At 33.4% G+C, this 57919-nt stretch overlaps 4 protein-coding genes and 3 long non-coding RNA genes across 14 annotated transcripts; 5 read left to right on the top strand and 2 right to left on the bottom strand.

Moving 5' to 3' along the window:
• The first annotated feature begins 6001 nt into the window (after positions 1 to 6001).
• Positions 6002 to 6623, top strand: LOC133696676 (uncharacterized). Its single transcript, XR_009842718.1, has 3 exons — positions 6002 to 6148; positions 6246 to 6384; positions 6469 to 6623. It is a non-coding gene; the product is annotated as an uncharacterized LOC133696676 (long non-coding RNA).
• Positions 6624 to 13065: 6442 nt separating this feature from the next.
• LOC133706229 (uncharacterized) lies at positions 13066 to 21305 on the top strand. The gene is made up of 4 exons (XR_009844469.1): positions 13066 to 13409; positions 13537 to 13622; positions 15343 to 15440; positions 19125 to 21305. It is a non-coding gene; the product is annotated as an uncharacterized LOC133706229 (long non-coding RNA).
• Positions 21306 to 21311: 6 nt separating this feature from the next.
• Positions 21312 to 28011, top strand: LOC133706152 (disease resistance protein At4g27190-like). The gene is made up of 5 exons (XM_062131629.1): positions 21312 to 24235; positions 24964 to 25740; positions 26252 to 26335; positions 26811 to 27491; positions 27607 to 28011. The coding sequence occupies exons 1-5, from the start codon at positions 21323 to 21325 to the stop codon at positions 27727 to 27729; spliced, it is 4578 nt and encodes a 1525-aa protein (XP_061987613.1). The 5' UTR covers positions 21312 to 21322; the 3' UTR covers positions 27730 to 28011.
• Positions 28012 to 30321: 2310 nt separating this feature from the next.
• LOC133690981 (uncharacterized) lies at positions 30322 to 32080 on the bottom strand. The gene is made up of 3 exons (XR_009841558.1): positions 31861 to 32080; positions 31085 to 31141; positions 30322 to 30518 (listed from the first exon to the last, which is right to left on the bottom strand). It is a non-coding gene; the product is annotated as an uncharacterized LOC133690981 (long non-coding RNA).
• Positions 32081 to 37261: 5181 nt separating this feature from the next.
• On the top strand, positions 37262 to 42518 carry LOC133668190 (protein METABOLIC NETWORK MODULATOR 1-like). Of its 5 annotated transcripts, none has more exons than XM_062087944.1 (4): positions 37262 to 37586; positions 37816 to 37877; positions 40850 to 42008; positions 42079 to 42518. In XM_062087944.1, exons 3-4 carry the CDS (start codon positions 40902 to 40904, stop codon positions 42106 to 42108), a joined length of 1137 nt encoding a protein of 378 aa, XP_061943928.1. In that variant the 5' UTR covers positions 37262 to 37586; positions 37816 to 37877; positions 40850 to 40901; the 3' UTR covers positions 42109 to 42518. The 5 variants fall into 5 exon arrangements, with proteins under 5 accessions (XP_061943928.1, XP_061943946.1, XP_061943953.1 ...); XM_062087962.1 differs by having other exon boundaries at positions 42082 to 42518; XM_062087969.1 differs by having other exon boundaries at positions 42091 to 42518.
• A 369-nt stretch (positions 42519 to 42887) lies between these two features.
• Positions 42888 to 49318, bottom strand: LOC133668168 (uncharacterized). 4 transcript variants are annotated; one of them, XM_062087932.1, is made up of 13 exons: positions 48950 to 49318; positions 48445 to 48566; positions 48200 to 48354; positions 47653 to 47803; positions 47176 to 47210; positions 46980 to 47055; positions 46830 to 46860; positions 46072 to 46361; positions 45489 to 45743; positions 45186 to 45293; positions 45014 to 45064; positions 44203 to 44301; positions 42888 to 43670 (listed from the first exon to the last, which is right to left on the bottom strand). In XM_062087932.1, the coding sequence occupies exons 1-13, from the start codon at positions 49110 to 49112 to the stop codon at positions 43620 to 43622; spliced, it is 1587 nt and encodes a 528-aa protein (XP_061943916.1). In that variant the 5' UTR covers positions 49113 to 49318; the 3' UTR covers positions 42888 to 43619. The 4 variants fall into 4 exon arrangements, with proteins under 4 accessions (XP_061943916.1, XP_061943901.1, XP_061943910.1 ...); XM_062087917.1 differs by having other exon boundaries at positions 44214 to 44301; positions 46072 to 46358; positions 48950 to 49316; XM_062087926.1 differs by having other exon boundaries at positions 44214 to 44301; positions 46165 to 46361; positions 48950 to 49316.
• A 2464-nt stretch (positions 49319 to 51782) lies between these two features.
• Positions 51783 to 57120, top strand: LOC133680989 (DEAD-box ATP-dependent RNA helicase 32). Its single transcript, XM_062104067.1, has 8 exons — positions 51783 to 52246; positions 52859 to 53134; positions 53534 to 53857; positions 54416 to 54607; positions 54687 to 54842; positions 55029 to 55501; positions 55983 to 56140; positions 56434 to 57120. The coding sequence occupies exons 1-8, from the start codon at positions 51872 to 51874 to the stop codon at positions 56778 to 56780; spliced, it is 2301 nt and encodes a 766-aa protein (XP_061960051.1). The 5' UTR covers positions 51783 to 51871; the 3' UTR covers positions 56781 to 57120.
• Positions 57121 to 57919: the final 799 nt, after the last annotated feature.

A 57919-nucleotide genomic window follows, 5' to 3' on the forward strand; every position in this document is an offset into this window, starting at 1 on the left:
TGATAGTTGATAATTGATAATGAATATTTAACATAAGTGTTGTTTTAGTTTGTTGGATAATGTCGGGGAAAACCAATATTTTTGTTATGTTTTATAGAGGTTCAATAGAAGTCATGGATGATCGTTCATGGATGTATCGGGACTCACCCCAAGGATTGCGGAGGATGGATTATTGTAACGGTGTCCAGGGTTTTATTAATTTCGCAACATCTATTCCGAGGAATTTTACTGATGGCGGTATTAGGTGTCCATGCAGGAAGTGTAAAAATTTAAAGTTTCTGCATCAAGATGTTGTAACGATGCATCTTCTAACCAAAGGGTTCATGGAAGATTACCTGTGTTGGTATGCTCACGGAGAACTATTTGTTCCTGATGAGAGCATGGAAGAACAGGTGGTTGGGTCAACTTCTAGTGCTAGCAACATGCATGAAGTTGGAAATGAGAACAGTAATCCTTACAGGAATATGGTTATGGATGCAATGAGAATGAGTGAAGGTAATGTCAGGGAATGTCCAATCGTAGAAGAAGAACCTAATGTAGATGCAGCAAGGTTTTTTGATCTGTTGAGAGATTCTGACGAACCATTATGGGATGGCTGCACGAACCACAGTAAATTATCAGCCGTAGCACAGGTGTTCACCATCAAGTCAGATCACGGGTTAAGTGAGGCCGGTTATGACAAGATTATTGAATGGGCGAGAAGCATTTTACCTGAAGGGAACAGGCTGAAAGAGAACTTCTATGCTGCCAAGTCCATGATGAAACCCCTCGGTTTAGGATACCAGAAAATTGATATATGCCCTAACTTCTGCATGTTATACTACCTTGAAAATGCTGAGATGACCGAGTGCATGACATGCGGGCATTCCCGTTACAAACCCAGAACTGGTAGAGGGAAGACTCTCGTGGCATATAAAAAACTTAGATACTTCCCAATCACACCTAGACTGCAGAGGTTATTCATGTCACCAAGGACTGCTGAGCACATGACATGGCACCAATCACACCATGCGGTTGATGGAGTGATGGTTCATCCTTCTGACGGTGAAGCCTGGAAACACTTTAACAGTATGCATCCTCCCTTTTCAGCTGAATCAAGGAACGTGCGTCTTGGGTTGTGTACAGACGGATTCAACCCATTCGGGTCATTTGCTGCTCCTTATTCTTGTTGGCCGGTCATACTAACGGTTTATAACTTGCCACCGGGGATGTGTATGAGGCCGGAGTTCATGTTTTTATCTATGGTCATACTAGGTCCGAGCAGTCCGGGGCGGAATATAGATGTTTGTCTTCGTCCGTTGATTGATGAGTTGACATAGTTGTGGTCCTCTAGAGCTTTGACTTATGACATCTCGAGGAAACAAAATTTTGTTATGAGAGCGGCTTTGATGTGGACTATCAATGATTTCCCAGCTTATGGAATGGTTTCTGGTTGGAGCACTCATGGAAAGCTAGCATGTCCATACTGTATGGAGAACAACAAGGCATTCACGCTAACAAACGGGGGTAAAGCTTCTTTTTTTGACTGTCACCGTCGTTTCTTGCCACATAACCACAGGTACAGAAAGAACAGAAAGGATTTCTTTGTTGGCAGAGTTGAAAATGATGTTGCACCCCCGCGTCTTGCCGGTGAAGAATTGTTTGATGTTGTGTCAGAGTACGGTGAAATTGTGTTTGGTCTCCAATTAGGTAAGCAGAAGTTTCCTGGTTTTGGTTTGACCCATAATTGGGTGAAGCGAAGTATATTTTGGGAGCTTCCTTATTGGAAGACCAATCTTCTCCGCCATAACCTCGACGTCATGCACATTGAAAAGAACGTGTTTGAGAACATTTTCAACACCGTCATGGATGTGAAGGGGAAGACAAAGGACAACATCAAGGCTAGATTGGATGTAGCGTTGTTCTGTAACCGTAAAAATATGAAGTTGGTTTGTGATGGGTCACGGGTCGCAAAACCAAGAGCAAGCTTCGTGCTAGAGAAAAACGCACAACTACTAGTCTACAAATGGCTTAAGAGCCTGCGTTTCCCCGATGGACATGCCTCGAACATATCAAGGCTGGTTAATACGGAGGAATGCAGATTATATGGAATGAAGAGTCATGACTGCCATGTGTTTATGCAAACACTCATCCCATTAGCTTTTCGTGATTTGTTGCCAAAGGGGATATGGGATGCACTAACGGAGATTAGTCATTTCTTCAGAGACATATGCTCCAGCAAGTTGAATGTTGATCACATTGAAAGGCTTGAAAAGAATATCGTCGAGACAATATGCAAACTTGAGATGATATTCCCTCCATCATTTTTTGACTCAATGGAGCATCTACCCGTACATTTACCGTTTGAGGTAAAAGTTGGAGGACCGGTCCAGTACAGATGGATGTATCCATTCGAGAGGTTAGATATTACAGTTGCTATGACATTTATAATTAAATGTTTTTATTTTTATTTTAATGTTTTTAATTGATAATTTTTTATTAATATATATATATATACATATATATGCAGGTACTTGTTCAATCTTAAAAAAAAGGTTAAGAACAAGGCGCATGTTGAGGCGTCAATATGTGAGGCGTATATTGTTGAGGAGATCTCAACATTTATCTCATACTATTTCGAACCTCATTTGAGAACGAGGATAAATCGTGTTCCACGGCATGATGATGGTGGTGAAGTGCATTCAAGTGGGAACTTGTCAATATTCTCCAATCCTGGACGACCCACACCTAAAAATGCCGTGAGGGGAAGATATTTGTCTGAAATAGAGTTCAGACAAGCACACAATTATGTCCTATTTAACTGTGATGAGCTTAGACCTTTTATTAAGTAAGTGGATGTTCGACTTAAACTTTGTCAAGAGTGTACTATTTATGTTTTGTGATACCATACACTCATATACTTTGGAACAACCTTGCAGGCAACATCGACGATACTTACTGTCCAATAACTCACAGCTGACCGAATCCCAGATCTTTCAATTACAAGATGAACAATTTGCCACATGGTTTAGAACACATGTAAGTCCTATCACAAACTCATTATCTCTTGCAATGTAATTAATTGTAGTCAATGTTACATAATATCCGTTTATTGATTATTGTTGTATTTAATTTACAAGCTAGGTTTATTAAATGGGAGGTAGTGCTGCTGTTTCACTGTCTTTACTATGTCTGGGCCCTGAAAGAAAAGTCAAGTGCTATAATGGATATTTTGTCAATGGATATGTCTTTCATACTGAAGAATACGGGCATGGAAGAAAGACATACAACAACGGTGTTTGTATTAAGGGATCGACTTCTAGTGAGTTTGAAGTTGACTACTACGGTAGATTGGAAGAGGTCATCGAACTGCAATATCATAGCGAGCAAAATAGAGTGTTTTTATTCAAATGCTATTGGTATGACACAACTAACAGAGGAATCAGAGTAGATCCTCACTATGGTCTCGTTGAAATCAATTCAAAAGCTAGACACCGCAACGTAAACGACGTCTTTGTTTTCGCAAAGCAATGCCAACAAGTTTATTACACATACACCCCTTCCTTTAGAAAGGACCGATCAAGAGTTGATTGGTTATCCGTTTTAAAAACAAAACCCAAGGGTCGTGTCGAGGTTGTTCAGGATGAGAACGAAGACACAAGTGTGATAGATGAAGTCTTTCAAGCTAGTGAGTTGGTTGAACCATACCGAGTTGCTCCGTCGATTGACTTAGAAGAAAATTCGAATTTTCGTGTTTTCAACGATAGTCTTGTTGATGTTGACGCAGAGGAGTTGAATGTTGTTTTGAGCTCTACTAGTGGAAAAAAGAATGTTGTTGAAGAAGATGATAACGAAATTGAAGAGTGCGATGAAGCTGATGATAACAATTCAATAGAGGACGAAGATGAAAATTCCGACTAACTAAACATGTTATAAAGCCTTATTTTTATAATGTAATAATTTGAAACATGAAATATTTATTCTTCTTTAAGGGTCAGCCTTTGTTATTGTGTTGTGTGTGTTGTAAGATTGCAATTCAAGATTTTTTAAGAGGGTTACATTAAAAAAATAAGAAAAATTTACCTTTTCACCGACGGATTTACCGACGGCATATAAACCGTCGGTATTTCACAGAGAGTTGCAAAACAAATTACAGGATTTTGCCACATTCACCGACGGATTTACCAACGACATATAAACCGTCGGTATTTCACAGAGAGTTGCAAAAAAATTACGGGATTTTGCCACATTCACCGACGGATTTACCGACGGAAGATAAACCGTCGGTATTTCACAGAGAGTTGCAAAAAAATTACGGGATTTTGCCACATTCACCGACGAATTGCCGACGGCTTTCCGACGGCATTTCCGACGTCCACTACTGACGGAATCACCGACGGCTTGTCCCATGTCTGACATGTGTCCGCCTGCACTATTACCGACGGACTTTCCGACGTCTATTACCGACGGCATTACCGACGGATCACGCATGTGCGACACGTGTCCGTCTGCACCCGTACCGACGGCATTTCCGACGGATTTGCCGACGGATCGAAAAGTTTGGCGGGATTTCCAAACTTTTTGGTGCGAATGTAATTAATTTCCGACGGAATTACCGACGGAAATTAATTGCACCGACAGCAATTAATTTCCGTCGGAAATTCCGTCGGAAATATTGCTTTATATACCGCCCATCCCCCCACTTTGTTCATTTTCTCCTCTTCTCCTCTTCTCCCTTTCTCTTCTCCCTTGCTCTTCTTCTCTCATTTATATTTAGCTTTTAGAAGGATTTTATTGTTTTGGTGGTAGTTTTAAAAGGTATGTATTTTTTTTCTTTATCTTTTTATTTTTTTTATTTTAATTATGATTATTTTTTTTGGTGTTCTTTGTTTTGTATATTGTTTGTAGATAAAATCTTAAATTCAACACATTATTAAGGTAAGCATTTTTTATTCCCAAATTTATTTTGAATTGATATAATATTTTTTAGTTTTGTGTATTGTTTGTTTTGTGTTTATGTTGTGTGTTGTGTAGTGTTTTTTAGTTTTTTAATTTGATTTATTAATTTTAGTTTTTTAGTTTTGATATTATTGTTTGTATTGCTATAATTGTTATTGTTGAATTTTATGTTAAAAATGTTAATTTATAAATATAATTGTTATTGTTGATTTATTTTAAAAATGTTAATTTATATATATAGAATTGCATTTAATTAGTTTATCTTAATTTAGGATATTATTGTTTGTATTGCTATAATTGTTATTGTTGAATTTATGTTAAAAATGTTAATTTATAAATATAATTGTTATTGTTGATTTATTTTAAAAATGTTAATTTATATATATAGAATTGCATTTAATTAGTTTATCTTAATTTAGGATATTATTGTTTGTATTGCTATAATTGTTATTGTTGAATTTATGTTAAAAATGTTAATTTATAAATATAATTGTTATTGTTGATTTATTTTAAAAATGTTAATTTATATATATAGAATTGCATTTAATTAGTTTATCTTAATTTAGGATATTATTGTTTGTATTGCTATAATTGTTATTGTTGAATTTATGTTAAAAATGTTAATTTATAAATATAATTGTTATTGTTGATTTATTTTAAAAATGTTAATTTATATATATAGAATTGCATTTAATTAGTTTATCTTAATTTAGGATATTTGTATGACTTAAATATAATGTTAGTATCAATTTAACAATGAATGTTCATAGTTGTAATTCTATATGATGTTATTGAATAAAATGTTGTGTTGATGATGATGAGTTGAGTTAAGATCCAGGATGATTGGATCGGGATGTGAAATAAAATTGGAAGTGTAATATGATTTTATCGACAACTTGGGACCCCCCAGTACAGGGGAGACTCTGTCGAATTTTTTTTTAAATAATCGAAGTTAATTATGTAATTATTCGTATACATTTGTGTAGATGCGTAGAATGAAATCTACAGCACGTCGTCAGAAGACGGTTGCAGCTAGTTCTTCTAGCACTGAGGAGGACGTATCCTTAGGTGCTGATCACAGCGAGGAATCTACGCCAACTTGTGATGCTGCCTCTTCTAGCGCGGTTTCACAGCGCAGAAGCGGTGTGCCTTCACAGCGGGGTCAATTCACCCGCAAGTACCAGGCACAATGGAAGGATGACCTCTCAATGTAAGTTTGTTTAGGTTTTAGTTTTTTTTTATATATACTTATAACATAATTTATGAACAACTAATTAATATTAATTACTACTTTTATTTAATTTTAGGTTCACAAACATTGAGGCTGCAAGGACTATAACATTGGCGTTTAAATCGTCGATGGAGATTCCATTGTTTCAATGGAGCCAGGTTTCCAAACATCCTGAGTGGAAACCTAATATCGATGCATGGTTTAAGCGATTTCAGGTCGGTGTTAATTTTTAATAAATAATTTTTATAATTTTATATCTTGTACTATTTTTATTTTATATGAATTATTTATATACACAGAACAAATTTGAGTGGGATAGGGCGGACAACAATGTTGTGAGGAGGGTATGGGAGAATCACGCGGCAACTAGGTAACATCGAAAATAATATTTATTTTTGTTTTATAATTTTATGTTTTAAATTCTAATTTGTTACTATGGAAGTAGGTTGCGTGATTTTTGGTATGACACCCAAAAAAAATCAAAAAGACATGCGAGGGATAACGGTCTTGAAGGATGGAATGAGGTGGCAGTTTGGCAGGAATTCAAACCGCCATTCATCTCGGGGGAAATATGGACGGCATATATTGAGCACGTGACTTCAGAGCGGTTCTCACAGCGCTCACAGTCTGGCGCCGACAACCGGAACCGGCAAATTTATGGTTCGGTGACCACGCACACTGGCGGATCCGTCCCATTCAGCGCACATGCAAAGCGGATGGTAAGATTAATTTTAATGAAATATATCGTTAATTAATTTGTCGTTCCTTATAATATATTTAACTTTCAACCTATTTTTTCCTTACAGGCTGCGTCTCTTGGACGTGAACCGAGTCCAATGGAGATGTTTCTAGAGACGCATGTGCGGAGTCAAGACCGCCAAAAGGGGGTGCAGCAGTTCGTGGACAACCGTGCTCAGCACTTCGTGGTATGTTCGTTCATTCATTTTATTTTGTAAGTTATTATTTTCTTGAATTGCATCTTGAATTGCATTTGATGATTTTTTTACCGATGGAATTTTCAGGACACCTATAATAGCCAGTTGAGGGAGAGATATGGGGACAATCCGTCGACCCATCCAGATTTCGATCCAGATTTGTGGATGGAGGCGGGATTGTCTGGTGGACCCGATAAAAATAGGGTCTACGGGCTCTCCAACACTACGGCTGACAACTTGCGGTCGACTCGTAGTGTCTCAACTGTTGGAAGCTCTCCATCAATATCGAACACCCAGTCTGAGGAGTTCATTGCGTTGAAACAACAATATCAACAACTCTCGACGAATTATGATGAGCTCCTTCAAATAGTCATGGAGATGAGATCAAAGATGGGTGACGATACTTGTGCAGCTTCTTTTTGGCCGTATGGTCCCGGGAACAACCAGCCTCCTCCTCCTCCAACTCCGCCGCTATTCTAGTTTAATTTTGCTTTTTAAACACATTAAATTTGTAATGAATATTATTTAACATTACTTTTACATTATTAATGTTTAATGCATAAATCTATTTGTTTATTAAGGTTTTTTACAATTAATAAATTTTTTTATATATATTTTAAATACCTACCGACGGATATACCGACGGATAGTATCCGTCGGTATTTAACAGAGAGTTGGCGAACAATTACCATCCATGCCATCATTACCGACGGCATCACCGACGGGATTAAATCCGTCGGTGATTAAATTCTGATAGCATTACCGACGGATAATATCCGTCGGTATTACACAGAGAGTTGCACAAAAATTACCAGCCATGCCATATTTACCGACGGACTTTCCGTCGGTAATGCCGTCGGTAATTACCCTTGACATTACCGACGGATTGATTCCGTCGGTAATGTTCCCGCGGGAAACTTTTTTTTGGGCGCGCGCGTATCCGTCTGTAACCCGTCGGCGTTTCCGTCGGTGGGTGGTTTTTTTTATTTACAACAGAATTAGCGACGGAAATGGGATTTACCGACGACTGTTTTACCGACGGACGTGTTCCGTCGGTGAGGCCGTCGGTATTATTTTCACCGACGGACTTCATTGTTGTCATCGACGGAATGAGTCCGTCGGTAACACTGGATAATGTTGTAGTGAGCTGACCCAGATATCTATATTAATCTAAAAAAATCATGTTCATGGAATTAAATGCCAAATGAAAACATGCAGTATGATTTATTTTATCGCATGTGTTTATAAATTATGAATTATAAAAATTTTTGTTTTCAGAGTTGTTTTAAAGGCTTGTTTTATTATTATCATATATACGGTGTATCTTAGACCACCTACTGTTGTCTTGTTCTTCGTCTCCCACTTGTCCCCGTTTTGTCTTTTAAAAACTCTAATGCTCCACTACTTTCGGTGGAGTTTAGAGATTTGTTTTTACGCAACAGTCAACTCTGCTACAGTTGCCGTTGGGAACCAAGGATTCCTTACCAAGGAGATAACATTTTTAAAAGAAAAAGGCAAAAAACAAATAATAAAAAACATTGAGAATGACTAAATTATAAGAATAAGAATTTCTCAACGTATTTTTTTACATTAAAAAAATCTTAAATGTAAATCGAAAAACTTATGCATGTATCGAATTAAACAAAGCACGAACCATTGTGTAAGTAAATGGAAAAACAAAGTCATTACCGATAATTAAAAACGCAAGTGGAAAAATTAAGAGACAAATATAAATCAAGATATTTAATATTGCAATATGGTTCATTTACCTCTACAACTTTTATATAAAACATTACAACAATTTCTATCATCTTCTCTAATGATGATTTTAATTTTGATAACCAAAATATCCTATTACGAATAGTTTGACCTCTTAATGGTATGTTGCTCATATATAAAGTTCTATATAACTCCAAATTGAGGCAAGACTAGTGCTAAATGTTAGCTAATTCATTCCTCTACTACTTTTATATAAAACATTACAACAATTTCTATCATCTTTAAGTCAAATGCGTGTTGGGATTTCCATTACCGAACTGCCCAGACTTGAATTCATGGATTGATCCACTAATCAAACATTTCCTATGCTTCTTTTTAACATCATAGGATTCTATTGCGTATAAACTCTATTAGGAACCAACAATTAAAGTTCATTTCTTATCAAGACATCAAATCTTTCTTCTTCTTCTTCTTCTTCTTTTTTTTTTTTATTTTCATGATAACATGATTCACACAACTTAAATCACCAGCATAAAGCATATAAGTGCAAATCAAGAGATATGGAAAGAAGTTAAAAATGATTTAACTTAGTGCACACTTCATCAATCCTTATCATTGAACATAGAACATCATTATATTAGTATAATACCATTGAAGACTCCTCCTCCCCTCATATTTGTTTTCTTTTGGCCAAATGGTGGGGGTTTCCTAACAACTCCCACCTTCATCAATCCTAGTTAAAAAATGTTCTGTTCCTAGACTATTTATGCTCTAGAGTAAGTATTTACATTGATTTTTTATTTGCCCTAATTTAATTCAAGAATCCTAAATCACTTCATTTTGGGCTTTCTTCTCGTACAACCTAACACCTCATATAACAAGTTTGAAGGGTAAAGGGTTACTCTTACCTCCCAAACTTGGAAGAATTTTGAGGGAGTACTTGGTGATTTTCTCATCCTCCCTTGCGGTTTTCCTTCTTCTTTTTTTGTTTCCTCCGGTTCTTTCTTTTTTAATATTAATAAGCAAATCATTTTAAATTTTTTATCTACTATGCTAATACATAATTATTTATAAATTAATCAATAATATCATAATAAAAGGCTTATGTTTCTTGAAAACAATGAAATAATTAAAAATCACTTAAATATTATTTTAATTAATTGATTGAAAGAAACGTTTTTATTAAAAAAAAAAGGGTGGGGGGATATCTAATATAGAGGTCATACAAGCCTCAAAGATAATATACGACGTACATGTATAATACAAATTAATAAATTCTAAGTAGTAAAATTTAATGCACGTTTAAGGATAGGATTTTGCTTTGTGTTTTGTTGTGATATTAACCATATCAAATTTTTTAATAAGAAATAATTGTGTTGTGTTATGAGTAAAATCAATAAATTATTTGGTGTTCTGCTGTCGTGTTGTTCGAATTAAAATTATTATTAAGAATATAAATTAAATTAAATATTAATTTCTTTAGAAAACATAGAAATACATGACCTTGGCTTTTTAGAGAATACTGTGTCATGGGACTTATAGCTTGGTCATAAGAAAAGTATAAGGATATATTGTTAATAATTTAATTCGCTGATCAATGTGTCTGTTTTGCTTTACAACTGAACAAAACATTAGCACGGTTCAGTCTACGGTGGGTGACAAGGAGGTCAAAATTGAGAGATATGACTGTTTTCATTAATTTATTAAAGCTTATAATAAAAGGTTATGTTTTTAATTTTATTTGTTTTATGGCGTGGCTTTTAAAAAAATATAAAAAAAATGCAATCTCCCTCTCTTCATCATACATATGTTTTTTTTTAAAAAAAAGTAATACAAGCTTTAGGCGCATAATCCTTGTCTATCCAGTAACTGTTACATTTATATTGTAGATGATTAAATGACCCAATTTTTGCTAGCTATTCCAGATCTCAAACTGCATTGCTAGGCTTATTTCAAAACCATTATGCCTCTGTTTTTTGAAGGGCATATGTAATAGAAACAGAACCTCAAATTGACACAAAAAAAACACACCAAATTAAAAAAAAAATTATTTTATTACATTTTTATTTATAAAAAATCACTATGACATCACACAGTGTAATGTTGTGAGGATATTCAAATAGATCCAAAGTAAAATCATAGTCTTTAAATATATTCCCCCTTTGTTCTTTAATATTTTGTGATGAACCCTCCGATGTCGTAATACACTCTTCCTCGTGGAAATTTCAATAGATGGCATTAGATTCTTCATCTATGATTCAATGTTGACCGGCATAATTCTAATTTATATTCATCGCATTTATAACCATATTTCTATAACATCACCTCTTATAAGGCCATCAGTTATAACACTACCTCGTATCATAGCTGCGGTCTGGTCTGATAGATTATCTGCTGTTTTTTTTCCCTCTAATTTCTCTGATGCCGAGAAAAATATTCAGTACATCTTGAGCATGATGATTCAAAAGGTCTCGTATATGTGTTCTATTTGGTTTGAGATTTAACTTGTGATGACCGAATTGTTTACTGAGAAGATTAAATGGCAAGCAGAACAGATTCCGAGAGTTTCCTTCCACTTGACCAAATAGAAAGCACTAAATTCATCTCTTGACATAGCAAAGTCAAGTGTCCGAAAGGTAAAAGCGTTACGCAGTTGAGCATTATCATCAACAACTATTTTAAAATCATAGTTGCAAGTGGGATCCTCCCCATGCATGTGGACGGGACCTCACAGCTTTACAAAATGTAAATATATGAATTTTGTTTTTTGAAATGTACAAAATACAAATATATTAGTCTTACGATCTACGTTGGGAATCTTACATGTACTTTTTTTTATAAAAAGAATAGTTAACAAATTTACAAGCTTCTGTATTTTGTGTTAACCTGCATGTGCGCATGTGAGCCCAAAGAAAAACAACAGCTGTGTTAACCTGCATGTGAGCCCTTTGCTGCAATACATTTATAGTATGTGGTAGAATCACTGTCAATCCGGCTGCCTTCCCTGAAATTCAGGCTGAAAAAATAAAAAACAGTGGGGATGATTTTTAAAGCAATGAGTTAAATTTTGCTTCACCCCACCGAAGGAAAGTTCTCATATTCATTCTCTTTCTTGGACATGTATGGAAGTCAAGTGCTGACCATGGTATCACTTGCTACCAGCTTCTGTGCTTCGAAATTTATTACAGAATGGCAATAGATCCAACGAAAATCTTTCACACCTGCCTTGATGAACTTTACACTGTAATTTATGAAAACTAAATTATTTAATATGTTGTAACCCATTTTGGATTGTTCTCTAAATTCACTCCTTTTTCTTCTAAAACAAAAATAAAAAATAAAATTAAGGCTACTAACATGGAAAAAACAAGCCAAGAAGGATCTCAAATTTATAGGAAAATCAAGCTGAAATTTTGTTTTCCCCAAAATACTTATGAAATACTCTAAAAACATTATTAAACCAATACATGACCTTTAAAAACATAAAAAATCACCTCAAAACTCAAATTCAACCTAAAAACAAAAAAAAATTCCATAGTTCAGATCTTTTTTTAGGTGTTTTGAAGGTAAAAAAAACACGTAATCTTAACTCCTTTCATTATATTGAATTAGTTCACACAAAAATCAATGATTTTGGTAGCCAAAATCTTTTTTAAGAACAAATTTCTCTCTCTAAAATAAAATTCAGCGACCCTTTCTCTCTTCTTCACCCAAAAAAAATCTTAAAAAAGAGAAAAATAAAGTTTGGTATCCAAATGCAATGTTGGAAATTAAATTATAGGGACTGGTTATTTAATAACTTAAAAAGAATGTATTAGTAGTTGTTTTTTAAAATATTGTTTTTTCAAAATTATATCAAAATAATATAAAAATTAAAACATTAACAAAATTTTTTTTTTTCAAAAATACTAAAAAAAAGGTAAAAAAAACGCTATATAATTTTTTTATAAAAAAAATCAAACGAGCATGGCCTGCAATCCCATAGAGCAATTTTAAGAATATAATACATGTACATGATGGGAGTAGGTTTTAGAAGACAAACAGAGATCGACATTAATGAATTGAAAAAGGCTGTATGTCTGACATCCCTTCCCAGGAGGAGGTAAGGGGTAGCTTCGTTTGTGTCACTTGGCACTTGGCATTCCGTCACATTCCCAACCTGTTACTGCCATGTTCATTGATACTTTTACCCTTTGGCACTCGGCCCTTGCCACGTAATAATCTCTTCTTTCTACAAGGCTGGCCCCTTCGTGACCTTACTTTCTTCCTTCTTTGTCCCTTTCCTTTCTGTCTCCTTCTTTTCTCTCCTCACTTGAGTGTGTGACACAGATGGTACTCATAGACAATTACTTTTAATTGCTTGAGTTTGATCCTTTGTTGTGTTCGTTCCATTAATTCTACTTCTTTGCAAGTCTTTTCCCTTGATGATCTGTTTTTTTTTTTAAAAAAAAAGAAGAAAACTAAAAAAAACATTGACCGATCATAGCTTAGGTTAATTATATTTGTCGTTGGAAGCGAGCTGGTATCATCCATGGAGGCGTCTAAGTGATTATCCTGAACCTTTCATTCGTTTCTTTCTTTGCTAGGTGAGTTCTTTTACACATTATTTTTCTTTATTTCTTTGTCACTGTCTCTATATTACTATATATTACTACGCATAGTATCTTGAGTATGTCATCAAAATGCTTATACCTTGCCTTGTTGCTTTTGAAGCTGGATTCCATAGAGAGCTAAAGGCCTTCTCCATTTCATTGAGCAATCAGTACCAGTGCTTTTCCCACTTATTTTCTCAAGTTAAGGTAATGAAATTCCTATTCCCATTCTCTCTGCGCCTCTTTTACTTGCAATGACTCACTCTCACGTTCTGTATCCTTGTTTCTCTGATTTTGGCACATAATTAGCTGCTTATTACTTTTTTATTGTTGTGTTTTAATTATATGATTTTACGATGGTAGGAGTTCTTAGTCCGCGTGAACAGCAGAACACCACATGAACAGCAGAAAAAAGGCTGCCCACTTCTTTGTTTTTTTTTTTTACACTAAAAGAGGAGCCAAGTTTGACTTTCTTTGTTTCCTTCTTTTCTTTTTCTTTCTTTTCTTGGAGGAGAAAGAGGGTTGTGCTGCTCGTTTCGTTTCATTTTCTTGGAAACCATACAGAAAATTCTTGGATCTGTTGATTGTTTTCTAGCTATTAGTCTTTAATTTTCTCTCATTCACTCGGTTTCTTTGGGTGCTGACTAGTTGTTTTTGGTCAAGTAATGATCTCTTCTTTTGTTCTACTGAAATTCTTGACGTTTTGGTCGGGAATAAGTTTAGCTCCTTTTACTTGTCTAGAAAATTAAGGGAAGGTAACAGAGATAATTTAGAACCCTTTAAAATTTTTATCCAAAATATTTATAAAATACTATATAAACCTTATTAAACCAATACAGTTAAAAAAACAAATAGCCTCTCTCCCTGTTTTTGTCCTATGTTAATGTGTTTTGATTTGGACAACTACTCTATTATCCTCTTTTTTTCATATTAATTTTCAAACTAGCTTTTTCAAAAATTAATTTCAAGTAAAAATAAAATTTAATTTTTTTAAAAGATACTTTTTTAAAAAAAACAAACACGTTATTTCTCTCCTTATTCACTACCGTGATTTCAAGTCCTCATCTCCTGCATTATTTATAAGAGCATGAAAAAATAAAAATAATTTTAATATTTTTTTGTTATTATATTATTAAAGTGTCCAAAGAATTCCAAATAAAAGACACAAAAAAAATCCCAATCAAATAGATAAACGAGCATCACATATTCATATTGTTTTCTTTACTCTCCTCCGATCTTTCAATGTCTTCTTCTATTTCTGCCTCCTTCAATGTTGTTAGAGAATAATATAAATCATATCCTGAAACCTCACCTAACAGCTTAAACTATTGGGTTGAGATGGTTCTTTAACATGGTATCAGAACTTTGATGATCAAGCGGTCACGAGTTCGAATCTCACCATCTCCATTTATTTGATAAAAATTAAGCACAGGATAATGTAGATCTGTACAAGTTTCAAGCCAAAAAACTTTCACTTAATGGGATATGTTAGAAAATAATATAAATTATATTCTAAAATATCTTAAAATATTAAATTAAAATGGTTATTTGACAAATCTCTTCTTCTATTTCCTCGTCCCTCTCTTGTCTCAACCTTTCTTTTATTTCTGTCTTTCCTTTTCTTTTTTTTTTAAAGCCTTTTAACCTCTCTCTCTCCCACTTTCTATCCTTTCCTAAGGGTAGATAAAGTTGAACACGTGGCGACCATCTATTAGCTTTTTGTTTTCTAATATTGTTATAGGTCAATCATATTACCTGAATGTGTGATACCGAGATGGTCATCATAGACTATTATTTTTAATTGCTTCAGTTTGATTCTTTGTTGAGTTTCCTTCAGTAATTCTACTTTTTTGCAAGTCTTTTCCCTTATTGATCTGTTTTTTTTTTTTTTTTAAAGAAAACTAAAAAGAACTTTGACCTATCACAGCTTAGGTTAATTATATTTGTTGTTGGAAGCGAGCTGGTATCATCCATGGAGACGTCCAAGTGATTACCCTGAACCTTTCGTTCGTTTCTTTTTGCCTGGTGAGTAATTTTACACGTCTAAGTGATTATCCTGCACCTTTCACTCGTTTCTCTCTGCTAGGTGAGTAATTTTACACATTATTTTTTTTTAATTTGTTTGACACTGTCTCTAAATGATCTTAATTATGTCATCAAAATGCATTTTTAATGGGAATTACTGCTTTAACTCACAAGTGTCAGTTAGTAAACTATTTTTGTTGGTATACTTTATACCTTGTCTTGTTGCTTTTGAAGCATAATTTAATTGTTTGCAGGGCTTTATTTATGATATAGGTCAATCATATTTACCTGAATCTGTGATACAGAGATGGTCATCATAGAAAATTATTTTTAATTGCTTGAGTTTGATTTTTTTTTTGAGTTTCTTTCGGTAATTCTATTTTTTTACAAGTCTTTTCTCTTGTTGAATTGTTTTTTTAAAAAAAAAAAACTAAAAAAAACTTTGACTAATTTGATAAAAAACCTAGTTGGAAACCACAACCTGTTTTCAGTCCATTTTAACCAAAATCACCTAGAAAATTGGTGGTTAAAATCCCCAACAACAACTTTCTCTCTCTAAAACAAAATATGGTGATCCTCTCTCTCTCCTAAAAAAAACTAAAAACAAAGAAAAACAAAGTTTAGTATCAAAATACAATGATGAAAAATTATAGGGACTAAAATGAACTTTGCAAACAAATTGCAAAGCCACAACTTATTTTAGTTGAGTTTTTCACTCCAATCCTATATCTTTCAATTCAACCCTTATCCTTGAAAAAATGCAATTAAGCTTTAATTTGGATTGAAAAGAGCTCAATTGTGAAAAAAATAATTGAGTATCAAATTGGAAATTTTCAAAAAATTCACTATTAATATCCATATTCCATAGTGAAATGAATATAAGTGAATAGTGATGAAGAGAAAACTCCTTTCTCTTTTAATTTATACTATAATTTGGTATTGTGGCACACACTTTTTAAAAATATTCTTTATTTAAAAACAAATTAAAATATTATATATGAATATGCATTTTAGAATTTAATAACCAGTTTATTAAATTCATGTGAATTTGATCAATATTTTAATAAACTACTATTTTTTAATTTAGGAGAATTAATCACTATTTAAAAATCTTGATTAAGTTTGGATCCAACCAATATAAAATATAAAAACATTTAGAACATTGTAATGAATTGTTTTAAATCACTATAATTTTTCTACGAAATATAATATTATATTAATAAGGTGTCAACTGTTTATGGTTGCAAATGGTCAAATTTATTGCGGTGAGATGTTAATTAAAAAATTCTATTATCCTTTCTCTACGCAACCCAGGGCTTTCACCCACCCGAACGGAGTCGAACCTTCACTGCCTTTCCTCGGCTCACTTCACTTGCTTGACAGGTTAGAATCCAGCTAAAGATAGGAGTGGATATTGCACTTGCACAGCAGATGTTGAAAACAGCGGTTGTAGATGCAGCGGATTTAGTTCAATGCCATGCTTATTGAATGCCTCCCACGCGTACTTCATGCCAAAGCTTCTCGTTCGATCCCTTTCCCAAGCGTAGAAGGGGTATCGGAAGATCTCTGCTTACCTTAGATAGAGGAGCTACTCTAATAGCTTATGGGAGCTACTTGGCACGCTTGGCCCTAGATTATTTAAGGATACTCACTAGCATAGCAGACTGGCGCTATACAGACAGCTATTCTAGACTGCATAGACTAATGCTTGCCTTCTTGCTTATTCCTTCCCTCTAACCATAGTCTTGCTTGCCACTTGCAAAGAAAGAGCTTTCTAGAGTCAAGTAAGGAGAGATTCACTATCTTCCGAATCATGCCTTACCTGAATGCCAGTCTTTCTTGTCCTTATTAGAAGATTCAACTCTGACTAAGCAAAGAATCCAGATAGGAGATTGAGAGAGTGAGATCCTAAGTAATGAGATGAGCTTGATTACGCACCTGATTGACTCTTAGTTACTGAAAGCGCTGATGAACGATCTTCCTTATATTAAGTGTACGCTAATATGTTAAAGCGATATCATTTATCTTAAATAAATAATAAATATGTTAATTTTGTGTTGGATTAAGTTTGGATCCAACCAATATAAAATAAAATAAGAGGTCCAAGTGTATATGAAGCAGATCAACCACAGCTGCAAGTGCGAATCATATTTGTTAAACCTGTATGCTAAATTGAACAAACAAAACTATAGTAAATAGAAATAATTAAATAGTAATAAGTAGTAAATAGAAATGGATTAATAAATAGTGGGCTCCATAGTTTCTATGGTTATTTCCTTAACAGCAAGGTCCTCTCTAGTAGTTTACAGTAACAGCAAGATCCCCAAACTTGATCTAATCAATGCTATTGTTAACTTTTTGGCTCTACCCATGAATTTCCTAGTAGTTTACAGTAACAGTACTATTTAATTATGTGGATTAGCTGACCTTTTGAGTCCATTCTTGCAAAGGGTAGATGAGTTCATTTTTGGCTACCAATGGGGAATTCTTTAGCATTTTCAATTGAAAAGTGAGAATTGATAATTGAGATAGCTGAGTTTGCATATATAGCATATTTTTAAAATCTGGTCTGGCCTTACAGGTTAGATTCAGGATTGGAATTAAATCGGGTTTAAAAAAAAAATAAAAAAAGTTAAAAAGTCAAATGACTTGGTAATCCGGTTGACCCGGAAAGAATCGGTAAAAAACCTAATTGTAACATGTTGACTATTTTTTTAATAAAAAACAATATTGTTTTGATTTATAAAAAAAAAAAGTTGACTCGGGTGACCCAATCAAAACTCGTGACTCGAATTTCTTGGATCGGGTCGTCCACCAAACCGGATTTAAAATCCCTGACCATTAAAAATCATAAATTTGATACACAATAGAAGAATAATCTAGATTTATTTCAATTGTGTTTTTTTTCGAATGCTGTGTTTTTCATTACGATATTTTTAAACATACAAAATTTACCAAAAATAAATAAAAAAGAAACCCAAGTGTTTTAAACTTTTGTGGGTGTATGCTTTTAAGGAAAATTCTCGACCTTTTTTTTGTAAAAAAGAAAGTTATTCTCTAGCATTCTGTTCCTGTGTAATACGGACACATCAGTAGTAGAATCTTTGTGAAAACTGTTTATATTGCCTAACCAACTAGAATTATTACTGAAGATCTCATTAAATAAATTTATAGTTACTTAAAGATTTATTAATTAAAAATCTATTTTTTTTATTTTAAATGACTTTTTAAAGATTAAATTATCGTAAATTACTCCACAAACCACCGATAAAACAATATTCTAAAATAATCTTAACTTTCAGCCTTGCATCCAACATTAGCTAGAACGGAGACTGGAATCTTTCGATATCTTCATCAACAAACTGATCTTGCAGGACCACCATACCATGGTGTATCTTGTACCACCATATCAAAAGATGAGACATTGCTTCTTTTTGTTGTCTTTTAAAAAGTCTAATGCTCCACTACTTTCCTCACCCAGAGGCATAAGATTTTAAAAAGAAAGGAAAAGAAAAACTGCCATTTTTTGATGTATAAATAGGAGAAAAAATAGAAAAAACAGGATTCTTATGATTATGTTTATGTCTCTTTTACTTTTTGAAACAATGAAAGCAAAAGCATTAGTAGGACACACTAAGTTTGTCATCTAATTTCTCACCATAACCTTCACATTTCATCTTTCAGCCGTTTCTTTTCACTCAAACTATATATCTCTGCACCGGTTGTTGATTTTGGATCATTTCCCAATTTAGGGCGGAAGACTACGGGAAAGAGGAGATTGGTTGTGGTGGGGATTGAAGCTGTGATTTGGGATCGGTTCATGATCTTCTGCTGATAGGTTTATCCAGCAGACTTCAAGAGGTAAGAACCTGCTCTTATATATCATGCAAAGAAATGGATCAGATCAGAGTTGCTAAACATGAAAAGAGAACAAGAGCTAAAGCTGCATAAATTAACAGCTTAATAAAAAGAATACAATTTTATTGTGATGATTTGAAAATAAAAGTGAATAGAAAAAGATAACAAAACTCTTGAAGGATTAGAAGTAGGTATAAATGAATGAACGGTATTATAGTAATTGAATAAAGAGTTCATAAACATAAATAGAAAAAAAAGAAACATCTGAATTCCTAGAGAGAAAACTGTAAGAGTGAAAGAAGAAAAAGAGAAAAGATAAAAAAATAAAGAAAGTATAAGAGAGTTAGAGAAAATAAATTAAAATGTAAGAATATTTATGCTTTGATGTGTATAAAAGTGTTTTTCTTAGCTTTAATTTTCTGTTTTGTTGAATATTAGGGTTTTGAAGATTGTGTTTTGGGTTTGATTGATGAATTGATTTGAATATTATGTGTTTATTATTATAGATAATGAATTATTTAGTTGATTTTGAAAGATTTTGAGTTGTGGTTTTGTTTAAATAGTGAATTTGAGTTATAAATCTTGTTATATCAGTAGATGATATGTGAAAATTCTAGATTTGAGATTAAAGATGATGAAATTTCAGTTTGGTCTCTCAATTTATAAAAATTTCAGTTTAGTCCCTAGAGCATAATCCGAGATTCTGGATAAAATGGAATGTTGAGAAATTATAGAGACATGTTACTTGGTAGCTCAAAAAGAAAAGGGACTAAAATAAATTTTGCAAACAATTACAGTGTCGCCGCATATTTTTATCGAGTTTTTCATTTCAGTTATCTATCTTTGAATTCAACTCTTATCCTTAAAAAAACAAAATGCAATTGAGTTTTAATTTGGGCAAAAGATATTTAATTATGAAAAAAAAATTCAAATACCAAATTTAAAATTTTTAAAAAATTCACTATTAATATCCACGTCCACAATAAAATAAGTCTCGGTGAATAGTAATAAACAAAAAACTCTTTTATCTTTTAATTTATACTATAATTTAGTATTGTGATACATATTTTTTTAAAATAATTTTTTATTTAAAAACATATTAGAATATTATATATATATATATAATAACAAGAAATAATTAAAAATATATTAATTTAATATTTTTATAAAGTAAATATAATTATAAAAACCCACTCTGACACAGTAAAAAAACAAATAACCTCTTTTTCATACTAATTTTCATCTTCTATTTTATACAAGACTTGCCCCCTACGTGACCTTATTTTCTTCCTTCTTTGTCCCATTCCTTTCTTCCTCCTTTTATCATGCCGTGATTTTAAGGTTTTTATTTTAAGTGCTTGAATAAGTAGATGTTTTTGAAAATATTTTTTATTTTAAAAATATATTAAAATAATATTATTTTTTTTTAAATTATTTTTAATATCAATATAAAAATAAAAAAAATTAATTTAGAATACAAAAAATAATTTTATAAAAAAATAATTTAAAAAATAAAAAACAAACACGCTATTTCCCTCCTTATTCGCTATCGTGGTTTCAGGTCCTCCTTTCCTGCCTTATCTGCAAGAGCATGAAAAATATAAAATAAAATAAAATAAAATCAAACGAGCATGGCTGTTAACAACTAATGCCTTGTTTGTTTCCAGGAATTCATTTTCCTGGACACCATTTTCCCCACTTTTCCATGTTTGATAACTATAAGGAAAACTAGTCAAAGAAATTCAAATTCCAGTCAAAGGAAAATAATACACTTTAAGTCAGGAAAGTGTTTTCCTTTCCTTATTTTAAGGAAAACACTTTCCTTTCCTTTGTTCACAAAACATGTGAACGTTTTACGACTTTTGATGATTTCTTCCTCCCGCTATTTCATTGTGCAATCAGTACCAGTGCTTTTCGCACATATTTTCCCAAATTAAGGTAATGGAATTCCTATTCCCATTCTCTCTGCGCCTGTTTTACTTGTATCTGTATCCTTATTTCTTTGATTTTCAGACCTGTGGAAAATGGCTATCGAAAGTGCTGGTGGATCCATTATAGCTATGCTAGCAGAACTCATGGTGGAACCAGTAGGAAGGCAGTTCCGTTACATGTTCTGTTTCAACAATTTTGCTCAAGAATTCAAAGAACAAAAGGAGAACCTTGCTTTAGCACTAGATGGTCTGCAAAAAGATGTCGAAGATGCTGAAAGGAATGCTGAAGAAATTAAGAAAGGTGTCAGAAAGTGGCTGGAAGATGCAAACAACGAAATTGAAGGTGCGAAGCCCTTGGAAAATGAAATAGGAAAAAATGGCAAATGCTTTACTTGGTGCCCAAACTGCATGCGACAATTCAAGTTAAGCAAGGCACTGGCCAAGAAGTCGGAGACTTTCAGAAAACTTTTAGAAAATAGCACAAAGTTTACAAAAGTGTCCGACATAGCTCATCCTCAGCCCATAGAATTTCTCCCATCAAAGGAATTCACGCCCTCAAAATCGTCAGAAGAAGCTTTCGAACAGATTATGGATGCTCTCAAAGATGACAAAGTCAATATGATCGGACTGTGCGGCATGGGAGGGGTGGGTAAAACCACCCTGGTGAAAGAAGTAGGCAGGAGAGCCAAAGAGTTGCAGCTTTTTCCTGAAGTTTTGATGGCTACGGTGTCCCAGAATCCAAATGTCACAGACATCCAGGATCGACTGGCAGATAAGTTAGGTCTGGTTTTTAAAGAAAAGAGTAGAGAAGGGAGAGCAGATCGATTAAGGCATAGACTGAAGGAAGTAGAGAAGATGCTTATAATCCTAGATGATGTTTGGAAATATATTGACTTGAAAGAGGTAGGGATCCCATTTGGTGATGATCACAGGGGTTGTAAAATTCTTCTAACAACACGTCTTCAAGCCATATGTTCTTCTATGGAGTGCCAGCAAACAGTGCTTTTAAGAATCTTAAGTGAAGATGAAGCAATGGTTTTATTCAGAATCAATGCAGGTTTACGTGATGGGGACTCTACCTTGAACACAGTGGCAAGGGAGGTTGCGAGAGAATGCCAAGGCTTGCCTATAGCACTTGTGACAGTGGGAAGGGCTCTAAGAGGTAAATCTGAAGTTGAGTGGGAAGTAGCATTTAGACAGCTAAAAAACTCTCAATTTCCGGACATGGAACACATTGATGAACAAAGAACTGCATATGCATGTCTTAAGTTGAGCTATGATTATTTGAAGAGCAAGGAAACCAAGTTATGTTTCTTGATATGTTGTTTATTTCCAGAAGATTACAAAATTCCAATCGAGGACTTGACGAGATACGCAGTTGGGTATGAGTTACATCAAGATGTGGAGTCCATTGGAGATGCAAAGAAAGGAGTTTATGTGGAAATAAAAAAACTCAAAGATTGTTGCATGCTGTTGGACACTGAAAATGATGAACACGTGAAAATGCATGACTTGGTTCGTGATGTTGCTATTCGGATAGCGTCATCAAAAGAATATGGATTCATGGTAAAGGCTGGCATTGGGTTGAAGGAATGGCCGATGAGTATCAAAAGCTTTGAAGCTTGCACAACAATTTCGTTAATGGGCAATAAACTAACCGAACTTCCTGAAGGATTGGAATGTCCAAAGCTCAAACTTCTATTATTAGAACTGGATGATGGTTTGAATGTTCCACAGAGGTTTTTTGAAGGGATGAAAGAAATTGAAGTTTTGTCTCTGAAGGGAGGGCGTTTGTCATTGCAATCACTTGAACTCTCAACGAAACTTCAATCGTTGGTGTTGATCAGGTGTGGATGCAAGGACCTCATTTGGTTGAGAAAGCTGCAGAGACTTAAGATTCTTGTTTTTCAGTGGTGCTCAACCATTGAAGAACTACCTGATGAAATAGGAGAGCTCAAGGAGTTAAGGTTGTTGGATGTGACAGGTTGTGAAAGGCTAAGAAGGATCCATGTGAATTTGATTGGAAGGTTGAAGAAGTTAGAAGAATTGTTGATTGGGGAATACAGCTTTGAGGAATGGGATGTTGATGGGACAAGCACAGGAGGAATGAATGCAAGCCTAACAGAACTAAATTCGTTGTCTCAGTTAGCCGTGTTATCATTGAGGATACCGAAGGTTGAATGCATTCCTAGAGATTTTGTTTTTCCAGTTAGCTTGCGCAAATATGATATAATATTAGGGGATGCTAATGAATATTATAGAATGTTTAGGGATCGATACCCAACCTCCTTAAGTTTGGGTGGTACATCCTTAAATGCGAAGATATTTGAGCAATTGTTTTTACATAAATTAGAATCTGTAGAAGTGAGGCATTGTGGAGATGTTTTCACTCTGTTTCCAGCAAGATTGCGACAAGGTTTAAAAAATCTGAAGGAGGTGGTTATTGACAGCTGTAAATCATTGGAAGAGGTATTTGAATTGGGTGAGGAGAAGGAGCTGCCGCTGCTGTCATCTTTAACAGAGTTACAGCTGTCACGGTTACCTGAGCTCAAATGCATATGGAAGGGGCCCACCAGACATGTCAGCCTCCAAAGTCTTACTCTTTTGAATTTGTATTCTCTTGACAAACTGACATTTATCTTCACACCGTTCCTCGTTTATAGTCTGCCAAAGCTAGAAAGCCTTCGCATAAGTGAATGCAGTGAATTGAAGCATATTATCAGAGAAGAGAATGGTAAAAGGGAAATAATTCCAGAGTCTCCTCGCTTCCCACAATTAAAAAATATCAACATATCTTTCTGTGATAAACTGGAATATGTCTTCCCAGTCTCTTTGTCACATAACAGAGATGGCATCATCAAGTTCCCTCAACTAAGAGAATTGTCTCTTGGGCTCAGATCAAATTACAGCTTTTTAGGTCCAAGGAATTTTGATGCTCAATTGCCTTTGCAAGAATTAGCCATTCAAGGCCACGAAGAAGTGGGTAATTGGTTGGCACAGCTACAAGTACGTAATTTATATTTCTCCACTTAATTTAAATTGTCAATTGCGATAATTTATTCTTTCTTCCTCCCAATTTCTAAAAGTAAAGTAATTGATAAATGCTCATTTTTATTTTTTTATGATTTGTTTTTTTATCTAAACATATATAAATATAAGAAACTTAACTGCCTCATTGTTGTTTGCGTTATTAAAAATTAATCATATGGAAGAACATATTATCTGTTAGATTTAACTGCCTCATTTGAAATATATTATCTGTTAGATTTAACTGCCTCATGGTTTACGTAATTTATATTATCTGTTAGATTTATTCTTTCTTCGTCACTGCTTATTTTTTTTGTTTTATCTAAACATATATAAATATAAGAAACTTAATACCAACAATTAATCATAGAAATCATATTAGCTTATTTTGTGTTCAAATATTTAATTCAATTAAAATATCTTTAAAAATTTATTAACTTTATAACTAAAATAAAAATATTAGTTACTATTTTTATTTTTATTTTTTACATGAAACTAATTATTAGGAGTTGTAGTAACCTTTTTTCGCAAAAATCTAATTATTATTTAACTGATCTCTAATTAAGAAAAAAACTGAAACAATAATATGTAATCTCTAAAAAGTATGTAATCCTGTTTTTTCTTTTTTTTTTTCTCATCATGTAAATTGTTTTTATGAGTGAAAAAATATAATATTGTTCTCTGATAAGATGGTCGTCCATGGGCAGCAAAACGGCTTCTTACAAAGATTAGAATTTGTACGAGTGGACGATTGTGGGGATGTTCGCACTCCGTTTCCAGCAAAATTGCTGCGAGCTTTGAACAATCTAAAGGAGGTGATTGTTTGGGGCTGTAAATCATTGGAAGAGGTATTTGAATTGGGTGAGCCTTATGAAGGAAGCAGTGAGGAGAAGGAGCTGCCGCTTCCATCATCTTTAACCAGGTTACAGCTGTACCAGTTACCTGAGCTCAAATGCATATGGAAGGGGCCTACCAGCCATGTCAGCCTCCAAAGTCTTGCTGATCTGTATTTGGATTCTCTGGACAAACTGACATTTATCTTCACACCGTTCCTCGTTCAGAGTCTACCACAGCTAGAAAGACTTGACATAAGTAAATGCAGTGAATTGAAGCATATTATCAGAGAAGAGGATGGTGAAAGGGAAATAATTCCAGAGTCTTCCGGCTTCCCAAAATTAAAAACTATCAGCATAGAAGACTGTGGTAAACTGGAATATGTCCTCCCTGTCTCTGTGTCTCCAAGCCTTCTGAACCTGGAAGAGATGCGGATTTTTAATGCTCATAATTTAAAGCAATTATTTTACAGTGTAGAAGGAGATACACTCACCAGAGATGCCATCATCAAGTTCCCTAAGCTAAGAAAATTGTCTATTTCAAATTGCAGCTTCTTTGCTCCAAAGAATTTTGCTGCCCAATTGCCTTCCTTGCAAATTCTAGAAATTGATGGCCACAAAGAATTGGGAAATTTGTTTGCACAGCTCCAAGTACGTCCTTTATATTTCTCCAATAATTTTTTTCCTTTTTAATCTAAATTGTCAACTTCAATACATGTTGATTTCTTCCTTCAAATTTCTGAAACTAAAGTAATTGATAAGTGGAGATAAATCCTTTAGCCATCCACTAAATTGAAAAGGAGTTGTCTAATTGTATCATTCCTTGTCTCTTGATAGAGGGCTTAAGAAGTGAGAAATTAATTATTGTAATGAAATCCTACCTAGATTTTTCAATCTTTATGCTTTCCCAGTTTGAGTGAAAATGAGGCTCTTCCCCCAATTAATGGAAGTATTTGAAGAGGAAGATAAACCTCCATCTGCTAATATTGAGTTGATTGTTTCAGTCCTGCAGCTTCTGATTTCATATTCCCATGCCTTGTTTCCATGTCTACTTCTATCCTTTTGTTGATAAGTTCTTTTGCTGAAGTTTATATGGACAATTCGTTCACCTATTTACCAAAATTATATAGTTCAAAAGTGCACAAAATTTCTTTTGATGCAGGGGTTCACAAATTTGAAATCATTACGCTTGCAACATCTGCCTGACATGAGGGGTCTTCTGCTGAGCAAATTGACTACTTTTGAGGTAATCTATCTGGATAAAAATTAGACAAATTTGTCCACTAAAACAACTTTGCACGTAATAAAAAATGTTTTTTATACAAAAGTACATCAAATTACTTCACAAAAAAATTATTAATATTTAAGAGCATAAATTTTGTGTTGAAAATTTTGAAGTCAATTACAATATCTTTAAAAAATTATTAACTTTATAACTAAAATAAAAATATTAGTTACTATTTTTATTTTTATTTTTATTTTTATTTTTTACATGAAACTAATTATTAGGAGTTGTATTAACCTTTTTTCACAAAAATCTAATTATTATTCAACTTATCTCTAATTAAGAACAAAACTAAAACAATAATATGTAATCTCTAAAAAGTATTTAATCCTGTTTTTTTCTATTTTTTTCTCCTATTTATACATCATATAAATTGTTTTTATGAGAGTGAAAAAATATAATATTGTTCTCTGATAAGATGGCCGTCCATGGGCAGCAAAACGGCTTCTTACAAAGATTAGCATGTGTACGAGTGTACGATTGTGGGGATGTTCGCGCTCCGTTTCCAGCAAAATTGCTGCGAGATCTGAAAAATCTAAGGACGGTGAGCATTTACACCTGCAAATCATTGGAAGAGGTATTTGAATTAGGTGAGCCTGATGAAGGAAGTAGTGAGGAGAAGGAGCTGCCGCTTCTGTCATCTTTAACAGAGTTAGGGCTGTCACGTTTACCTGAGCTCAAATGTATATGGAAGGGGCCACCTAGATATGTCAACCTCCAAAGTCTTAATCTTCTGCAGTTGACTTCTCTCGACAAGCTGACATTTATCTTCACACCGTCCCTCGCTCGAAGTCTGCCAAAACTAGAAATACTTTACATAAGTAAATGCGGTCAATTGAAGCATATTATCAGAGAAGAGGATGGTGAAAAGGAAATAATTCCAGAGTCTCCTGGGCAGGATGATCAAGCTTCACCTATCAACGTTGAGAAGGAGATAGTGCTTCCTAATCTAAAGGAGTTGTCGCTACAACAATTATCAAGTATTGTCTGTTTTAGTTTCGGATGGTGTGATTATTTCTTATTCCCTCGTTTGGAGAAGTTGAAGGTCCATCAATGTCCAAAGCTGACCACAAAATTTGCTACTACACCAGATGGTTCAATGAGTGCTCACTCAGAGGTGCTGCTGATTTAACTTTATTTCTTGCCTCTCTTTTAGTGTGTTTGTTTCTTGTTTCTCTCAATAATAAGATTTACAAGTTAAATGAGCATGCCATGCTTGGATTGGTTTACAGGTATCTGAAGTAGCTGAAGATTCAAGCATTAATAGAGAGTGGACCCGGGATAATGGGTGGAAAGAAGAAGAAGAAGAAGTAGAGGAAGAGGAAGATGGTGATGGTGATGGTGATGGTGAATAGTAAAAAAAACAATGTTGCTTGCCCATTATCGTACAAGCCTCCAGAAGTAAGGGCGTATGTTTGCTTGGCCATTTGTGTGTCTTTTGGTTTAATGTGTGGACTTTCATGCGTAAGATGCTGAACTCTTTGTTTGATGTTCTGTTTCTAATGCATAATGCATTATTAAAAATGTTATTTTATGAGCATCTGAATATGTTTGGGCATTCAAATCTCAAGATGGCTGAGACTTGATGCTGAACTCTTTGTTCAAAAGTTTGATACTGATATCATGTTTTCCTAGCAGAGCAATCTTATGTTGAATGGTTTTTTCGAGCAGATACCTTGCTGGCTTTCGCTAATTTTCTCTTTTCTTTCTCAACCTCAAGAATTAAAATACAAGTAAAATAAAGTTTTGAATAAAAAAGTTTAATTTCTAAACTAACAGGGCCAAAAAAAGAATTTATCAAAATTACAAGGCATGGAGGCAATGCCACAATTGCCTCTTTTTTTTTTTCATGCTTCAATTTTGATCTTTTTATTTATTTTTTCTCGAACAATATAATTAATTTCTTTTTTATAAAGTCGAGGACCAAATCAATGATGTGGCTTTTTATTTAGTTCTAGATGCTCATATAAAATTACAAACTTCAAATTCCAATTAACATAATATTGAAAGATCAATTTTTTATATATATAAAAAATATAGATGATCAAAAGCAAATAACTAAAGGCAAAGTTGACACCATATTTTTTTAAAAAAATTTTGGTTTTTTATTTATTTTAATTTTGATCTTCTCCTTTTTCAATTTCTTACAAACAACAAATTTGTTTTTTTTTTTTTGTGAAATTGAACATCGTATCAAGATGTTTTATTGAGAGCAAGATAACCATAAAAAAAACAAATAAAAATATATTACCCATCTCAAATCTTAATCAATTCATCATAAAAAATCACTGAATAAAAAAAGGACAAAAAAAGAGAAAGTAAACATTGTGTGAATTCACAATATTTCCTCTCGGGACTATATTGTTTCAGCCGATTTCTTTTAGATTTCTATTAATATATTTATTTATTTATTTATTTATTTTTATAATGAATAGGTAAGTTATATCTAACTAATAATATAACACATTGCTACCTACATCCACATATACTAAAAAGACACTCATTATAGCCATATTAGTAGTTATTTGACTCGCACTTTACTATGGATCAGAAATGTTTTTTAGCAATATAAATAAATATGAATGCTTTTTAAATGTATTTTTAACAAAAAAAATAAACCCTAATCATAAATACAAAAAAAGGTATTGACATGTTTATTTAACTCGCTTCGCTATGGGTCAGATAATATTTTCCAACACAAAAGAATGGATGTATAAGTGTTGTTAATGCATTTTTTGATATCGAGAGAAAAAAATATAATTGTGAATAAAAAAAAGTTGACGTTTACATATAATAAAATAAATTGGGGATCATATATGTTAATAAATACAAAAATAATTGTTAACGCAACGCGCACCATGTAGGAAGTTAATTTTTAATGTAGTAGAAAAATAGGACGGTGTTTCAAATGCATTTTATTGTATCATGATTCTCTTAATTGAAAAATGTGAAACAAAATAAAAAAAGGACAAAAATATTATATTTCAGCCGACCTCTTTTAGCTTTCTATTAATATATTTATTTATTTTATGTTTTTTTAAATAATGAATAGGTAAGTTATATCTAACTAATAATATAACACATTGCTTCCTACATCCACATATACTAAAAGACTTACTATAGCTATATAGGTAGTTATTTAACTCGCACTTCGCTATGGATCACAAAATTGTTTTTAGCAAAAAAAATAAATTTGTATGCTTTTTAATTGCATTTTTAACAAAAACAAATCCTAATCATAAATACAAAAAAACAATGTTGATGCGTTTATTTAATTCACTTTGCTACGAGTTAGATAATGTTTTGAACGCAAAAGAAAAAATATATAAATGTTGTTAACATATTTTTAAAAATCAAGAGAAAATTATAATTGTGAATAAAAAAGTTGATGTTTACATATAATAAAAATAAAGTAAGGACCATAAGTGTTCATAAATATAAAAAATAGTTGTTAATGCATCGTGCAACATATAGGATCTTAAGTTAATTTTTAATGTAGTAGAAAAATGGGACATTGTTTCAAGTGCATTTCATTGTATTACGATTCTTTTAATTGAGAAATGTAAAAAACAAATCTTACAAAAATATGAACTAATAAACTAATAAAGAGTTGTTAATGCCAATCAAATTGTAACAGTCTCAAATTATAAACTCAAAATATATGATATATATTCGTAGCTACAAATTTTTTTTTATTTTATTTTATATATATACAATTTTCCTGAAATTTCGGCAGAGTTTCCTTTGTATTCTTTAGATACCAAGTTATCGACTCAATCATTTCTCAACCTGTAACATCAATCACAATATTCGTCCCATTATTTGGACTTCAAAAAACTCAAGCATATTTCAATATCTCAAATCTATTTTCTATAGAATACTATAATAAAACTAATAAATTCTTAACATGCATCGTCTCTTTTTTTTTATATTTGTGCTCAAATATATACACAACCAACCATAATTCAACTTAATAATAATAATAACATTATAAATTACATCATACATAAGATAATAAGTTAAACATTACATTTTTAGATATTGAAGTATATTACAACAAAATATTAGTTCTTCCAATTACATTAATCATATAACAAAATTATTTATCCAAGCATCTACTTTCCAGATCGAGGGTGCGATGTACCTAAAACCATTATCGCATAAAACATGATTAAAACAATTGCACATTTCAATAAGTAATTGATTAAGGACTAATTATTCATATACATTAAAGTGACTTTCCCATTAATTTGTAAATTAATTTTCTTAACATGGCCATGCAATCAGGCATAAATTCCAGAAATCAGGAAATGATCTTCAAGACTTGTCCATTCAACAAAATATTATTTCCAGTAATTGCCCATTCACCAAGGCATTATTTCCAATAACCAGGAAATAATTTTTCAAGGCTTGTCCATTCACCAAGGCATTATTTCCAGTAACTGCCCATTCACCAGGGCATTATTTCCAGTAACCAGGAAATAATTTTTTCAAGGCTTGCCTATTTACCAGGGCATTATTTCCAGTAACTGCCCATTCACCAGGGCATTATTTCCAGTAACCAGGAAATAATTTTTCAAGGCTTGCCCATTCACCAGGGTATTATTTCCATTAACTAGCACTAGAATTTACAATCTATAAAAATTCATTCTACAATAATAATATTAAAATTTTAAACTAATTAATTACTCCAAGGTGTCGAACACCTACCTGGTGTCTGTGCGTGTGAAGATGTCCCTTGTTGCTGATTAGGTCCTGCGGCCTTCTCTGTACCAACAAAAATTACTTTGTCATTGTTTATTCATTCGAACCGGTAAAAATTCTAATACCCATTACATATTCTTTGATTAAATCCAACACCCTTAATTAAGTTTAATTGACTTTTAATTCAAGGAGAACAAAACCCTCCTTTATGAAACATTTACTCTCTTTTTTCCACAAAAGTCCCTATACAATTTAATCTATCAACATCAATTGTCTTCAATTTGGTAAGATTCCTCAATAATATTTTTTTTTAACTCCATTCTCTAATTTTTCTTCTTCATTTAGCCAAAAACTCCTCAATAATATCATTTAAACTTCATTATCTAATTTTTCTTCTCTATTTAGCCAAAAACAACCTAGGGAAGGAAGTGAAGATTTTTCTTTTCTCTTTGAAAAATTCTTACTTCATTCATATAACAACACTTATAAACCTTCATCTTCCCATATTTTCCAAACAATTATATTTAACCTCAATTCCCCCAAATTATTCCTCTTTTGGCCAAATATTCAATTAAAATGAGGAAAAATAATTTTTGTTTCTTTTACTTAAAATTAAACACTTACCCAATCATAATTCATGCTTTCTAACATGGTTCAAACATAATTCGCATCATTCCTATAAATTATAACATAAAACCACAATTTCACATAATCATAATTTTGCATAATCCTTCATCAAACATAAAATTAAAGGAATTAATCATTTGGAGCATGTTATTTACCTCACTTTGATAAGGATTTAAGAAAAGAATGCAAGAAAAATCAAGTTTTCTTCTTCTCCCTCTTCAAACCCTAGCTTGAAATCCTTCCTTCAATGCATTAACCACCTTAAAATCAACCCCCTCTTTATGTTTAATTAAGTTACTCACTCTAATTACTCACTTTAATTAGTGAAATCAATGAGCATTTAAGTAGAAAAATCACACAATTCTTCCCCCTTTCTTTCTTTGAAGCTCACGGCTAAAAGAGAAAAAAATGGAGCATTTATAGTCTAACTTTTACTTATTTACACATTGACCCTCATTTCTTCTCATTTCTATTTTTGCCACTCAACTCTTCTTTTTACTCAATTCTCACCTTAACATCTTATATTTTATTCAATTGTATCCAATTACAATACTTGGAATCCTTTCATTTAATCTATTCGGTACTTTATTTATTTTACTCAGATTATAATTTAGCGGGTTTTCACACAAATTATAAAATAAAATAATAATCATTTTAATAAAAGTGAAAGATACATAAATATGATACTTAACCTTAACTTTCATCTTCATGCACACTTTTCTCCTTCTTCTTCTTTTTTATCTTAAAGGTCACTTTTTCTTACCAAGAACAAATAATTCTTATTTTTATAAACACATCATGAAAATAAAGTTTATTCATATAAAATATATAAAAAAACATATAGATGAATTGGAATAATTTTTTCTAGATATTAAATACATAAAAGATAAGTAAAAGATATCCACTATTTAGAAAAAAACTAAATAAACAATCTAAATATTTAGAGAGAAAATTATTAATTTAAATATAAATTAAAAAATACATAAAAAATACATAAAAAAAATCAATTAAGAAAACAAAATTAGAAAAAAATATAGAAATAGATCAAGTGCTTTTGGGCCTAGTAAGTCGGGCCTACACATCAAGTCCATTTTTAAAAGGGTTGGTACGTATGGGCCTTTTTTATTTGAAAATGCTCCAAATGTTTTTGAAAAAAAAAATAAAGAAAAGCGACCTGTCACCTACCGAGACTTTCCCATTCTTGACCATTGGAGAGGTGACTAGAAAATTAAGCAGGGTGGTTTTTTACCCAAAAATGAAAATTTAAACAAAGTTCACACCAAAACACCTAAAAATGGTTTTTATGATGTAATAAACCAATAAAACAGCCCAAAACCATAAATATTTTGGCAATTTCAAGAGCAAAAAACATTTCAATGGAACTCTCTTAATCAAATGAAACTCATTAAAACAAAAATCAACCATTTTTTATGGCGAAAATCAGTGCCAACTGAGACTGTAAAATCCCGGGTAATATTATTGATATTAATAAAAGTCAAGATTACGAAAAATGAGGGAAAGTGATAAATTAAATTATAAAAATGATGATATATTCGAGAATCTGAATTGAAATGTTTTGTTCGGGTGTTAAAATATATATAAAAAATAAATATAAATAAATAAATAAACATGAAAATGTGAATAAAATTTTTATGAAAATGAATTTCATGAAACTAAAAGTACTAACGAGTAACTGAGTGAAATTTGAAATAACCTAGATAAAATTTGGTATAAACAGGTGTCAGGATTCATGAAATTTTACCTAAAAATCATAAAATTTACTATTGAGGAATATAGAAGGTATTTTTAAAAATTTAAGTAATTATATTTGTGTATGGGGGAAGAAAAAATTGTGGGACGTGGAAGGTATTTAAAAAAGAGAGTTATATATATATATAAGTGAGTGTGTGCTATAAGGAAACAAAAAATAAAAACAAACTTGCTTTTTCAAAGAGAAGGAAGCATTCGGCCAGGAGAGAAAAAAAATATTCAAGCAAGGAAAATTTATCAATTTAAAAGTGTTAAAGCTTTGGTTATTGCTTGGTAAGATGTCCTCACACTTTTAAATAAGATTCTTGAAGAATTTATGTTTTAAATTGATTGAACTTTGTGAAATGAGGAATTAGGGTTCATGATAAATTTTAGAGAAAATTACAATTGATTGTGAAATTGTGTTAAGATTATTGAAGTGAGTAGAGAAAATAAAAAATTTTGGTAATTAAAGCAAAATTTTAGGTGTTCTTGAAGAAGGGATTTTTGGAAAAATAAAAATTTAAGAGTTTTGATAAGATGATGAGATTGTGTAAGAAAGAGATGATATTAATGTTAAAGAGTGAATAGATCATGAAATTTTTTTATGTTTTTCTTTGATTTAAATTATGGTAAAAATTAAATAAATAAATTTAAAGAATATATATATTGATTTGAATGATGAAATGAATTGTGTTAAAATGTGGAAATTGGAAGAATAGGAAGGAAATTTACAAAATGATTTTATTTTGGCAAATAAAAGGATAATTGGAATGATTTTATTTATTGAGTGTTTCAATATGGAAAGTAGAATAATGATGTGATATACTTGTCAATTCAAGAGAGGCTGTCAAGCCGACACCACAGCAGGAAATTTCAGCTCGAGCTTAGTCATCAGGTAATTACACGATACCCGAATTTATTATTGGTCAATATATATTTTTATTTGATTAATTGTGGTTGATAAATATGAAATTATTATATTGTTTACTTTAGAAAATAAGATATGTGATGTGATGAATTAATTCTTGAACTAATGGGATTAATGTCCTGGTGAATAGGCGTGATAAGGAATTAATTCCCTAGTTAATGGGATTAGAACCATGGTGAATGAGCAAATCGTTGAACTAATTCCTGAATTAATGGGATTAATGTCCTGGTGAATGGGCATGATGAGAAATTAAGTCTCTGGTTAATGGGATTAGTACTAGGGGTGTTCACGGTTCGGTTCGGTTCGGTTTAGACTCAAAAAACCAACCGAACTGAATTACATGAATTTTGTGAAATACTAACCGAACCGGACCGAAAACCGGTTCAAACCGAACCGGTCCGGTTCGGTTACATCCGGTTTTTTTGGTAAAAAACCGGGAAACCTAATCCCATCATATATGGGTTATTTTTTGGATTTTTTAAAATTGGTTTACATTAAATCAGGCTTTAAAATTTTCACGATCTCAGCCAAAACAACTCCTTCATGGTTTCCATTGCCATTAATCCCATCGATCTTAGCCATTATCACGAATACTTACCACAAGAAAGATCGGTTGGGAGATTTTTGAAATTGAGAAAAAAAAGCCCTCGGGTCCCGACCCACAAATGAATAGGAAGCGGGGTGAGGGTCTTTCGTTAAAGGGGGTAAAGAAGGGTGGGGCTTTGTTCTGAGGGGGACGCCTTTCGCAGCTTTAGAAAGGAGAGCCTCTAGTTGCAGGAGTGAAAGAAAGAGTCTTGACCAAGAACTCAAAGTAGTGGAGTCTGAGGTACAGCTAAGAATGAAAGGGGAGGAAAGATAAGAATAAGAAAAAGATACAGGTGACAGATGGGCAAAGTGACAAAGATGGGCAAAGATCATTGTACATCAATTTTTCTTTGGCTTTGGATGTGTATGTGACGTTGAAAAATGTGATCTTCTCATTGAAAGCTCATTCAACAACCCACCAGAAAGGATGATTGGGAAACTGGGAAATGAAGATTGAGAATTATTTGAGAGGAAGATTGGTTTTTTCTCTGGGCAAGGCGGCGACACAAATGAGAGGTAGTAAAGTTATGTTAACTGTTAGGGTTAGGTTGTAATTTAACTATTTATACCTAGAAGATTTTTGTAACTTTTGGCTTTTATAGGTCCGGTTCGGTTTGTGCCGGTTTTTGGTTCAAAACCGAAACCGAACCGGACCTGTTAAAATTTATGGTTTTGACAATCAGTTTAATCGATTTTTCATTTCGGTTCGGTTTTTTCGGTTAATTTTTCTTCGGTTTTCTCGGTTAATCGGTTATTTTGAACACCCCTAATTAGTACCTTGATGAATGAGTAAATCGCTGAACTAATTCCTGATTTAATGGAATTAGTGCCCTGGCAAATGGGCGAGATGAAGAATTAATTTCCCTGGTTAATGGGATTTGTACCTGATGAATGGATGAAACGTTAAACTAATTTTTGGATTGATGACAATAGTGCTTGTTGAATGGACTGGTGGAAAATTAATCATCTATTAGTGAAAGTAATGTCGGGTTAATTGAGCGATAGAAATAATTATATTTTTGGTTGATATTAAAAAAAGAAAAAAGAAAAAGAAAACAAACTCATAGATTATTTTGAAATTTAATTGATATATATATATATATATATAATACTAGATGAGCAAGTTAATTTAATGATCTTTTGACTAAATTTTCAAAAAAAAAGGAAGAAAAAAAGAAAGAAAGTAGAAAGAATTTTATGGATATCTTTTTTTCATCTGTCTAATTGAATTATTGTATTAAATCAATTTTCAGGTACATCCCTCTATCGGGCTGAACAGTAGATTAGTTTTCTTATATTTTGTTGGGTGTCTTTTTGTAATGAATGAATTTATCATTTTGTTATATAATATAATGCGTCAACAGTTTATCGAATTCTCTTTTGTGTAGTATAATCTTAATTATGAATTTCTTCTTTAATTATATATTTATTTCGATTATAATTTCGTTAATGGTCCTTATCTGTAAATCTTTGAATTGTGTAATGTACTTCAGTTATAATTTGTAGAATAATTCTTTGGATTGCATCCATGAAAATGTGGGATATTGAATTGTTTAGACATGTGTGAATTTGATTATTGAGAAGTTGTGATGTAATGAGAGGAGGAAGTTCTGGATGATAGGATGAGTAAGAAATTTGATAATTAAGGATTGTGGATGAAAAGTCGATAACTTGATATCTAAAAATATAAAAAAAACTCTGCTAAATTTTTTATTGATTACAAAAAAATATTCCTTAATCTTATTTGAATTATCATATCCTTGCTCTTTGTTTTGAATATAAATGTTGAGGCTGTTATAGAGACTCTCTCTAACATTGTAATACAATGATTTTTTGTCTCCTCTATCAAATTAGGGAATGAGAAAATAGAAAAATGAAGTTGTGGATAAAAAATAAAATGTAGGAAAACTTAAGGGACCAAAAAGTCATTATTTGAAAAGTATGAGAATCAAAATGAATTTTTGACTTCAATCTTGAAATTACCGCCCTTTTATGCTTCTTTTTTTTTCACTTTGGTTATCTATATTTAAATTTTGCTTTTCCTCAATAAATTTACTTAATTATCTATCAATTTAAGCCTATAACACCAGTAAATAGTGATGTGAGAATAATATTTTACCTGTGTGTCTTTTTTAAAGATTCTTATAATTATAAATATAATAAAAATACCTTCAAAAATAGAATCACAGGCTGTAGAGTTCTCATCATAACCATAATATCTTTTTAACTAAGGTGGGCAAAATGGTTCATTGCTTAGCGTTTTTTATCCATCATAAAAGAAAGAAACATATGGCAGCCTCACATACACAGAATCTGATAACTTTATGATAGAATTGCAAATAACTAAACATTTATCAGCTGGACATCATCCATGATGGTATCATCCAGCTATAAATTGGTTCAAAATCTAAGCTCAAATCTCACTGGCTTGCCACTGTATCACTGCTCACCAATGGTGGCCCCACAACTGTTCCTCGGTATCTGCGTCTCTCCAAGACAACAACATAAAATATTTCTGACTAGATTTTCTTGGTGCTCTTTGTTTTTTTTTCTTTTTTTCTTTTTTTGTTTTCACTTCAGAGGAGAAAAAACAATTAACAAACAGAGCTCGTGAGGGTAGGCTGGCTTGCTTCCTTGCTTCTTTCATGCTTTGTAAAAACACCCTTTTAAAAGTTTTTATTTTCCTGGTTTCTTAGCACCCCTTTCGTGGCATTTTCACAGAGGGTTCAGTGCTTTTTCTCAAGTCCAAATAACTAAAATTTGAGTCTTTTTGCTGCTGCTGCTGTTTTAACTTATTAACTAATGGGGTTTCTTCTTCTAATTCTTTTTGTGTTTGTTTTTGCAGGTTGATTATGTTACATTTGGTTGCCATTCTTGGAATGCTTTAAAAGGATTAGTTACTCACTGGTTTGATTCTTTCTCAGTTTTAGTTGTTGGGTTTTAATATACTTTTCTCTATTGGAACAATGTCTCTCTGTCTCTTGTTTATGGACTGCTTACTTTATTCTCTCTTGGCCTCTTGCAATTTTTTTTCTTGAGCTATTATTTGTTTTGAGTGAAATGCATTTTTAATGTGATGATATTGTCACTCTTTGTTTACCAATGTTACAATTCAGAATTTCTTTAGGAAATTTATGATCAGGTGTGTGTGTGTGTGTGTTTACCTGAATTTGCTGTCTATGCATTCAAATAACTCGTTTCATTGTAGGAGATTTTGACCAAATTTTCCTGAATTAGATTAGGTAAGTGATTAATTTTTTAGGTGCTTTGTTCATATAGCGGCTAGGGCTTTTGATGATGCACATGATCTCTTATATTTTTGGCAGATTGGATGATGAGATAGAAACTCTGTACAGCATAACAATAGATGCGACAACTTTGCAGCTCTTCCTACCTCCCCTACATGTACAAGCCTTTTGCAGTTGTAGTTTGCATAAGAATGCTAAATTGGGAGTTTGATGTGTTGAATGCCAGCTCATGAAATTTAGGAAAAACATTCAGAACCTTTATAGTGAACAGGGTTTTTCTGTGCTGACTTTGGGGCAAGGAAGATAATTTATGTTATGGATGTCCTCAGTTTATCTTTAATGAGGTCAAGCATCCTATATAGAAATCCTGCAGTTCCTTTAAAACAAAATTATATGTCAGGAATTTTAGGCCTTGTCAGTTCTAGGTAATGCAAAATTGTGTTTAAATGAGCATATGTATTTGAGCAACAAGGAGTTGGTGTTTGTTCATCATTAAAATCCCCTTTAAGTGAGACAAGCTGTTTGTGCAACAAGGAGTTGATGAGATTAGGTGGATGATTAGTTCTAGGATGACTTGGTTCCTTAGAGCACCATTTGCAAGGTCAACTTTTCCTTTGAACATGATGAAAAACCGTGAGATTTTATTAGGAAATAAAAAGTTAGGATAAGGGATGACTACTTAGAGGTTGGTTATTAGGAAGGGTTCATTGAAGTAATTGCTTCAATGAAATTGACCTCCAATAGAGAATATTTACTCAAATGAATCTTATGGAAAATAACCACACGATTACTTTTTCCCATTGTCAACCAAGAAATCTCTACCTTTAAAAGAAATATGAGGTAAACAATCAATTTCAGCACACGATGGGCACTTGCATTAAGTAGGAGATAAAAGAATCAACATTATTATTATTATTATAAACTGAATTGTTAGGGATTGCTTGTATGCAATTTAGCTCAATCCTTGTATAAATTAAGAGGTTATAATAATTGTTGATAGCATTTGGAAACTTACTAGTGTAGCATCTTTAATAATGCTTGTTACTATGTAAATATTGTTAATTATATGTGATACAAGCACGATTCCCTTATCAAATATGAGCCATCTAATTGCAGTGTCAAATAACAACTGCTCTTTAATTCATCATCCCACTTGAACCTACATTGGGTAGCACTATTTCAACTTAAAAAAATACACTCATTCGTATTGAAATCCTAACATGCAAAAGAAATGTTAACTATAGAAATGTTAAATCATGATTCCATGGGTTTTATTTCATGTATGTGAATGGTTAAAAATATCAAATGTTGTGCGCAGACACTGATCTAATAATTTGGCCATGACAATTATATGCAGACAACATTATAATAATAACAATCCCCTTTTTAAAATGAGGTGTTATATATGATTCGTTAAAAATATGAGGCATTATGGCTATGTATCAAAAATCACAATTGCGGCATTGATTCATCTTGTTGAACCATCCATATAATTTCAGGGGATTGCTTGTACATATGGAAACTTTGTAATAGAAACATGTATGCTAGTGACATAGAGGTTGCCCTAGTTGGAGTGTGTATTGTTTTGGATTAGGGTGTGATTCTATTTTAAGGTTAGGCTATGATGATTTATTTCCCCTTGATACCTCTAGTCCTAGCATTGATTGTATGCTTTTGACCAAACTAGAGAGGGGGACATTGTCTTGATTTGCGCAAGCTTAGCCAAGGATACCACTAATTGCTAAATTACAAATTAAGAAAATAGAAATGTGTATGGTTTTGTCGTATTGCTTTGGAGTATCTTGTCGTAAATAGTTTTGGATAAGTTAGGCAATTTCATTCTTAACTATCTATGAAACTTTTTGCTCATGTTCTTTGACTTGAGCACCCTAATTCGCAGAATTTAGTATTTATTTCTCCCTCTATCCCATAATAATTGGCCCTTGTCAACTTTTCATAGTCAATATAACATGATTTTGAATAATTTTTTCTTTAGTTTTATTTCGATTAAAAATTCAACAAAAAAATGTTATAAAAAATATGAATTGAAACTTTCTAAATTTTAATTTTTTAGATTTGAAACTGATAAAAATTTCAAAAATAATCGGTCAAAGTCAAATTCAGTTGGCTTTTTGAAACTGTTGATAGCCAATTATTATGAGAGAGTATGAAATTAAACCTTGTGATATTCAACTCAAGATATATCCTATGTACTGTATAGTAGTGTTAATTCTGTTTGTTAAGGTATTAACTTGTTTCAATTGTTTTCTAGCATGATTCATTGAGCTAAAACGATAAGTTTATCAACATTTTTTATTCTAGACATGATCAACATGTAGTATATAAGCATTGAGCATTCTAAACATGGTTTCAGAAGACTCATATTCTCCCACTTTATTGCCTATCCTTTTAAGGGCTGAGGATCTCAGTTGTAGAAAATATACCAAATTTGGGATTATCGCACTACATACGTTAGTGGTTCTCTAGAATTCCATAATGGATATCGTACACTTTTTTGTAGAACTTAAATGCTTTTTCTTTAATGCACGTGTTTCATCTCTTTACTGCCTTCATTCCATCATGGTTGGCATAATTTGCTTCACAAACTAAATACTTGTCCTTTTTCTGCAGGGAGGGAAACAAATAAAAGATCATTTGGGTAAGGCAGGAAATTATACTGAACATGAGTGAAGCAAACCAAGTGAATAATCCTGATGCTTCAGCAATTGTCCCTCTGAAACGCAGGCGTGGTCGTCCACGCAAGTACCCTAAAATGGAGGTTGATCATGAGGCGAATGCACATGTTCCAGGGATTCAAAATCTAAACCATGGAGAGAATGCTCATGCTCCTCCTGGATTTGGAGTGGTCAATAGTAATCAGCCACATCAAGTAGGTCCAGTTAACAATGCAATTGATGCCATGATAGGCCAGTCAGTGTATGGTGTCATAGAAGCAACATTTGATGCTGGATATTTGCTGAATGTCAGGGTTGGTGATACAGAAACCACTTTGATGGGTGTTGTTTTTAAGCCTGGACATTACATCCCTGTTAATCCAGAAAATGATATTGCCCCAGATGTTCCAATGATCAGAAGGAATGAGATTCCCCTTACGAGAGAAAGCAATAATCAGGTACACACCCGAAATCCTGGGCCTAGAGGTAGAAATAGAACTGCTCATGCTGACCGTGCTGCTAATCCAGTTGGCTCGAAAGGTAAGCAGGTGCTTTCAGTGGTACCCCAAACTCCTACAATATCAAGAGGCAATGTAGTTCCTGTTGTACTTCAGCCAGTCAATCTATCAAATGGTGCACTGAGTGCCAGTGCCACAAACCAAACTGCCCATCTGGTGCCTTCAAAAATCAAGCAGGTTCTAGATGCTGCTCATTCATCAAATGGATTAACACCAACAAATGAGGTTATACAATTTCAATCTCAAAATAACCACCAGGTGATAACAAGTCCCTTTAATCAAAATCCAGCAGGGGGACTCCATGAATCAGAAGCCAGCCCGATGAAAACAACTCATATGCCTTTTGAGAAACTGTTAACTGAAGTCATCAGGAGGGTTCATGCTCCATCACAATCAACAAAGACTAATAGCAGCTTAGCTGTTAACTTGCCTGTGGAAGATTCTGGTATTGTGGAAAAAAAGGATGGCAGTGACACAGAACAGGCCCTGTCTGTTAAACCGCTGCAAGTTTTACAGCCTATTGTTGACAGCCATCCTGCAGTTGCATCTATACCTTCTGAGGACTACAAGACTGGCAAAATGACTCAGCTCTTGCAGGTAAAATAATTGTTCAATTTATCTGTCATGTACCAAGATCAATGACTTGTTATTGACATTGAACCTTAAGAAGGTTTTGCAGGAAAACATGACATTCTGATGGCTCAGACTGAGGAGCCAGCTGCAGGTTCCAGATTGAACTAGATAATTTGAAAAGCCCAGAAACCGAGGTTGGAAGTGAATGGAGTAGTATTTCTAAGATCAGGGCACGGGCAGATGGTGTACCTGCTGCTTCTGGACTATCTGACATGTTTCCGGAGAAAAAATTGCTAGGCTTGTACGAGTCTATAGATAATTAGCGTCATAAACTAGGTAGAGGCCACAGAAGATCCATCTTTGCTTGAAAGTGGGAGGCTAAGTGTCTCCTCAAAGACTTTAATCTTATTTTTTCTTTACAGTTATAAAGGAAACCTAGGTGCTTGTTAGCATTTGGAACTGTAATTTATTCACAGTTTGAATTGAAGGATAGCTTCTTATTAGACATTTATACAGCCTCAGCTTTTATCATTATATCATCCATGCCTGCTTTTAGCTGTGCTAGTGCCAGGTAGATCTTTGCTAAAAGCGATCTTGCAGGGTAAAAGGGAAGATACGGGTGAGCAAAGATTTAGCAAGGAGAATTTTAAATAGACGAGGAAAATTAAGGCCTGTCCCTGTGGTGTCTTAATTCACTCGTTTTAGTGAGGTGGCGCAGTGTTGGTATTTCAGGAACTGCATGATCTGTAAGTATTCATCTGGAGTAAAATGCATTGTAAGCTGTTCACATTAGGTAATTTGGGTAACAAGAGTAATATTCCAGGTTGAGGTTCTCACTGGATAGAAATTTTATGTTATTCAAAAGAGCTACTAATAATATTTATTCCATGACAAGAGGAGAGAGGAACAAAAGGGAAGATATGACATTGTAATTTCCATGAAAATAAATCTCCAGTGATATAAAATCTCTCACTTCTCACTCAAATGATGGTAAACTTTGCTTCTACGGATTGTAAACAAGGATGCCTACACCTTAGGGCCGATGGAAAAGGTGACGCTCAACATTTTCCAGCAATAAAAACAAATCAGCAATAATCTCCACTACATGAACCCTAAAACTGTTGCTAAATTGAGCCAAAAATGAAATGAATTATCCCGCCGACTTTTTGTATCAAAACCTTGTAGCTGTTGCCTCTGTCTCAATATTGTACACTTTACACCTTTGGGCCTGTATTATCACTTTTCAAGATGCAATTCTTCCTTCTACCGGGGGGGTAACTTCTCATAATTCTTCGCCAAAACAGAAAACCACCCCTACATCATGTCTTACAGCATGGATCATCAAATAAAAAATCACTCTCAAATCAGGTTTCACAAGAAATCATTGAAATGAGTTAAACCCTGAAAATGAGGGATGAAACTAATTGCCTATTGCTCGATGTTTTTCAGTAGAACTATGGATCAAAATTTTGTTGTTTACGAAAACGAATCTTGATTTCACTATGGAATATACTCATGGAAACTTGGTGTTGAAAAGAGTATTGGATCCTGGGACTGGAATGGGGCGAATTGCAGGGATAGGTGGCTGAAGAAAAGGAATATGGCTTGGCATTACAAATGGTTGTTGTCCACCAGCTACAAAAGGTGGAGCCACACAGAGCTGCAAGGTTTGGCCAGCTGCACTTCCTGCAATATCCAAAAAAAAAAAATTCAAAGACTCGATAAACAGGCACAGAAAAACATAGAGATGCTGAGACTTAGCACTGCCACTATAATTACATTATGCTCAAGAAATATTTTTCTTCATTTTCTTTTCTGTGTGTTTTGCAAGTGGGTGGGGTGTGCGAATATGTTGGAGCTCTAAAACAAGCACCAGCAAGAACATAATCACCTTCCCTATATTTGATTTGTAGTGTTAAATTTAAGGTTTCTCATTAAATCGAAACTCAAAGTAATCAGTTTCTCAAATGGTTGTGCACATATTGATTATCATTGCATATAATGATTATCAACCCCTTGCGGACATTGACAGAGGTTGGAATTTTCAACATTAATTTTTGAAACAGTTATCCTGACTTGCTAGCCTAGCAGTTAGGTTGTCCCTTCATGTAGTCAGTAACATAAAAAATCTAAGCTTGCTTGGAATGTGCAGCAACCTTTGAAACCAGAATCTCTTGCAATATAGCACATGAAAAATTCCAACCAACAAAAGGAATGCCTTTCTCATACCTTGGTGTTTAGGATATTGGACTTGGTGAGGAGTTGACATAGGACGTGCAGATACAGATGATATGGCTGCTGCGCTTGGAACCAAATCCTTTCATGGTACAAATGCAATGAAACAATCAGAGAAATATAACATGCATTTAATCTACTTGGATAAGAACTCCAGGGAAGTGGAGAAATTAAAATCTTGAGATGACTTGAAATGCAAGAGGATCAGCTCCAACAACAAAAAAATGGCAGAAGTGTCAAAAAAGAGAAAGAAGTTATGCACGAAAAAAGAAGAAAATAAGCCTGCCACTAGACCTTCATGATATACATGCAAGATTCCATAGCTGCAGGCTTTGGTCAGTAAGATACGAATAATTGCAATTTCCTTCACATAATATAGCATATTTATAATCTTAGCTAATTAGCTATCTAGCTTCAGATCAGTGACACACACAACAAGCGTTCTTCTATTAGAACTTGGCTAATATAAAAGCATCCATGTTAAGAGTAGCATGGTGTAACACTGGTTGAGGAAGCCAACTATATAGATAATTAGAAAAGTAAATCACAGTAGGATGTTAAGAATTAGTATGAAGCTTAGAATTACTGCTCAAGGCTGATTCTAGAAACTGTCTCGAGATCAGATAATGACTTAAAACCATCCTCCCCATAATGTAGATTAAATTGCTTCCTAGCACGGTAATAAAACAGTTAAATACAAGCTACAACACCCAGAAACTACATGTTAGTTGTATCTGTAACTATCAAACATCAGAGTGCTTTAATTATTTCATGTTGCAGATCCGGTATCTTACATGAGAAACTGGCTGAATATACATGAGCTGCCCCAGTTGTCCAACCATAACCTTGAGAAACAGAGAGCAAGATTAGCGACCAGATTAGAAAATAAAGTTACAAACAATAAAACAACAGAGCACCAGAAATAAACTGCCCAAAGGATATCACGTGAATCTTCCTTCTACTTACAGATTGAGAATTTGGAGGCACAAATGCTGGTGCTGCCTGAACAGCATGATACTGACCAGAATATCTAAGTGGCTGTGGCTGTGCTCTGCTTCCCATGTGTCCAACAACCTATAGCCAAAATGAAACCCTTTGAGAACTAATAGAGGGTTCCTCTCTTGACAATTAGTCATTTAGTTTAGCTTGGGCTAGTTCAACCAAAAAAATATTCCAAGAGCTGACCATAAAGTTCCTGATTTTTTCTAGTGACTTGAATAGATATGGGTTACAAAATAAGCAAGAAACTAGAAGTTAGCTAACACATACAGTTTGCAAAAATTGAGAACCACTGCCACCATTTACAGCTGTCAAGTTGCTATAGGGGGGGTACTTAGCAGGGACAGATGAACGAGGTGCAAAAGGGATCCCGACTTCTGGCTGGACAGCAGCAACAGGTACCGCTGGAGAGTTGCTTGGTATGTAAGCCATGCTTGCAGCTGTTGGCACTGCTGGAGCAGTACCTGATATAGGATTGGAAAAAGATGGAGAAAAAATTTTTGCTCCTGGATTGAGCTTGAATGCCTGAAAGAAAATTAATGTCAAAAAACATCACCATGATTATAAAACTGAACTTGCAAATATTCCAAAATTCCTAGGAAACTACAATGTAATCTAAACCCAATGATTTCTACCAATGCTTGTGGTATAGATTATAAACTATACCCAATATGAATTGCAGTAACTATTCAACAAAATATTTCAGTTTACTCGTAAAAATTGCTGGTTCAATAAACTATATGATTTACTGACGAGACAGCCAGTGACCTGATGACTGCCATATAAATTTGACAGTCAAAGGAGGTGAGATGACACAGAGGTAGGTACCAAAAGGTAAAAACATGGTTCTTGCCTTGGAGCTTCTATTAGATTCTGAGATTCGTGGAGAGACTGCATCAGTAGAATTTGTTAATGAACTACAGAGTGATTCTGAAGGAACATCAACCGTTGGATTGGAAGAAGTTGGAACACTTGCACAAAGAGCAATAGGAGAAGTGGTTCCCACAGAAGCAGGCCTTCCACAGTATTGATTGTCTGGCTTCATAAGCTCACCAGCAGAATTACAAGATACACCGTTAGGCAACAGCTTCACTGTTACTCGCCCTTCTGCAACGCGTTTTGCTTCACTGAGGTAAGGCCCTGCTGCATGTTAGCAAAATAAGCAATTAAAACAAGAATCAAAACCAACAAAAGAATTTTAAAAAATACAAGACAAAATCAGGGATTAGTGGTAAAGCTTAGCAATTTACAGACAAACTATGGCCTAGATGCATCTCAACATAGGGCCTTGTAATAATAAAAAAAATCAGAAAATGGCATGCAACCACTAAATTCGCATGAATGTTATGTACAATATGATACAATTGATACAAAAGCCCAAAGTCTATCAATAATGATTGTTATTATGAAGCCAGGAAACGAAGTCTTATATACATAATGAGTATTTTATTACAAACATATCCACTGGTAGTATCAGAACTATTCACTACTAAAAGAATGCATGCCTCCTCTTCTAGTTTCTTTTCGTGAAAGAAATTCACAATATTAAGGCAGACCTGTCTGCTAAGTTCTGAACAAGTAATTAAACCCAGAGATGGAAATTGAACTTACTGATTGCATTTGGGCTATGAACTTCATCAGCCTGCACAAATCAATTGCACAAGTAAAAATTTACATCAAACACTCAATAGACAAATAGTTTCCACTTCTACAAACATAGGGCATTAAGCAAAGAAATAAACTATGCCTGTCAAGACATACACTCTTTTCCCTTTGAAACTCAAACTTATGTTTATAGAGATCCTGCTCTCCCTGTGACCAGTCTTCTCCAGTCTGCCTGTCAGAAAAAAATAATTGACAGGAATCTGAAAGTTAGAAGGAATTTCATATAAGAAAATAATTTAAACTTAGTAAATATCACTTGAAATTTGGAAAAGGCTGGTAATTTAATTTATACCTTCCATTAACTGAGTCACCAGAAGAAGCTTCTCTCTTCGTACACAAAACAGAAATTAAAAAAGTTAAAAAGAAAAGAAGTGAAAAGTGTACCTATATCTCTTTCTCACACACAAGCATCTTAAATAATGTATCCCTACTACATATATTAATTACCACTGACTCATTTATCCAGTAATTGAAAGGATTCCCTTCAACCCATGTGCCAATCCATCATATCATCCAAAACATCAATTAGATGCATCCTAGGTAGCATTAAAAAAAAAAAAGCACAGCCATCTTAAACTAAAAACCTGCTGTCAGAATTATAAACAGCCGACTATGCTGCTGCTGATACAGGTCTCTCGTGACAGAAATGCTAATAATCAAACACAAGTTAAAATCATTTACAGATATCTTTTGATGAGTATCAAGACAAGCTTACAAAACTCTTTCCCTATTAGACAAAAGAAAAAGAAAAAGAAAATAGAAGCCTCACCTTTGAGATATTTACACCATCTCTTTTCCCATGTTCAAATTCCATGACATTTCCTATGTCATTTGGTGGCATTTTTCTCCCTTCATGATCCTTCCCTGCTCTTGTCAGCATAAGACCTTGAGAAGAACCATTCTTGTTTTTGGCTGAACCCCTACTTCATAGGTACAATTAGTGAAGAGTTTTATACATATAACCAAAGAAAAGGAATATTGCTTGGATGATGAAATATTTCCTCGACCGATTTTCTGTACTAGTACAGAAGGGAAAAAGTAGGTTGTTATCTCTTAATTAATCAACAATAGTATATATGTGTCTGAAAACATGCAAAAGGCGCTAAAGTGGTGCTCATTATGTACAAACCATGGAAATAAAAAAAATGTCGCCCTAGAGAAACCATCAAAATATAACTAAAAGTCAACTTGGAAATGAATGCAACATGGAAAAGAAAAGTAAACCAATAAATATGACTTTAAATTGTTACAACTTATAATTAAATTTCAACAGTTAACACCAATCCTTCCAACCCAAATCCAAAACAAGAAAATACCTGTTTTGATTAGATTTCTTTCTGTCCACAGTGAACATGTTAGATTTCTTTGCCTCACTCACTGCAATCTCAGAAGATGAAGCATTGGTTACAGCAGCTTCTGCATTGTCACCAGATATATTTGCAGCGACACCATCAGCTGGAAATAGAACTCCCTACATACAATGAAGCACGCATATTAGGCGGACTCTCCAATGTTGAATCCTTATAACTAACAGAGATCTAAAAAAGAAAGAGTTGCATACCTTAGCAACAACTTGAACAATATCAACTGAAAGAATTACAAGTGTCTCTATCACACTCCCATTACCTACATTTGCACTGGATTTTCCCTTTTTAGTCAATCTTGCTTCCTTCAAAACAATACCTGCGCAAAGTCCATAACTTGACTTCACAAATGAATTTCCAATCTTTATGGACTCGTATTGCCAAGAGTACCAAATTCAGTCTATGTTAAACAGATGAAACAGCGAAACCCTCCATTACTTAGCTAAATAGAGTACACAACAGAAACAGAAACAAAATATATGCTAAGACAATAGGCAAAAACCAAGATCAGAATCCAATCTGATCCCATCCATAACAAAAGGTACCATAACCATTTCTCAATAAAACCAAAACCCAGATAGGAATGCTTACAAAAATCAGAACCCAGATACCATTTTGAACAAAAATCATAACTTTCAAGTAATTCAAAAACCAAAGCTAAATAGAAGCAATCTTTTCTTCTGAAAGAAAGAAAAAACTCACCGTTTTCCTTGTCGAAAGAAGCAGTGTGAAAAGTCCCAAAGTAGACAGAACCATCTCTAATGTGCACATCAACAGGGAGTCCAATTATACACATAGTAGCAAACAATAAAGCCTCGTTTAAGCATGCCTCTGTTTCAGCTTCTGCTCTGTTTTTGTAACCCATCTCTGTTTGTACCCAAAAAAAACAATGATAAAACTTTTGTGTATGTAAGTTTTTCTTACAAAGAGTTTGTGCTAGATGGAGGGAGAGATCTAAAGGAAAAAATGGAAGGAAACTGGAAAATAGAGAGATGCTTTTTTCCTTGTGTGTTCTTTGTACGTGATCGTGTCTTTGTTGTTTTGTTTGATGAGTTTTCGTTGGCTTTTTTTTTTTAATGTCGTATACATGTATGTAATAAGTGTGTGTTTAGTATTATAATATATTTTAAGAAAATATTTTTTATTTAAAAAATATTAAAATAAATTTTTCGTATTTTTAATATTAATATATCAAAAAAAAAAGATCTTATGATTCTAAAGTGTAATTATTAATACTTCTTTAAAATTTTATTTTTTAAAATTTTTTTATTTATCTCTCCCTCCCATAGTTATCTCTTTTATTAAATAAATATTTATAACTGCAAACTTTGAGTAGTAAAAATACTTAGAAATATATTTAATAAAAGCTAATAATTAAATTTAAAATATAATTAAAGTTTATTAAATTATTATATTAAATTCCTGACACACACACGTAGCCAAAAGAATTTTATAAAGAGTAAATTGAATAATACAAGGGAGATATATTATGGGGAGAGAGAATCGTGGACAGTGATTAAGAGAGAATAAAAATGAAAATATAATAAAAGAAGATAAACAATAATATATTAGGGAATGCCAGCTAATAGTTCAAAAGGGACTCTTTAATTAGATTTTCGAATAAGGTTTTTATTTATTTATATATATATAGATATATAATTAAAAAGAAATTTTTTAAAATAAAACAATTTGTGAATGTTACAAAGATAATGGTAATCATTAGTGGTGAGAAAAAAATTGAAAAATTGATTAAACCGAGAACACTAGAAAACAATAACCGAAAAAACCGAACTGTGAAAAAACTCGATTAAACCAATTAGAAATTTTAAAAAACCGACCGATTCGGTTCGATTTCGGTTTTATAAGCCTGAAATTAAAAAAACAAACTAAACCGAACCCAAACAAAAAAAACTCAAGCCAAACTGGAAAAAATAGTTTTTGTTATAAAATAACCGAACCGAAACCGGACGGTTTGAACCGGTTTTGGTTTTTTTTGAAAAAATTTTAACCAAACAAAAGATGATACACATTATGGATTATTTTATTCAAGTTTTATTTCTATATAATATTTTTTTATTTTTTCAATTAATTTTAAAAATTTTATTGACACACGTGAATGCATGTGCTAAGGATAATAATTTATTATAGGTTTGTAAATTCATTTATTGGATGAATCGTACAGTGTTTGTCAATAGTTATAAGGTTTATTTTGTGTTAGTGTTCTTTGAAAAATATTATATACGATTTCACAAGTTTTTAATACTTATAGAAAATTTCCCAAAATCATAAGATATACTCAAAGGCGATTTTATTTTTTTATTTGAAGATGAAATAAGTTTCTATATTAGATTATGCATTGATCAATATTGGTTTTTTTAACTCAAATAATTATAAAAATACACCATTGCATCAGTATTAGATATTATGAATTTATAAAATCAAAAAAAAATATGAAAAACAGATTTCTTTAAATTAGTTTTTTTTCACACTTGCCAAATAATACCATACTTGTAATTTACTCATAAATAAATAAATAATCAAGTATGATTATAGGTATATTTTTTTCTTCTTTAAATTAGAAAAGAGCATTGTGTTTTTTTTTCATGGTTAAATTTTGAGTATACTATTTATGATATAAATGTTCATGAAAAATTCTTCTAGTTCAATTTTTTTTATTTAGATGCAAACATAATTTTGAAACTCGACCCGATAGGTATACTTAGAACCCGACCGACCTAGAGCTGGAACTGGACAGGATTTAAAAAAATAAAGAAAAGCAAAACTCGAGGTGACCCGACAAGACCCGGTCAAAAACCTGGTTGCAATCCATTAACTTTTTTTTTACTGAAACGATGTTGTTTTGATTTTTTTAAAAAAAATTAACTCGAGCTACCCAATACTTGATCAAAACTTGAAATCCATGCCTTAAACTGGGCTGACTACCAGACCATGTTTAAAAATTATGGATGAAAGATTAAAGTGATTACCAAATCTCATGTATAAAACTCTTGCTTAATTTTTTTGTGTAGAAAAAATCTTTTTCAACTCTACTAATAAATAAATATGATTTCTATTTTATCATCAAAAGTTGAAATCCAATAAAAAAAAACAGTAAATATTTTTTTTATTAGAGATATGAATAAGCTAATTAAGAGTTGATTTTTATTCGCAAAAATTGACTTTGAAATTGAAAATACCTTTTTTTTAAAAAAAGAAGTAAAAGACTATTATTATAAATTTATAATTTATGTCTTTCAAAAGGAAAAAAATCATAGCTACTAGTTATTAAATTTATTCGGCTCAATTTTTGGGTTAGTTATTAAAAATATTTTTAAAAATATAAAATGATTTTATTTTAAAAAAATAAAAGTTAATAAATTTTAAACGAGTTGTAAATTAACCGAGTGAACTTCAAATTGTTTTTTCTTTCACATGGCCGGGGAAGGGACAGTTACTCTGAATTATTGTCACGTGTCTCCAGGTAGATACACACGTGGCTTCGAGACCAAAAATAAAATACAAAAGAAAAGCAAAACCTTGACAAAACCCTAATCCATCGAATCTTCTCCTAGCTATTGCCTTCATCTCTCTCTGTCTCTCCAACTTCCAGAGTTAGCTTCCACGATGAGAAAATCAAAACCAAAGTCTAAACAAACAAGAAGGGATCGCCATGAAGCAGAACAGGAAGAAATCTCCAAGCTAAACCAATGGATAGACTCACAAAAACCAGACTCAGGGACCAACCCTTTATCACTCCCACCACTACCAAAAGATGCACCAATTGGGCCCCTTCAAGATGATAAATTTTCAAGATATTCAGGGGCTACAATGTTCAAGGAATTGCCTTTGTCAAAGAGAACGCAAGATGGGTTACAGAGAGCGAATTTTTCTAAAATGACTGATATACAAAGGGCTTCTTTGCCTCATTCTCTTTGTGGAAGGGATATTCTTGGTGCTGCTAAAACTGGGTCTGGCAAAACACTCGCTTTTATTATTCCTGTGAGTTGGTTTTATTTTTATTTTGAGTTTTATGGGTTTGATTTGCTTGCTTTTGTTGCCTTTTTCATGCAAAAAGTGGGGGAAAAACCTAGTGTGGTTCTTATTTTGAACTTGTGTGGTTCAGTGGCAGATATTTGGCGTTGCAAAATAGGAAAAAAAAAAGAACTGGGAATAGAATGGATTTTTAGGGTCGACAGATGTCTTTTCTGGTGGTACGGAATGGGAAAAAAATTGATAATTGGGAAATGAATGGGTGTTATATCTTTCTCGGCTCTAACTTTGACGGGTTCGGCTTGTTTTGCTTGTTTTTATTATGATTCTCTTATTAAAGTTAGTACAGTTTAGTTTTGTGCTTCTGTACTTTGATTGACAGATTAATTATCGGGAAAAGAATGGATTTTTAGGAAGTAATTAGTGTAGTTTAGTTTTTCTTTTGTCAGTTTGAAATGAGAAGTTATTGAACAATACAGGGATGCTTAACTTGAGCACTTAAATCTGAAGGTTAGACTATTACTTGTTCCGCAGTTCAATAGAGAATTTTTTGGATGATTGGATGATGGAATTGATGTTTTTATGTTTCTACATATTTATTGATTTATATCTGGAATTCAGATTGTGGAAAAATTATATAAAGAAAGATGGGGTTCTGAGGATGGAGTAGGCGGCATCATTATCTCTCCCACAAGGGAATTAGCAGGGCAGCTTTTTGATGTATTGAAAACTGTTGGGAAGTTCCATAACTTTAGCGCTGGACTACTCATTGGTGGTCGAAAGGAAGTGGAAATGGAGAAAGAACATGTTAATGCTCTGAACATATTAGTTTGCACTCCTGGAAGACTTCTTCAGCATATGGACGAGACTCCAAATTTTGATTGTTCACAGCTTCAGGTCAACATAACTGTTTTTTTCCTTTTTCTTTTTCTTTTTTTTGCTGGTCATTTTTTTATATTTTCATTTTCAAAACATGGATAACACAAGAGACTGTGCTTATCCACAATGTCTTGTCAGAAGACTTTTGTTTTAGAGAGAGAGATGAATTTAGCTTCCAAATCTAATTACTTTCACTTGGTATCAACTAACATTCTTATGATGTTTTACTTTCATTTTCTGCTGGGAAAAATGCTCTTTAACTTTTCTCCACTCTGAACCATTCCAACTACTTAATCTTGCTCCAATGAACTCCATACTGATCTTTCTTTCCTGTGCCTATGCACCTACTGTTTGGGAATTAAATTTAGATCCTGTTTTGTCTTATCTGATTTGAGTGCATTGCTGGCCATAGAACAGGTTTTGGTCCTTGATGAGGCAGATCGTATTCTTGATGTTGGATTTAAAAAGACTCTGAATGCAATTGTCGCACAGCTACCTAAGCGTAGACAAACATTGCTTTTCTCTGCAACTCAAACAAAGTCCATTCAGGATCTTGCAAGACTGAGTTTGAAGGACCCAGAGTATATCAGTGTGCATGAAGATGCTGAGACAGCAACTCCCAACCGCCTGCAGCAAACTGCAATGATTGTTCCTCTTGAGCAGAAGCTAGATATGCTATGGAGTTTTGTAAAAGCTCATCTTAACTCAAAGATTCTTGTGTTTCTTTCTAGCTGCAAACAGGTAACTTGTCAGTGTTCCTTTGAGAAGCTAGTGATTTTTTTTGTGGATAAGGGTGTTTGATGTTGATTTAATACCGCCATTGTATTTGGTTGTGAAACTAAGCCACTTCTTCAATTACTAGCTGGACATGTTGCAGCCAATGCCTGATTAAGACAGTAGGAACTCGTAGTAGACATGTGTGCGATTGGGTTTGGAGCCTGGATGGTTCCTTCCATCGACTTAAGTTAATTTGTTTACGGCATGCCATAGTTAACTGAGCATTAGTGGATCACTCAAATTTTATATTATATTGATGAGTGCATTGGTATGGGCATTTGCATTTCAAGCTTGAGATGATTTCATCTTGTTCTACCTGGCAATTTCTAGATTTGGTGTTGTAGACAGGGAAATATAATTGAATGGTTTGGCCAGCATAGGTAGTTGAGGAAGTATTACTTGTCCATTCTTCAAGCGTGCCAGATGTAACTCTTTTGTTCTGTTTTTTTTCTACAATATCTAGTTTCATAATCAACCCAGTTACAACTGTTCTTGACAACTCTGAATTGCGCCATTTGATAGGTGAAATTTGTCTTTGAAGCATTTAAGAAACTACGGCCTGGAATCCCATTGAAGTGTCTCCATGGAAGAATGAAGCAGGAGAAAAGGATGGGAATTTATTCTCAGTTCTGCGAAAGTCATTCAGTTCTCTTCTCAACTGATGTAGCCTCAAGAGGCCTTGATTTTAATAAGGCAGTTGACTGGGTTGTCCAGGTGAGATATTTGTTTTTGAGACAAAGCCCTGGCACATCTTTCCCAATGATGAGGTTCTTAGAACTTGTTTCTTCTATAGGTAGATTGTCCAGATGATGTTGCATCCTACATACACAGGGTTGGTCGCACAGCACGCTATCTGGCTGGAGGAAGGTCGGTTTTGTTTCTGATGCCTTCAGAAATGAAAATGCTTGAAAAATTGCAAACAGCAAAAATTCCCGTACAGTTTATTAAGGTGGGTGCCTTAATCGAAAAATGTATTATCTTAACCTGGTTTATTTCAATTTGGAGGGGTAGATCTGCTGATTGGTTTACTACCTGAAATAATCAGTTGTGGTTGACTTTAATTTGTGTTTACAGCATTGAGTCCCTTATATGCATGGGTTCATGATGCTAAACATGCTTTTATGCTGATTCTCAGGCAAATACAAAAAGACTGCAGCCAGTTTCTGGATTGTTGTCAGCTTTACTAGTCAAGTATCCTGATATGCAGCAGCTAGCTCAGAGGGCCTTCATAACATATTTGCGATCTATACATATACAGAAGGACAAAGAAGTGTTTGATGTGTTGAAGCTATCTATTGAAGAATTTTCAGCTTCATTGGGTCTACCTATGACCCCAAAAGTCCGTTTTCTGAACCAGAAAATAAAAGGGAAAAAGGCATTTGGAAAATCTGCTCTTCTCGAATCAGAAGATTCTGAAAAGGAGGATGCTGCAGAGATACCAGGTGAGAAGCTTGATATCGGTAACTTCAGGGAAGAAAGTGTGGCCAGACTAAAAGAGAATCTAGAGATTGGTGATTCAGAGGAAGAGAACGGGGAAAAAGGTTTTCTTCAAACGAAGAATGCTCTAAATGGGAGTGAAGCAAAAACAGGCGAAATTGAAGATCTTGTGTAAGTAACTTCTTAAAAAATATGGAAATATGTTCATGCCACAGTGCTTCTAGATATAAGAATTAACTACAAGCAGCTTTTGAAGATTTTCAAATGACTAATTCCCCCATCAAACCTGTTTGGAAGTGCGGTGGCTTCCGCTTTCAAGTGCTTTTTCCTTGAAAAACCATCAAATCAATGCTTTTTTTAGTGTTTTTTTTTTTAATTTTGATGTGCTGGTGTCAAAAATGAAAAAAAAATCATTTTAATGCTTTTTTAAGCAAAAAACACTTTTAAAAAGCACTCTACGCCACAATACTAAACACGCACTTAATTGATGCAATAATGTGGCATCTTTTTGGAATTATTCCTCTTCTGTGAAATGTAATGGAATAAGACATTGGAATTATTTGTGAATGAATCATCTGACTAGGCTAAATCTTATTGGATTAAACCTTTGTTTTCTTATCCTTAATAATGGGATCTGGTTTTGTTTTTGCAGGCCTGCAACACGAGTTTTGAAGAAAAAGAAGTTGAAGATCAATGTCCATAGACCGGTAGGGACAAGGGTTGTCTTTGATGAAGAAGGCAATACACTTCCTCCACTTGCAAGAGTGGCTGATAGAAAGAATGTTGATAATTCATCTCTGCTTGACCAAGGTAACTTCTCCTGAATTTCCACGCATGAATTATCTTGACTGATATTCCCGGACAGAACTAGCTTGTTTTGCACTGAAACAAAGTAATGCTTTACTTTTCTGTGGCCTTCACCGTGATTATTGCTAGCTCTGAAAACATTGCTACGGTTTTTTGACAATTTAAAAACACATATAAGCTATGGATCATAGTTGTTTTGATTGGCTGTCTGCCAAAGATAAAATGTCTAGCTGAAACAAATTGTCCTTTGCATTGGTCAGCCTTTGTTTTCTCATTAATCTGTTGTTCATTTGCAGACAAAAGAGAAGAATACTATAAAAACATGAGGGAACAAATGAAGCATGTGGACAAGGAAGATAAAGTTTTAGATCGCCAGCGCCGCCGAGAGAAACGGATTAAGGAAAAGATGAAGAGGAAAATAGGATCTATGGGTTTAGAGGAGGATGGAGAAGGCGAGGATGATCTCTCTGGTTCAGAAGGAGAGGGCAGAAAGCATAAAAGATCAAAGAAATATTTTGATAGTGATAGTGATAATGCCGAGATGACAGAAAGTAGAGATAATGCAGGCATAAGTACCGATTCCATTTCACTTGCAGACCAAGAAGCTCTTGCCCTGAAGTTGTTGAGTTCTATGCACTCATAGATCCTGTTTACTACAGTGCGAACCTTCACCTCAACCTACAATTTTGCCTAGATGAGCAATTTCTTTTTCTCTGCCCCTTTCCCAATTCCCATACTTTTTTTGTATGTTTCCTTTTTTGTTTTTAAGAATAGTTTGCTGAGTTGCTTGTTTCTGAAGAAAAACAGCACTATACAGATTACTTGTGATACGCACTGATCACATGATTTCTAGTTGTACCACCTGGAATCTATGTTTCGATGGCTCTGAGAATTATTGTGTGCATGCTGCTACCAGCTTTTTTATTCTCCTTGCTGAGAGAAAGAGTTTAAATGATCGATAACGTCAGTGCTTTTATGTCAAATCATAGAGCCCTTGGTAGAAAATAAAATTTTGAATTTGGCTCTTGTATTACATTAGTGATGCAGATTCTCCCTCTTTTTTTATTTAATAATTATGCATGCTGATAACGCATCTAGTGATATAAAAGCTAGGAAGTTGGTACATGTCAAGTAATGTAATATTCGTTGGTCTCCTTGTGCAGCTCTCTGTTTGAACTTGATCTTGAAGGATACCAGTAGCATCCACTTTCAAAGCCTCGCATCACGTTCATGTAAGGTGACAGTTTTTGTAGACAATCATCAATGCCTTTTAGCTTGGTTAAGCGAAAGATTTGTTTGGGGAGAGATCGTGCGTCCGAGACCAAATCGTTTTGCAACCTCCTTCCTAACAAAGAAGAATATTCATGTGCTCTAGCTTTACTTTCAAGCTTTGGCAACAAACAAGCTTTTCACAGATCATAAGGTATCCAGATCTATACCTGGAAAAAAAAGGTTGGCAAAATATCATCTTGGATAGCAAATTTTGGGATTAGTGTTTGATTATGGTGAAAATTGCTGGCCCTGATATAAGGTTGTTACGTATAGTAGATGTATATGAAAAACCTTACTAAAATCTTGATTATACAACAATTATTAAGGAGCAATGGGATAGGCATCTTCATCGTAACCTTCATGTTACGGGTTATTTTTTTAACCTTACTTTCTTGCATGGAGAGGATTTTTGTGAAAAGCTTGAGGTTACAAAAAAAAAGTAATGAAAGAGAGAATTTTATCGAGACTCTTGGAAAGTTTTGCTCGGCCAACAACTCTTACTTGATCTGA

The sequence above is a fragment of the Populus nigra genome, chromosome 1 (genome assembly GCF_951802175.1).
Source record: "Populus nigra chromosome 1, ddPopNigr1.1, whole genome shotgun sequence".
Lineage (NCBI taxonomy): Eukaryota > Viridiplantae > Streptophyta > Magnoliopsida > Malpighiales > Salicaceae > Populus > Populus nigra.

Coding starts and splice junctions, on each gene's coding strand:
- LOC133680989 (XM_062104067.1), top strand. CDS start 51,872: ATGAGAAAATCAAAACCAAAGTCTAAACAAACAAGAAGGGATCGCCAT. Junction 53,858..54,415: donor TTCTTTCTAGCTGCAAACAG/GTAACTTGTCAG, acceptor GCCATTTGATAG/GTGAAATTTGTCTTTGAAGC. Junction 56,141..56,433: donor TTCATCTCTGCTTGACCAAG/GTAACTTCTCCT, acceptor GTTCATTTGCAG/ACAAAAGAGAAGAATACTAT.
- LOC133668190 (XM_062087944.1), top strand. CDS start 40,902: ATGAGTGAAGCAAACCAAGTGAATAATCCTGATGCTTCAGCAATTGTC. Junction 42,009..42,078: donor AAATGACTCAGCTCTTGCAG/GTAAAATAATTG, acceptor TTGAACCTTAAG/AAGGTTTTGCAGGAAAACAT.
- LOC133706152 (XM_062131629.1), top strand. CDS start 21,323: ATGGCTATCGAAAGTGCTGGTGGATCCATTATAGCTATGCTAGCAGAA. Junction 24,236..24,963: donor ATTGGTTGGCACAGCTACAA/GTACGTAATTTA, acceptor GTCCATGGGCAG/CAAAACGGCTTCTTACAAAG. Junction 27,492..27,606: donor CAATGAGTGCTCACTCAGAG/GTGCTGCTGATT, acceptor ATTGGTTTACAG/GTATCTGAAGTAGCTGAAGA.
- LOC133668168 (XM_062087910.1), bottom strand. CDS start 49,112: ATGGGTTACAAAAACAGAGCAGAAGCTGAAACAGAGGCATGCTTAAAC. Junction 47,804..48,199: donor AAGAAATCTAATCAAAACAG/GTATTTTCTTGT, acceptor CCTATGAAGTAG/GGGTTCAGCCAAAAACAAGA. Junction 43,671..44,213: donor CCAATATCCTAAACACCAAG/GTATGAGAAAGG, acceptor TGGATATTGCAG/GAAGTGCAGCTGGCCAAACC.